At 44.2% G+C, this 72,089-nt stretch overlaps 1 protein-coding gene across 2 annotated transcripts; it reads left to right on the forward strand.

Annotated features, from left to right (window-relative positions):
* Positions 1 to 17,516: 17,516 nt before the first annotated feature.
* On the forward strand, positions 17,517 to 50,677 carry cxxc4 (CXXC finger 4). Of its 2 annotated transcripts, none has more exons than XM_031815066.1 (3): positions 17,517 to 18,884; positions 20,841 to 21,837; positions 48,492 to 50,677. In XM_031815066.1, the coding sequence occupies exons 2-3, from the start codon at positions 20,974 to 20,976 to the stop codon at positions 48,534 to 48,536; spliced, it is 909 nt and encodes a 302-aa protein (XP_031670926.1). In that variant the 5' UTR covers positions 17,517 to 18,884; positions 20,841 to 20,973; the 3' UTR covers positions 48,537 to 50,677. The 2 variants fall into 2 exon arrangements, with proteins under 2 accessions (XP_031670926.1, XP_031670927.1); XM_031815067.1 differs by having other exon boundaries at positions 18,492 to 18,880; positions 48,492 to 50,666.
* The last annotated feature ends 21,412 nt before the right edge of the window (positions 50,678 to 72,089 follow it).

The raw sequence follows: 72,089 nt of genomic DNA on the forward strand, positions 1-72,089 counted from the left end.
GAGAGAGCGAGACCAACCGAGAGAGAGAGAGAGAGACAGATCTCCAACATAAGGATATTTTATTCAGTGAGACATGGCCTAAGTGATTTCATGTGTAAATGTGATGGGCCTGGACCTGCCACACTCCCCTGGGGTCTAGCAGCACCCGTCTCATTAGAAGCTCTAATTGGCAGAGTCCTGAGAAAGGCAAAGCACTGAATGGGGCCATTAAACCCACCATCAAAGAGGTGTGGCTCTCATCCATCATTTTTTTCTCTCCTTCTTTTATTTTTTGTTTTGTTTAATGCTCAACAAAATGTACCTGGGGTTCGTATTAAGAAGGGGGAAATTCTATGAAATATGGTGTAACACTCAAATATTACTTGTGTTGTAATGTGTTGACAGTTATTCTTTTAGGAATTACATTTTAGTAGCCATATGTCTGAGTTCGGTCTTTGCTGAGTCATGTGTTACTGGTTTTGTGGTAACAGATAGGTCCCAATTAAAATGTGAATTGTATTTGTTGCTAATAACAGCTTGGATTGACTTGGAACAGACTTTCCATTTCTAATGGCAACATTTCTACTTTCGCCAAATGTCCACCTGAAGTGAGTTTGTGTTTATACTGTGTGAAACAATATGTCCTCTATATGAAATGAATTACTGTGGGAAGTTCATTACAATGAACTTGAATGCTTCCGCTCAGTGTTTGAGATCAATTGACACCCTTTACCATGGCACTATGAGATTTATTTTAAACTGCGAAACTCTTACGCACCACTGCACTTGGTCTACCAGGGTTGGCTGGCCTTCTCTAGTCACTCGTAGGCTCAGGCACTGGTATACTTTTATTTACAAAGCCATTTTTATTGTTCAGAAATGTGGTGGGTACTCTCTTCATTCGCTGGACTTTATCCTGCTAACTGTTCCAAATGTCCCAACTAAATTTGGTAAAAGGGCTTTTATGTCCTCTGCGCCATCGTCTTGGAACGCTTTACAAAATATTATTAAACTGGAAGAACTTGTCCCGATTGGTGTTTTTAAATCACTGATGAATGATCTTGAGACTGATTCCCTGACATGTCGATGTTTTTAAATCACTGATGAATGATCCTGAGACTGATTCCCTGACATGTCGGTGTTTTTAAATCACTGATGAATGATCCTGAGACTGATTCCCTGACATGTCGATGTTTTTAAATCACTGATGAATGATCTTGAGACTGATTCCCTGACATGTCGATGTTTTTAAATCACTGATGAATGATCCTGAGACTGATTCCCTGACATGTCGATGTTTTTAAATCACTGATGAATGATCTTGAGACTGATTCCCTGACATGTCGATGTTTTTAAATCACTGATGAAGGATCCTGAGACTGATTCCCTGACATGTCGATGTTTTTAAATCACTGATGAATGATCTTGAGACTGATTCCCTGACATGTCGATGTTTTTAAATCACTGATGAATGATCTTGAGACTGATTCCCTGACATGTCGGTGTTTTTAAATCACTGATGAATGATCTTGAGACTGATTCCCTGACATGTCGATGTTTTTAAATCACTGATGAATGATCTTGAGACTGATTCCCTGACATGTCGATGTTTTTAAATCACTGATGAATGATCTTGAGACTGATTCCCTGACATGTCGATGTTTTTAAATCACTGATGAATGATCTTGAGACTGATTCCCTGACATGTCGGTGTTTTTAAATCACTGATGAATGATCTTGAGACTGATTCCCTGACATGTCGATGGTTTTAAATCACTGATGAATGATCCTGAGACTGATTCCCTGACATGTCGATGTTTTTAAATCACTGATGAATGATCTTGAGACTGATTCCCTGACATGTCGATGTTTTTAAATCACTGATGAATGATCCTGAGACTGATTCCCTGACATGTCGGTGTTTTTAAATCACTGATGAATGATCCTGAGACTGATTCCCTGACATGTCGATGTTTTTAAATCACTGATGAATGATCTTGAGACTGATTCCCTGACATGTCGATGTTTTTAAATCACTGATGAATGATCCTGAGACTGATTCCCTGACATGTCGATGTTTTTAAATCACTGATGAATGATCTTGAGACTGATTCCCTGACATGTCGATGTTTTTAAATCACTGATGAATGATCCTGAGACTGATTCCCTGACATGTCGATGTTTTTAAATCACTGATGAATGATCCTGAGACTGATTCCCTGACATGTCAATGTTTTTAAATCACTGATGAATGATCCTGAGACTGATTCCCTGATATGTCGATGTTTTTAAATCACTGATGAAGGATCCTGAGACTGATTCCCTGACATGTCGATGTTTTTAAATCACTGATGAAGGATCCTGAGACTGATTCCCTGACATGTCGATGTTTTTAAATCACTGATGAAGGATCCTGAGACTGATTCCCTGACATGTCGATGTTTTTAAATCACTGATGAATGATCCTGAGACTGATTCCCTGACATGTCGATGTTTTTAAATCACTGATGAAGGATCCTGAGACTGATTCCCTGACATGTCGATGTTTTTAAATCACTGATGAATGATCCTGAGACTGATTCCCTGACATGTCGATGTTTTTAAATCACTGATGAATGATCCTGAGACTGATTCCCTGACATGTCGATGTTTTTAAATCACTGATGAATGATCTTGAGACTGATTCCCTGACATGTCGATGTTTTTAAATCACTGATGAATGATCCTGAGACTGATTCCCTGACATGTCGATGTTTTTAAATCACTGATGAATGATCTTGAGACTGATTCCCTGACATGTCGATGTTTTTAAATCACTGATGAAGGATCCTGAGACTGATTCCCTGACATGTCGATGTTTTTAAATCACTGATGAATGATCTTGAGACTGATTCCCTGACATGTCGATGTTTTTAAATCACTGATGAATGATCTTGAGACTGATTCCCTGACATGTCGGTGTTTTTAAATCACTGATGAATGATCTTGAGACTGATTCCCTGACATGTCGATGTTTTTAAATCACTGATGAATGATCTTGAGACTGATTCCCTGACATGTCGATGTTTTTAAATCACTGATGAATGATCTTGAGACTGATTCCCTGACATGTCGATGTTTTTAAATCACTGATGAATGATCTTGAGACTGATTCCCTGACATGTCGGTGTTTTTAAATCACTGATGAATGATCTTGAGACTGATTCCCTGACATGTCGATGTTTTTAAATCACTGATGAATGATCCTGAGACTGATTCCCTGACATGTCGATGTTTTTAAATCACTGATGAATGATCTTGAGACTGATTCCCTGACATGTCGATGTTTTTAAATCACTGATGAATGATCCTGAGACTGATTCCCTGACATGTCGATGTTTTTAAATCACTGATGAATGATCCTGAGACTGATTCCCTGACATGTCGATGTTTTTAAATCACTGATGAAGGATCCTGAGACTGATTCCCTGACATGTCGATGTTTTTAAATCACTGATGAATGATCCTGAGACTGATTCCCTGACATGTCGATGTTTTTAAATCACTGATGAATGATCTTGAGACTGATTCCCTGACATGTCGATGTTTTTAAATCACTGATGAATGATCCTGAGACTGATTCCCTGACATGTCGATGTTTTTAAATCACTGATGAATGATCCTGAGACTGATTCCCTGACATGTCGATGTTTTTAAATCACTGATGAATGATCCTGAGACTGATTCCCTGATATGTCGATGTTTTTAAATCACTGATGAAGGATCCTGAGACTGATTCCCTGACATGTCGATGTTTTTAAATCACTGATGAAGGATCCTGAGACTGATTCCCTGACATGTCGATGTTTTTAAATCACTGATGAAGGATCCTGAGACTGATTCCCTGACATGTCGATGTTTTTAAATCACTGATGAATGATCCTGAGACTGATTCCCTGACATGTCGATGTTTTTAAATCACTGATGAAGGATCCTGAGACTGATTCCCTGACATGTCGATGTTTTTAAATCACTGATGAATGATCCTGAGACTGATTCCCTGACATGTCGATGTTTTTAAATCACTGATGAATGATCCTGAGACTGATTCCCTGACATGTCGATGTTTTTAAATCACTGATGAAGGATCCTGAGACTGATTCCCTGACATGTCGATGTTTTTAAATCACTGATGAATGATCTTGAGACTGATTCCCTGACATGTCGATGTTTTTAAATCACTGATGAATGATCTTGAGACTGATTCCCTGACATGTCGATGTTTTTAAATCACTGATGAATGATCTTGAGACTGATTCCCTGACATGTCGATGTTTTTAAATCACTGATGAATGATCCTGAGACTGATTCCCTGACATGTCGATGTTTTTAAATCACTGATGAATGATCCTGAGACTGATTCCCTGACATGTCGATGTTTTTAATTAGCTGTTTTTGATTTTGTTATAGTCTTGTGAATTTTATTAGATTACTTGTAGTTTTTCATGTTGTTTGTCTGTAATGTTTGTAACGACTTGGTGCTGCCCATCTTGGCCAGGATGTTTGTAATGACTTGGTGCTGCCCATCTTGGCCAGGATGTTTGTAATGACTTGGTGCTGCCCATCTTGGCCAGGATGTTTGTAATGACTTGGTGCTGCCCATCTTGGCCAGGATGTTTGTAATGACTTGGTGCTGCCCATCTTGGCCAGGATGTTTGTAATGACTTGGTGCTGCCCATCTTGGCCAGGATGTTTGTAATGACTTGGTGCTGCCCATCTTGGCCAGGATGTTTGTAATGACTTGGTGCTGCCTCTCTTGGCCAGGATGTTTGTAACGACTTGGTGCTGCCCATCTTGGCCAGGATGTTTGTAATGACTTGGTGCTGCCCATCTTGGCCAGGATGTTTGTAATGACTTGGTGCTGCCTCTCTTGGCCAGGATGTTTGTAATGACTTGGTGCTGCCTATCTTGGCCAGGATGTTTGTAATGACTTGGTGCTGCCTATCTTGGCCAGGATGTTTGTAATGACTTGGTGCTGCCTATCTTGGCCAGGATGTTTGTAATGACTTGGTGCTGCCTATCTTGGCCAGGATGTTTGTAATGACTTGGTGCTGCCTATCTTGGCCAGGATGTCTGTAACGACTTGGTGCTGCCTATCTTGGCCAGGATGTTTGTAACGACTTGGTGCTGCCCATCTTGGCCAGGATGTTTGTAATGACTTGGTGCTGCCTATCTTGGCCAGGATGTTTGTAATGACTTGGTGCTGCCTATCTTGGCCAGGATGTTTGTAATGACTTGGTGCTGCCTATCTTGGCCAGGATGTTTGTAATGACTTGGTGCTGCCTATCTTGGCCAGGATGCTCTTGAAAAAGAGATTTTAAATCTCAATGAAATAAAAACAATACTGTATAGTGTAAGGATTATATCATGTACATTATTACATGTCTTATTAATTTGCCACAATACACAAGTCGCCACCGGGAATGTATCACATTAGAGTAGACCCTTTATTTTATATCTACAAAATCAGTAGCAATTTAGAAGAAATTGATCTCATACTTGTAAGTAGTAACACTGGTATTACACTAGTAACAACATGCTGTATGTAGTAATACTGGTATTACACTAGTAACAACATGCTGTATGTAGTAACACTGGTATTACACTAGTAACAACATGCTGTATGTAGTAACACTGGTATTACACTAGTAACAACATGCTGTATGTAGTAATACTGGTATTACACTAGTAACAACATGCTGTATGTAGTAACACTGGTATTACACTAGTAACAACATGCTGTATGTAGTAATACTGGTATTACACTAGTAACAACATGCTGTATGTAGTAATACTGGTATTACACTAGTAACAACATGCTGTATGTAGTAATACTGGTATTACACTAGTAACAACATGCTGTATGTAGTAATACTGGTATTACACTAGTAACAACATGCTGTATGTAGTAATACTGGTATTACACTAGTAACAACATGCTGTATGTAGTAACACTGGTATTACACTAGTAACAACATGCTGTATGTAGTAATACTGGTATTACACTAGTAACAACATGCTGTAAGTAGTAACACTGGTATTACACTAGTAACAACATGCTGTATGTAGTAACACTGGTATTACACTAGTAACAACATGCTGTATGTAGTAATACTGGTATTACACTAGTAACAACATGCTGTATGTAGTAACACTGGTATTACACTAGTAACAACATGCTGTATGTAGTAACACTGGTATTACATTAGTAACACCATGCTGTATGTAGTAACACTGGTATTACACTAGTAACAACATGCTGTATGTAGTAACACTGGTATTACACTAGTAACACCATGCTGTATGTAGTAACACTGGTATTACACTAGTAACAACATGCTGTATATAGTAACACTGGTATTACACTAGTAACAACATGCTGCATTGTATGAGTCAATTGCATTTCCATTAGTTGGGAATAGAGTTGAGTGCTTTTTGCAGTTACACAAGGAATAGGAACTGCTCCCTAATCCTGTTGTGTAGGAATTAGTAATGTGTCAAAACGCCACCAGAGGGCAATGTGTCCAATGTATTCAACCTGATGTCACGTACCGAGAGGCTTTTTAAGGGTCGTCCATGAAACTCAACCACGCAGGAAAAATGTGTGCGTGTGTGTTCCTTAATAGCGTATTACATCTCCATTACAGTGTTCAAATCCAATATCCAGCCTCATATCCACCGTCATCTAATAGTCTGTTCCTGTAGTTTCATAAGCAGCCCAGAACCACTAATACACAACCACCAGGTCCTTCTCTCCATGTCCAAAGGAGAGTATAATGACAGGGTGTCCTAATGTCTTATACTGTATCTCTAGGACCTTCTCTCCATGTCCAAAGGAGAGTATAATGACAGGGTGTCCTAATGTCTTATACTGTATCTCTAGGACCTTCTCTCCATGTCCAAAGGAGAGTATAATGGTTTAACTATTCACTTCTTCATTTCAACATTGAAGAAGTTTAGCATCCATTTACCCTCACATAGAGGAGAGAGCTTACCTCCTCGTCTCGCTCTCTCTATCTACACTGAACAAAAATATAAACGCAACATGTAAAGTGTTGGTCCCATGTTTCATGAGATGATATAAAATATCGAATAAATTTTCCATATGCACAAAAATAGCGTATTTATCTCAAGTGATGTGCACAAATATGCTTAAATCCCTGTTAGTGAGCATGACTCCCTTGCCAGGACAACTCATCCACCTGACATGTGTGGTATATCAAGAAGCTGACTAAACAGCATGATCATGACAAAGGTGCACCTTGTGCTGGGAAAAATACAATAAAAGGTGATTCTAAAATGTGCAGTTTTGTCCCACAACACAATGCCACAGATGTCTCAAGTTTTGAGGGGGTGTGCAATATGCATGCATGCAATATGCTGCATGAATGTCCATGAGAGCTATTGCCAGATAATTTAATTTTAATTTCTCTACCATAAGCTGTTTTAGAGAATTTGTCAGTACGTCCAACCGGCCTCACAACCACAGACCACATGTAACCACAGCCCCAGGACCTCCACATCCGGCTTCTTCACCTGCGGGATCATCTGAGACCAGCCACTCGGACAGCTGATGAAACTGTGGGTTTGCACAACCAAATCATTTCTGCACAAAACAAACTGTCAGAAAAGTCTCAGGGAAGCTCATCTGCGTTTTTGTCGTCCTCACCAGGGTCTTCACCTGACTGCAGTTCGGCGTTGTAACCGACTTCAGTTGGTAAATGCTCACCTTCGATGGCCACTGGCACGCTGTGTGCTCTTCACGGATGAATCCCGGTTTCAACTGTACCTGACAGATGTCAGACAGCGTGTATGGTCTCGTGTGGGCAAGTGGTTTTCTGATGTCAATGTTGTGAACAGTGCCCAATGGTTGCGGTGGGGTTATGGTATGGACAAGCTTAAGCTATGGACAATGAACATAATTGCATCTCATTGATGGTAATTTGAATGCACAGAGATACTGTGACGAGATCCTGAGGCCCATTGTAGTGCCATACATCCGCTGCCATCACCTCATGTTTCAGCATGATAATGCATGGCCCCATGTCGCAAGGATCTGTACACAAAGCTGAAAATGTCCCAGTTCTTCCATGGCCTGCATACTCACCCATTGAGCATGTTTGGGATGCTCTTGATCGACGTACGACAGTGTATTCCAGTTCCCTCCAAAATATCCGGCAACTTCGCACAGCCGCTGAAGGGGAGTGAGACAACATTCCACGGGCCACAATCAACAGCCTGATCAACTCTATGTGAAGGAGATGTGTCGTGCTGCATGAGGCTAATGGTGGTCACACCTGATACTGACTGGTGATCCACGCCCCTTCCTTTTCTTAAAGGTATCTGTGACCATCAAACGCATATCTGTATTCCCAGTCATCTGAAATCCGTAGATTAGGGCCTCATTTTTTTATTTCAATTGACTGATTTCCTTACATGAATTGTAACTCAGAAAAACCTTTCAAATTGTTGTGTGTTGCTTTTATATTCTTGTTCAGTATATTTCTCTCTCTGTTTCCCTTCCCCCTTCTCCCCCCCCCCCCCCCCCTCACTCTCCCCCTATCCTATCCCTCCTGTAGGATCATGGGAATTGTGCGCTCTGCCCGCGGCGCTCCGGTAGGAGGCGTGTGGTAATGATCTGCTCCTCGCTTGCCAGCATAGCCCCTCACAATTAATTCCCAGTTCGCCTCGCACCTCTCTCGGCACTCTCCAAAGAGGGGAAAGGGAGGCCCTCTCATTAGAGAACTGTGACATGCGGCAGTGTGCGTGAGCAGCAAGCAAGTCTCTCCTCCATTTTGCCCATGTTTGTTTTATGGGCTGCCGACATTTCTGCTTCAGAGATGCTTCATCCATCCATGAGTTTTAGGGGAGAACTGTGTGTGCATGTACTATGACAGGCTGGTGTGTGTGTGTGTGTATCATCAACTCTCACCAATGCAGATGGACTGACTGACACCTCAGAGCCAGAGGTGCAGTTTCCACCCAGCTGGCCTAGTTGAGATGTTTCTACTTAGCTTGTGTTTTTGAACTTTTTGATGCGTGGAGATGATTACTTATTCACTGTTGATAGCTACCTGTTTGATGTTGTTCTTTACTGCTAGCCCCAGGCCAAAACCCCCAATACACACACCCACACACACACTGGTGTTTTTACAATTAGACTAGGCTTCTACACTTTTGCTACAAACTCCATCCAACAATTAGTGCAAAAAAAACTGATAAGAAATTGTTCTCTTTTAAATAATTTTGACGCTGTCCTCTCTAGTTCTACATGGGATTCTCCATCAACCACAAACCATGAGGAAATGATGTTTGGCTGTGCTCTGGTGTGGAGGCCTACCTGCATTCACTTCCTAAGTAAAAAATGGGACAATATCACAAAGTCTCCAACCTCAAACTCCCAGATGCATCTGAATCCAAATAAAACGGAAGCTGACAACGTGCAGAGATAAACTGCATCTCAGAGAACACTGCTGCTCAGACATGTTATGGAGGTTACAGCGGTGGCAGTAAACTGCCTCTCAGAGAACACTGCTGCTCAGACATGCTATGGAGGTTACAGCGGTGGCAGTAAACTGCATCTCAGAGAACACTGCTGCTCAGACATGTTATGGAGGTTACAGCGGTGGCAGTAAACTGCATCTCAGAGAACACTGCTGCTCAGACATGTTATGGAGGTTACAGCGGTGGCAGTAAACTGCATCTCAGAGAACACTGCTGCTCAGACATGCTATGGAGGTTACAGCGGTGGCAGTAAACTGCATCTCAGAGAACACTGCTGCTCAGACATGCTATGGAGGTTACAGCGGTGGCAGTAAACTGCATCTCAGAGAACACTGCTGCTCAGACATGCTATGGAGGTTACAGCGGTGGCAGTAAACTGCATCTCAGAGAACACTGCTGCTCAGACATGCTATGGAGGTTACAGCGGTGGCAGTAAACTGCATCTCAGAGAACACTGCTGCTCAGACATGCTATGGAGGTTACAGCGGTGGCAGTAAACTGCATCTCAGAGAACACTGCTGCTCAGACATGTTATGGAGGTTACAGCGGTGGCAGTAAACTGCATCTCAGAGAACACTGCTGCTCAGACATGCTATGGAGGTTACAGCGGTGGCAGTAAACTGCATCTCAGAGAACACTGCTGCTCAGACATGCTATGGAGGTTACAGCGGTGGCAGTAAACTGCGTCTCACGGAGTCCACTCTTTGTAGGAGCAGTGCTTTTAGACTGTTTTCCTCTATTACATCGATTTTCTTTTCTCTCGCCATTGTGCTCGGTACCGATTTATACTGAGTCTGCCATTGTCGACTCTGTCTGTCCGAGTCTTCAATGCCGGGATCCAGTCAGATAAATAGAAGCTAGTTATGGTTGAACGTTCTGACGGAGAGGAATCAAAAGTTGTGTTCATGTTGCTTGATGTTGATGTAAGATGAGGATTCATTGTATTTGTGTGTGTGTGTGTGTGTGTGTGTGTGTGTGTGTGTGTGTGTGTGTGTGTGTGTGTGTGTGTGTGTGTGTGTGTGTGTGTGTGTGTGTGTGTGTGTGTGTGTGTTTGGGCGTGCAGGTATGCACGTGTCTGTGAAAGTGTGTGTGTGTGTGTGTGTGTGTGTGTGTGTGTGTGTGTGTGTGTGTGTGTGTGTGTGTGTGTGTGTGTGTGTGTGTGTGTTTGGGCGTGCAGGTATGCACGTGTCTGTGAAAGTGTGTGTGTTTGTGTGCTACATTTTTCAACTGATCCAGAATGTTTGTGGCTCAGCTCCTGCAGCCCGTAGAGCACTCATGACGTTTTATGTGTACATTTCCAACCTTCTCTTTGAACCTCTTCCTGATCTAGCTGGCAGGCTTTTTATGATGATCTGTTTTCTCCATTTTATGGAGGACACCGTTGACCCTCCGTCTAGTGGGGGACAGCATGATGGAATATTGCTAGCCTGTCCATCTCTATGACATAAAAGGAGGCACAGACACAGATGTACATCAAATGTGTTGACAGTACTGTCTTTTTACCTATGATCAGGTTCAAAACATTGCCAGGTTTTGGACAGAATGAGATGACCTGCTCTTTTCACTGAACATGTATTTCCCTTTACAGATAGGCCAGTGTTTAGGTAGTGCCTTTCCTGTCTTAAACTACCTATAGCAGACCTTCAGGTTAAATCATCAGATATTACACTACACCACAGCCTCTCCATCACTCCACATCTCTGACAGAGCACAGAAAGCCGGTTCTGTACGGATGTGAAACATAACATAGTGGTGGATAGTAAGAAAATACCTTCTAAGAGCAAAAGCACTGTGTGTAAAGACTTCCTGCGAGCAGAAGGTGTGTAAAATATACACGTTTGAAGCTTTGTCCTCCTGAGCCACATTCTGAGTGTGACTGGTTGGCTTAGCATCGCGTCTCCAATGTCTTTGTATTTGCCAAGGCTGCTTTCTCACCTGCTTCCTCAGATGAGCACGACGCCTCAGTGTTTGCTGATATTGGCACGGAGGCAAAGCGAGAGCACTCTCCCATTCTCCTGTGGTGTGTTCACTAGGAACCAAACAGAACCAAATGGAACGAAACGGGGAGGGACCTAGATGAATTTGTCAAATAGAAACTCTCATTTCCATTGCAAAATGTTTCTGACTAATGATTACGCCATTACACGTGGCAGTCACTTATTTAATGGTCCGTGCTAGCCGGGATCCTTGGGAGGTCCCTACCCCATTGAAGTTGAAATGTAAAATGGTACGGTAAGGGTTATGTTTAGGGTAAGGGTAAGGAGGTCCCAAAGAACCCAGATAGCACTGATCCTTGTTTAATGAAGTCAGACGTTGTTGTTTGAGAGAGCGTCTTGGTTTGAGGTGGATGTCTATACAACGCCAAATGCCAACAGCTGGCACTTGGAAGGAAATGATTAGGTAAAATGATAACTCAACTCCAAGAATGATGACATTTTAATACACTGATCTTAGTAAAGGAGACAGGTAAACTGTTGCGTAATACTAGTTTAGTGATAATTACGACATCTCTTGTGAATGTTAAATCATGGTCAGGTTGTATACTGGTTGTAAAAGGATGTTTTTAGATTCATATTTCACTGATTGTAAGACCAGAAAACAACTAAAATATGACTTTCAACGCTGTCTTTATGACATCATCAAGAAATAGGAAGTCTTCACCTGGTTGTAATATGGTTCACGTCTTTACAATCCCAAACCAGTTTTGAACCTCATTATGACGTCTCATGCCAAATTCTGCCCGCTGTGTAATGTGCTGTGTAGTTTCCAAACCTGGCATTGGTCTGGACTCTCTCACCCTTCTTCATACAAACACATCCAACCCTTTCTACCACAATAAGCTTCCTGTTTGTTATCTTTGGTCAGGTTAATCACCTTCTGGCGTCTAAGGAAGCTCTTCGTTGTTGCATTGTCCTATTGTTTACATCTGTGTGGCTGGTCATGTTTTGTTCTTTGTTTACACACTAGCCCTCCAACAACGTACTTTCCAACCACTGGCTGCCTTGAGGTTAGATGGAGTCATCGTTTCCATGCAGACTACAGCTGTGTCTCAATACGCAAGGATGTTGTCTTTTGAGGCTGTTAACATAGCCCTTTTAAAGTGCCATTTCCAAGGTATCTTAACATGCTGCTTATGGATTGAGACACAGCCTACGTGCCAGGAGTCATAGTTGGTCAGGTCACGGTGTCACTGTCAGCAAAGCTGCATGTTAGATAATTAAGGGTGCTGTACACACTCCAATTAAGCTGGGAAATGGTAGAGCGGTGTCTGTGTGTGTGTGTGTGTGTGTGTGTGCACTCACTCGTGCTTGTGTGCCCCAGTATATCAGAGAGAGATAGCCAGGGTGAATACAGGTGATCTGCATCATGTTGCCACAGATGGAAGGAGAATGTGCGTGAGGTGAGACAGCACCATATATTACCTCAGAGGGGAGGGGGAAATGAGGCAGGTTTCTAAATAAACACCAGCCAAGGTCGCTGGCGTGCTGAGGAGGCGCATCACTGTCGACGCCACTGCCGTGCAGTAATCTCCTCACACTGTTTGTTCCCTTCCCTGCCTGCAGTCAATCACTCTCTCTCTCTCACATTCTCTCTCTCACTCTCTCTCTCTCTCTATCACTCTCTCTCACTCTCTCTCTCTCTATCACTCTCTCTCTCTCTCTCTCTCTCTCTCTCTATCACTCTCTCTCTCTCTCTCTCTCTCTCTCTCTCTCTCTCTATCACTCTCTCTCTCTCTCTCTCTCTCTCTCTCTCTCTCTATCACTCTCTCAATCACTCTCTCTCTCTCTCTATCCCTCTCTCTCTCTCTCTCTCTCTCTATCACTCTCTCTCTCTCTCTCTCTCTCTCTCTCTCTCTATCACTCTCTCTATCACTCTCTCTCTCTCTCTCAATCACTCTCTCTCTCTCACATTCTCTCTCTCTCTCTCTCTATCACTCTCTCTCTCTCACATTCTCTCTCTCTCTCTCAATCACTCTCTCTCTCTCTCTCTCTCTCTCTCTCTATCACTCTCTCTCTCTCACACATTCTCTCTCTCTCTCTATCATTCTCTCTCTCTCACACATTCTCTCTCTCTCTCTCTCTATCACTCTCTCTCTCTCACACATTCTCTCTCTCTCTCTCTCACATTCTCTTTCTCTCTCACATTCTCTCTCTCTCTCTCTCTCTCTCTCACACATTCTCTCTCTCTCTCTCATTCTCTCTTTCTCTCTCACATTCTCTCTTTCTCTCTCACATTCTCTCTCTCTTTCTCTCTCTCACACATTCTCTCTCTCTCTCTCTATCACTCTCTCTCTCTCTCACATTCTCTCTTTCTCTCTCTCTATCACTCTCTCTCTCACACATTCTCTCTCTCTCTCACATTCTCTCTTTCTCTCTCCCATTCTCTCTTTCTCTCTCACATTCTCTCTTTCTCTCACATTCTCTCTCACATTCCCTCTCTCTATCACTCTCTCTTTTTATTCTATACTTTCTCTCTCTCCCGTCTTTCTTTCTTTTTCCCTTTTCTATCTCCCCCCTTTCTCTCTCGCTCTACCTCTCTCTCCTCATGCTCTAGGGGGCTCAGGGGGATGCTAGTCTCCATAACAGGCAAACTGGATGAGCTCATCAGATGCACCTCCAGGATGAATAGCACTATAACGTTGCTCCTCCTCCCACTTTCCATCTCTTTTTTTCATCATTCCATTGAGAAACAGCTCCAATGATAAGACTGTGCCATTCTATTTTTATAGAATTCATTAACCAATATTAGGAATCATTTCACATGTCTTGTTTAACCTGGAGTGTAATTTATGCCCATACTTTGATGATTTTGTTGAATTGCCATTTATATACTCAGTAATTTAATTCATTTAAAGGGGCTCTGACAACAGATATGAGGACTTGGAGAACAAGAAAGATTATGCTCTTTCTCTCTCTCTCACACACACACACACACACTCCCAGCCCGCATTGCCAATCCTCCCATGTCCAACCACCACACGCCCAGGCCGCCTGGCCCAGCCGCCCGTGTCTCACATACCATGACCTTACTCCTCCTGGATCCCATTTCCATCGACTAAACGCTGGCTACACTTAAATCCGGCATCGTCATTATTAATTACTCCTTGGAGTTCACTTAAAATCCAGAGGAGGAGGAGGGTGTGGGGGGATTCTGGGGCACACGGCCAGGAACAAAGGCCTGCCACGTGGAGCCCATTCCTCCCACAACTATCCTAGAGACACAGCCGCCCCAGTCGAGACCCTGCTTCCTAATGCCCTCTGTGGCTTAGCGAGACAGAGGTTAGGACCACCTAGGCAGATTTCCCCAGGGGGGTGTGGATGCTGGTAAGATGAAATGATTTTCAGTCGGTGATGGTTAGGCTACGTAGACACAGATGTGATGTGTAAATGTGCAGTGGCTGATACTGATGGTTTACATGTAATAGAAGGGTTAACCGAGAAACACTCCCAAAGGACTAAGGGCTCTATTCAATCCGTAGCACTGAAGATCCGCTTTATAGTGCGATTGACAATTAAATGGCAACGTTTCCGCGGCCGCGGAGACTCAATTCGCTCACGGTAAACGTTGCATATGTCGGCTCAATCGGAAATGACCTTTTAATTTGACCTCTTATCTTCCACGATACTTCGGCAATATGGATTGAATCCAGCCCTAATTAGAGGCAGAAATAAGAGCATACGAGTAATGTTGAGTTATAGCTAACCACCACATGGTTCCCTGTATCCAACGACAAGGACTGCTGTTGTTTCTATTAGTAATTGTTCATGAGGGGGATCTCTGTGTAATGTAAGCTCGTAGTAGGATGCATGACTTGGCAATATTAATGTATGTATCATCTAAAGATTATTTTGGGAATAGGTTGCATGGTTTTCTGTATAGGCTAAAGGCAACGGCTACACTGCCATCAATACACTGTTGTCGGTATAGTGTAATTACAGCATTAGCCTACTACACAAATATAATCAACTTTCTACATATAACTACAGAGGTAGGCCGTGTTGAATGAAATGCCAATGTTCCTTACACTGGCGAGTGCCAACACTATAAATTAAAATTATGGCAAACCATTAGTACCCGTCTCCTTTTATAGAATAGGCCACACTGGCATCCCACTGACTCAGGCAGACAACTTATTCAGGAGTGCGGATCTAGGATCAGATCCACCCTGTGCATACACTCGTATTCATTATGATCTAAAAGGGAAAACTGATCTTAGATCAGCACTCCTCCTCGGAGACATTTCATTAATATGGGCCAATGTATTTGACCGTTTTTAGGTGCACTACTTGACCAAAAGTATATTTTTAATTTGTTTTAACCTTTATTTAACTAGGCAAGTCAGTTAAGAACAAATTCAGATTTACAAGGACGGCCTACACCGGACAAACCCGGATGACGCTGGGACAATTGTGCGCTGCCCTATGGGACTCCCAATCATAGCCGGTAGTGATACAGCCTGGAATCGAACCAGGGTGTCTGTAGTGACACCTCAAGCACTGAGATGCAGTGCCTTAGACCGCTGCGCCACTCGGGAGCCCCAATATGGACACCTGCTCATTGAACATCTCATTCCAAGATCATGGGCATTTATATGGAGTTGGTTCCCCCTTTGCTATAACAGCCTCCACTCTTCTGGGTAGGCTTTCTAGATGTTGGAACATTGCTGCGGCAACTTGCTTCCATTCAGCCACAAGATCATTAGCGAGGTCAGGCACTGATGTTGGGCAATTAGGCTTGGCTCGCAGTCAGCATTCCAATTCATCCCAAAGGTGTTTGATGGTATTTGAGGTCGGGGCTCTGCAGGCTAGTCAAGTTCTTCCACACCAATCTCGATGAACCATTTCTGTATGGACCTCGCTTTGTGCAAGGGGGCATTGTCATGCTGAAACAGGAAAGGGCCTTCCCCTAACTCTTGCCACAAAGTTGGAAGCACATAATCGTCTAGAATGCCATTGTATGCTTTGGCGTTAAGATTTTCCTTCACTGGAACTAAGGGGCCTTAGCCGAACCATGAAAAACTGCCGAGGCCATTATTCCTCATCCACCAAACTTTACAGTTGGCACTATGCATTAGGGCAGGTAGCGTTCAACTGGCATCCGCCAAACCCAGATCCAATGGCGGCGAGCTTTACACCACTCCAGCCGACGCTTGGCATGGCGCATGGTGATCTTAGGCTTGCGTGTGGCTGCTCAGCCATGGAAACCCACCTCATGGAGCTCCCGATGAACAGTTATTGTGCTGATGTTGCTTCCAGAGGCGGTTTGTAACTCGGTGTTGATTGTTGCAACCGAGGACAGACGATATTTATGAGCTATGCACTTCAGCACTTGGCGGTCCCGTTCTCTGAGCTTGTGTGGCCTACCACTTTGCGGCTGAGCAGTTGACACGCTTAGATGTTTCCACTTCACAATAATAGCACTTACAGTTGACCGGGCAGCTCTAGCAGGGCCGAAATGTGAAGAACTGGTGTGGCTGAAATAGCTGAATCCACTAATTTGAAGGGGTGTCCACAAACGTTTGTATATATAGTGTATAACTGTGAAGGGTAGTCCTTCACAATGGAATCTTTTTTTTTTAGTATTTAAACTTGTTTTACTTTTTAAACTATAGATTTATGAAGCATATGTGTATACAATTATGTAATTTACCCATTCAATCATTCTCCATAATCAGTGCTTAACTATTGCCACAATCTCTGGGAACTCCGGAAAAAAAATTGCTCTGACTGGGGAAAATCGATTTGAATGGTCATCCAACTCGGAATTCCAGCACCGGAACTCGAGCCTCTTTTTAGAGCTCCGACTTTCCGACCTGAAGATCACTGACGTCATTATTTGACCTCGTATTTTTCGAGTTCCCAGTTGTTTTGAATGTGGCAGATAACTCCAGACGTTCTATTAATTGCTCCGCTCATTGTCTTGGCTGATTTGTGGGAGTGGCTAATTGCCGCACAGGTGCCTGACATTTGTAATCAGGGGTGTGTGTTGCTGTCTGTTTGGGAGAGCCATTGTTTTAGCCGCAAGCAATTTTTACTTTAAAGTTTACCGTTTTAAAATAGGCTACTTATTTAAGTTTATTTTCAAGACATTTTAAAGTTGACAAGTGATCTGACAGCTTTGTCACTAATTATAACTAAAGGTAGATTTCGGTCAAATTGGGATCAACTTCTATTTGGGCAAATAGCCCAGATCTATTGAAATCGCATTGTCTTGGCACTTTTCATGCATAGTCTATTCATGAAATTAATTATCTTGAGTTTGAGGGATGTTTAATAATTTCAAGCTAGCCTACACCACCAACTGCACATCTATAGGCCTAATTTGTGTTGGTTGAATGATTGGCTCGGTAATTGATTGGCGCCATAATTTCATTATTCCTTACATTACCATATTTCACGTGCATTAGCGAGAAATTATATTCCATAATATTGTGAATGGAGTGCATCTCACATGGGCACATAGAATAAATGTGCAGTGCATCCATGTGTTTCTACGCGGGAGCCATGCATTTGTGGCTATCGGGGAGGATTTATAGCCTAATCGTGATGAATCCCCGTGGTGGCACGCGCAGGTCTTCGTAATTATGGCAGTCGTTCTAACCGAGAGGGGAGAGAGAAAAAAAACACCCTGATAGGAGGCATTTTATCTTCATCACTGGACCGCTCAATTCCAATTAATTTGACAAGATTTCCCTCACGCGAAGCGCAAATCCCTATTAAAAGACGCATACTGTAAATGACAACCCTCTAAACGCTTCGCGTGTCCGAATGAAATGGAAGAGGAGAGAAAGGGAACGACAAAAGGTTAAGACGCAGCTTCCCGGAGTTATTTCCCGGCAGAGCGCCCTAAGCCACAGTCATTGGCCCTAAGCCAGCCCCCTCCCGAGTGCTCCTAGTGTTTCTATAGTAATTTCTAACCAATGATCAGTAGGTGTCCACATCCTAGCTTCCTCACCTCAGCACCAATCAGCCACACACAGCGACAGGAGACAGCACGGAGCTAACACTAGGCAGCCACACACAATACACCTCGGACCAAGCAGAGGAAACACCTACAACGCACCGTTATTTCCCCCCTACAGCGCCGTGGTTTTATAATAATAAACCGTTTTTTTTCTTCTAAAAAGCTCGATAAGCTATCGCTTTAAGTTTGCTATTTTTTTGTACTTTTTTTCTCAAGCCAGGAAAATAAGTCTGTAAACATGCTCCTTTTGTTTTGAGCGCTCTTTTTCAGTGTGGCTGTGCTCTTCCCACATCCTCGCGTTATTTTATATCTCCATCGCGCCTTGCGGTAATGTGCCGCTCTGTGTTGGCAGCCGACTGCTAGGCGTCTGGAATCTCTTCTCGCCAGGAACCTGGTAGGTAGGTGATGCTCTTCCATTTTACCCAGTACAGGCAGCGTCATATGATATTTTGCATGCTTTTCTGATACTGCTGCCCCCCCCCCTCCGATTTACGTCGGCTAAAGCTGGCGGTAAAGTGATCCAGTCGCTGTCGGATTGATTGTAACGGTTTATTTGTACTGTCCAGAGCCTTCTATGGATTGTTTCTGCATGACCTTTGGTCTCCGAGTGTCTCCGACAGACCAGACTAGCGATAATTAATGGAAGCCACAGCAGTCACACAAGGGCTCGTCAGTCGTCATCGGACGTACACTACTGTGGTCCTGTCTCTGTCTCCCTCTCTCGCCCTCCCTCTCTTTCTCTAAGTATCGAACATTTCTGTCTTTCCAAAGTTTGTTTACAGGCTGAGAATCGATAGTCGTGACTTGATTGCCTTTGGGCTGCCTATTTTGCTCCTGGGGTGAATTGATTAAGTAATAATGACTGCGAGCAGGGCCGATCATTGAGGCATGGACGGTTTTGTTTACTGGTGGCGGTGGGGTGCTTTTGGGATGGCACACCATGGCATGTTTTTTGTTTCCACCTACTATCTGTCTTATCTATCTATCTATATCTACATTATGCATTTGTATGGATATTTGCTTCATATTATCAGGTAGTCTGTCATTGTGTTCAAACCGTTACTAATTACATTTGTTTAATATTGTGATTTTAGAAAAATGATCTATTTTAGCTTTGTCCTCAAGTTGAATATTAATAAAACAAAAACGGGTAATCCATTATTTGGCCTGGATTTCATCATTCAGGAATTTCATTTTGTGGTAGAGGAGATGTAAGCACAAATACTGCTTGCTGGGCAGTTGTATATATGTTCTCTCTCAGTGGTTCCACTGTTCCTGTGTGGATATTTATCATTCATTTTGGGAGCTAGCTGTTGGGTTGTACCATGGAAGAGACTCAAAATGCTTCAGTGTTTACCCGCAATGGATTGGCTTTGGCAATTAAACAAAGAATGAAAGAGCCTGCAAAAGTTAATGGAGGGAGGGGGGGAGAGAAGTGTCTAATGGGGCTTTTATCAGTGGAAACCAATTCCAGACAGACTGGGGGAGAGAGAGGGGGAGAGGGAAGAGAGGAAATGGACTCTCCCCCCCTAAGGCACTTGACACTACAGTTGTCTGTGGAGGTCTGTCTGTGGCTTCACAGGTTGGGTTGAAATGCACCAGTGGTGGTCTCTCTCCGCTGTCAGTGTAATAGAACCCGGGATCCATGAATGAATAGCAGGTGCTATTAAGAGGCCGAATGGGAGTGGGTTTACATGGGAGAGACCTTATGGCGTTAGAAGAGCATCAGTGGTGGTGAAGATAATATAAAATGTTGTCCCTCGTGAGGTGTTCAATGTGCACATTGTTTTGGAGACTGTAGAGCATCAGGATAATGTCAGGGATTTTGTGTTGACGTTCCAGAGTAGTTAGTTTCAGTGTGCATGGATGATGCTTTTTGGTTGGATATTGTGCTTATATTGTTAAAGTGACTGGTGTCGTTTATATCCCATCCATATGTATTTGTTTATCCTCTGCCAGAATATACCATCAAATACATCATTGACAAGACTTATTTCAATATATCCAGGAATCCTTTGACAACCATATAAAAAAAATCTCTTGATATTCTCTCTGACACGAAGCTAGTGCTGTCTTCTCGAGCATGCTAATTCCTGTATCCCGTTATGACATGTTGGTGTGTCACAGCTATTATATTATTGTCACCAGATAAGGATCTGCTCGCAATAGTTTGAGATGCGTTTCATTCTAAAATAGTCCGAAAGAAGAAAATGAATGACATGCCAGCTGATTCGTCAAACGTCTTTTATCAGCTTTTTATCTCATGGAAAAACTTGGAGAGAAAATGGAAATGGATTAGGCTGAGGATGTTGTTTTCCTGTTGTGTCTGTAATTGTTTGTTCTTTGTGTTCTAGTGCTGGAGGAGACAGAAGCAGGATGGTAACATATTGTTGGTGGTAACCAGCAGCTTCTAGTTTGACGAAGGCCACCGTTGACGGCGACCCCGGACTCTTTCCCCAGTGAACCCTGCTCAACCGTCCCCCAGCCATGTCTAATATAAACAATGCTCTCTGCATTGAGAACGGACAGAACGCAGACGTGTCTCTCTTACAAAAGGATAACCTTCAGAACCTGCAGAACCTGCAGAACTTGCAGAACCTCCAGGATGGTGGATTAAGCCAACTTTTGGATTATAACGCTGAGATGGAACGGTACCGCTCTTTCGCAAACTTTTACAAAACCAACGGCGCGTTCGGCCAGACGGCCAAGATCGCCCGCATCACGACCCCCATTTTCCCCAGTGCCCGGATAGGCATGTCCCCGTGGAACTGCGATAACGCCATGCTCTGGGGGAGGAAATCGGCCACAATAAACCCTAATAGGACCAGCATGCACAGGAATGACTCCCAGAGGCCGGGGAAGCATGGCGTGCCGCCAGAAACGCTACAGCAAATGGCAAATAATAATTTCCTCTCTACCTTATCCCCCGAACACTGCAGACCTTTAGCGGGAGAATGCATGAACAAGCTGAAATGCGGCGCCGGCGAAGCAGAGATAATGAATCTCCAGGAACGTGTCGGAACTTTTTCCGCCATTCCGGCTTTAGGGGGCATCTCATTACCTCCCGGGGTCATCGTCATGACAGCCCTTCACTCCCCCGCAGCCTCGGCAGCCGTTACAGACAGTGCGTTTCAAATTGCCAATCTGGCAGACTGCCCACAGAATAATTCCTCTGCGTCCGGCGGGAACCCGGCGAAGAAGAAAAGGAAGCGGTGCGGGGTGTGCGCGCCCTGCCGGCGGCTAATCAACTGCGGCGTGTGCAGCAGTTGTCGGAACCGTAAGACGGGCCACCAGATCTGCAAGTTCAGGAAATGTGAGGAGCTGAAAAAGAAACCGGGCTCGTCGTTGGAGGTGAGAAAATAGAACCAGGAAACCGGGGGGGGGGGGGGCATTCACTCCCTCCCCCTTTTCCTTTCTTTTGTTATTATCCTTCTCTCCCCTCCTTCACCGTCCTCCCTCCCTCCCCGCACTCCAAAGTATTAACCTTTTCATCCAGTCACGTTTTCTAAGCCCTTGAAAATAGTTTCCATGCCCACCCATGCCTGAACATCCCCCCGGCTTCTCCAATCTGCCTACCCGCCTAGCCTAATTGGCAGTAATTAGGGGTGTTTGTGCGGAGCGCAAGCTGAGCTTGGCTCAGACACCCCGTAATTGCTGCCAGTCAGGCTGGGGCTGGAACGCATCCGAACAACCCCGGGCTTGGCTCGGCTCCAAGCCAGAGCTGGGAAATGGTTTTCAGCAGAGAGAGCGAGAGAGGGGGTGAGAGAGTCATCCCTCTCTGCACCCCGGTCATTTTAACCAATTATGGAGACAGTCTCTGGACGGTGAAGATCGATTACCCACAAAGCACCAGGACCGACCACCGTGAGAGTGATGGCAGGGCCCGCTGATGGCGTCCGTCTCATAACACTCCCCTAGTTTAATACGGAGGGAGGGGTGTAATGAAATAAAATCCCCCCCAGACACATTCTGTTCGCCTGATCCTATAGGAATTGATTGAGGATAGCGGGTTTTTGAGGTGAAATCATTTTCTATTGTATTTGAGGCCATTATGACCGAATGTGGATCAATATTTTAGGGGTGATACTTTTCACATACTTGAATACAGTAATGATGGGCCCTAGAAAACAATTGTAATGCAAAGACGTCTGGAAGTTTTTGGGGTGATGCACTTACAGTAATGGGATAGTGCTGGAAAAACTAGTATGGGTGTGTTTTTGGTTTTTAGACCAAGGAAGGAAAGAGAGAAAATGGACAAACAGAATTGACAGCTAGCGAGAGCATTTAGTTTCAGTGCCCTCTACATTCAGAGGGCAGGGCTGTTTTTTTTAATTGCTGATTTTAATTGATTTATTTGGCGCCTGACATTTTGTTTATAAAGGACTGTGGTGGAATACAGATAGTTGTAAGATTGTGTTCATGGTAATGACTTCCTCTGACACAACACAGGTTTCTATTGTGGTACACCACCACAACACACTATGGCGCGGTAGGCCAGCACGGGCCAGCGATTGGTTCAATAGTTAAGTGGCAGGTAGAGCCGAGTTTTTAAAAAGGGGTCCTAATATAATATCACTTGGTCTACTGTTGAATAACTTACTGTACAGTACGTCTCTCTTCAACGTGTAATAGTCCTCGTCTACCCCCCCCCCCCGTACATTTTTTCAGAACTTGGTCGTGGTTTATGAATGTGTTGAAAGCTCATTGTTCCTTTGGAGATACAGACATACACTGAGTGTACGAAACATTAGGAACACCTGCTCTTACCATGACGTAGGCTGACCTGGTGAGTCCAGGTGACAAGCTATGATCCCTTATTGATGTCACTTGTTAAATCCACTTCAATCCGTGTAGATGAAAGGGAGGAGACGGCTTAAAGAAAGCATGTTGTTCCTTGTTAGGCGGTTTTCTTATTGCTTCCCTTGATGTTTCTTGCCTACCTTATAGAAAACAATGGAAACATTGATTCATAACTCCTAAATAATGCACAGGATCTGAGTGAATATGCAGATGGATGCATGTTGTTTACCTTTATTTAACCAGGCAAGTCAGTTAAGAACAAATTCTTATTTTCACTGACGGCCTAGGAACAGTGGGTTAACTGCCTGTTCAGGGGCAGAATGACATTTTAAACCTTGTCAGCTCGGTGATTTGCAACCTTTCGGTTACTAGTCCAACACTCTAACCACTAGGCTACCCTGCCGCCCCATGTTGTGGATCTAGTGAAGTAATGACCCAGGACATCTTATTATTTATTCATCATACCGCCAATTTGTTCAGGATTTTGTTTGGTTCCAACAGACTGTGTATAAGAAAGTGAGATTGTTGGCTGGTTCCATCTTTAGACTGAATGTTATGATGGAATTAGTAATGATACTGTCCTGAACTGTCTTCTAGGTCCGTCTGAAGGATTGTGAGTTAATGGTTTCTGTGTTAACAGGACACTATGGAGGTTTAGTTTGTTTACCTCAAATTTTGGATTCAGTTTAGACTGTATGGTACACGCGTATACTACCCTGTGTATTTATTTGGACAGAGAAGCTAAACATTTGGCTCTACACTCCAGTATTTTGAATTTGAGATCAAATATTTTACGAGGGGATAGTACAAAATTTCACTTTTTATTTGAGGGTATTTTCATGCACGTCTGTTTAACCATTTAGAAATGAAAGCACTTTATGTATCTCATCCCCCATTTGAAGGTGTCACGTTTGGAAGAATTTATAGTGCATTCACTTTAGTCAAGTTAATGATTTGGTCCCATATTTCTAGCGTGCGATGACTACATCAGGCTTGCCTTCAGTGTTGACTGTATGGTGCATGTGGTAAAATATTGATCACTTTGCTGCCTCCATTAAACCACACAATCCTTGTTACCCGTGTTACAGGTAGGTCCGTGTTTTCCTAGACTGGTCCCTGATCTGTTGACAAAGACCTTAGGCGTTGGCTATACAGCCTGGGACCAGGTTAGTGTTATTGATACTTGGCTTGATTACCAGTACATCAACATCAGCTTTACGCCATATAACTCCTTTAACCACAAGAGACATATTCCCTCTGCACCTCCCTCTGAAACCTGCTTGTTGTGGGTTTTAAAGTCCTACTCCAGTCTCCTTTTCACCTCATTTAACACCCAGTTCACTTAACAAAAGGCAGATCTCAGTAGGTGGTCCTGGGGGGGGGCTTTCCTTTTTTGTTCTCTATTGTTCCTCAAGCAAGGGGGGTCTGATGACATCACAGTCACTATCAGACCAAGTCTTTGAATGTCCTACTCCTTGGAAGTTTGAAGTCTAAAATACACTCTTTTGCGCATTAATTTTCTTTGGTATCCTTTAGCATGTGTGTTTACTTCGTTTTTCAACAGGAAAAGTGAAAAAAATGACTACAGGATGTCGTTAAATGCTGCCGGTTGCAGGTGTCCAATAGAGGCTCATTTGATGTTGACTCCACATCCCAGGTCCTAACAGGTGTTCTCAAACGAGGTGTTTAGGAAGACGCCCTTTCATGCCTGATGGATGGTTTGGCTGGGTTCGGGAAAAACATCCATTTGCCAACTAAGACCGTTGGAATTACCATGGAAGGAAGGGAGGGTGTGAAAAACAAAAACAAATCCAAACTTGCCTTTAAAAGAGAGAGAGGTACTTGAATTGTGAGTTCTGTCATTCAGATTATGGGGTTCCTCTTCTACCGGTAACGGTAATTATTATTTTTGTCTCGGTACCTGTAATTATAGAATCAGGTTGTGCCGAGGAGGCTGTGTGTTTTGGGGTTCAAAGGCATTGTAGAAGGTGTGAAGTTAGTTACATACCCACTTGGGTTGGATGTATTTTTGATATGTTCAGATTCAGTCCTTTTTCACCACATCTCAGTGCTGTAAACAATCCTGCATGGTTCCATGTCGAGTCGCAAACGTGGTGAAAATAAGCACTGGAGCGAGTTTGTATAGACTTCAGGACAGGTGCACGGGGTTGCACGCAGTCGCACACAGTCATGCTGTCGCACGCACGCAGTCACACACAGTCACACACAGTCATGCTGTCGCACGCACGCAGTCGCACACAGTCATGCTGTCGCAGGCACACAGTCACACACAGTCGCACACAGTCATGCTGTCGCACGCACGCCGTCACACACAGTCACACACAGTCATGCTGTCGCACGCACGCAGTCACACACAGTCGCACACAGTCATGCTGTCGCACGCACGCAGTCACACACAGACACACACAGTCATTCTGTCGCACGCACGCAGTCACACACAGTCACACACAGTCATGCTGTCGCACGCAGTCACACACAGTCACACACAGTCATGCTGTCGCACGCACGCAGTCACACACAGTCATGCTGTCGCACGCACGCAGTCACACGCACACAGTCACGGGGTTGCACGCCCGCAAACAGTCGCACGCACACAGTCGCACACACGCAGTCGCACGCACGCAGGCACACTCACACAGTCACACTCACACAGTCACAGTCCCCCACTCCCCACACACACACACACACACACACACACCACACACACACACACACACACACACACACACACACACACACACACACACGTAAACATTAGCAGCTTGTACCTCTCACCTAGGAAGGGAGGAAGAGACTATAAGCTAGCGGCAGAAGCCAGTTAGATTTGGTTGTCAGTGTTTTCCACATGGGAATCACCCTGAACTAATTATATCTTAAGTAGCGCTGGATAAATGCAAATCAGAATTTTACTCACACCCCTGAAATCGGAGAGCCAATTTAATCTAATACCCCCTTTAATTTAGCGCACTAATGCAGGACCCTGGAGGATTGCCCCGTGTCACCGCTGTGCTGTTCTGTTCTGCAGCAGTCTGTCTGCTTCTCTCGCTCACTCAATCTGTCATTCCCTCATTCTCTCTTTGTGTCTCCATATCTCTTTCCCTCTCTCTTACTCCCTCCCTCTCTCAATCAATCAATCAATCAATCAAATGTATCTATGAAGCCCTTTTTACATCAGCCGATGTCAAAGTGCTATACAGACACCCAGCAAGCAATGCAATCTCTCATTCTCTCTCACCCCTTCCATGTCTCTCTCTCTCTCTCTCTCTCTCTCTCCATCCCTTTCATCTCTGTCTCACTCTCCATCCTTTCCATCTCTCTCTCTCTCTGTGTCTCTCTCTCTCTCTCTCTCTCTCTCTCTCTCTGTGTCTCTCTCTCTGTGTCTCTCTCTGTCTGACCCCATAATGGATTAGTGTGGTGTAGAGGAGGCATCTCACCCAACCTAACATTTCCCCAGCAGCTAACTCTGCCTGGTGTGGCTCCAGGGTTCTAGGTGCAGTCGGTGTTCGTGTGTCTGAGAGAACCTATACTCACTCTTTATTTCAACAGGGAGTCCCATTGAGACCAAAGTCTCTTCCGCAAGGGAGCCCTGCGTCCTACAGTTAAACACAATGTCATTGTAACCCTGGTACGGTAGGCCAGGTCTCACCAGGGCTGTGACTCAGACAGCTTCTGAGTATATCCCAAATGCTTATGTCCTGCTTCCGAAGGCACCTTCCAACTGAAGTGTTTTACTGAACCCACATGTTATTTCTCATCTCTACTCTTCTTTTACTTCAGTCTTACCACTTAGTGTGTGGAGCGCTATCACACTGTTACACTGTAGTTGATTTTAGGGAAGGACTCATGTTCCAGGACTAATGTGTATCCATTTCTCTACCAGCCCCATTCTGAGGTTGTGTTCATAAACAGTTTAAAAGTGTGAGAGAGATGCAGCTTAAATGCACCATGAATTATTGAAAGATCGCTAGGGGCTGTCAGAGGGAATGAGATACTCCGTTTCCCCCACGTGCTAAAGCTACTATTGCTCATTGAGCGATCTTCACAAATTCATACGAATTTGACGACGACAAACTGTGATTGTGGACGGTTGGCTAGCTCGTTTTTAAAGATGGCTGCTGTGTTGTGCGCTGAGAAGTAAGGCATTGTGCAGGACTCTTTCGTCCCCTGAGTGTGTTGATGTATCATAGTGCTTTGTGATGTCACAGACCAGAGAAATGTTCAACAGCATCTTTTTCTATTCAGTACAGGGTGAGGCCCTAAGACTCCCCATTCAGATTGTAGTACTTGGTACAGATCTACAGCGTATCCTTTTCAGTCAAACAAATTCGGAGGCCGACGGTCTGCTACATTTTCCTTTATTCCCAGTCTCTCTGCTAGTTCTTCACTTTACTTGACAAATGGGTGCTCTATTGTACAATCTAACCTCCTTACCATCTGGCCAATAAATAAATATTATCCCATTTAGAATGATTCAATACATCTGAGATTTGTACACAAGATGTTATAAGGCTCACGTTTACTGCAAGATGTCAACAGCAAGAGTATGTCTTCCTAGCCTGCTTGAGAGACAAGGGGATAATTCCTCAGACATTTCAAGTAATATTTTATTGATTGAGTTTCTGAGACTTCCAATGTATCCTTGTATCTTGTAAACAGAGCCACTGTTCACCGTGACACTATATACTAAAAGGAGATGATTAGCTAGCCTTGGAAAGGTGTTTACAGGCTATCTCTGATACCATGGGTTGTCTTAACATGCAGGAGAGAGAGAGAGAAATGGAGCACAATCCCATTGAACAGAAAACCGCTTCTCAATTAGCGAATCTGAAAGGCCACCGCCATGGCATCGGCCCCAGGAAAAACAGAGTGCCACGGAAAATGGCGTGCATGCAGCGCTCTCTCTCGTCCTCCTCTCTCTTTGTGGCGTGTTGTGAAATACATGAAATGGCGAGATGAAACGGTGGCGGTTAGCAGCGGCACAACATCCTCTGGCATAAAAAAAACAACATTTTTTTATTGTGATAAGGCACCCTAAAATGGTGGGAGGCAGGACCTTGAAGAAAATAGAGCCAGGGATCCATCTCAAGCCTCTTAATGAGAGAGAGGCCGCGCCAAATAATCGCCGGATGCGTCGGCGGGACTGCGCCCCAAGTCTAATTTGTTTTAGGTGTGCTCAGAATAGATAAGGACCAATCTGTGGCCTTTTCTTCCCTCTCCCTCTCCCCCAACCTTTGCCTCCCTGGAGATAACGCAGAGTCGCCCCCCCCTCCCCTCCCAGCCAATCTCTTCAGGCAGAGAGTAGCGAGGTAGAGTGGAGGGTGGCGAGAATAAAATAAAATAACCCTGAGGGACAGACGGCCTTTTAGATCGGCGAATCTTCTATCTTGTTGGATTTATTTGAGTTTTAAAACCACCGATTTAATTTGACGGAGGTCTGAGTGAGGGAATAAAAGACGGGGGGGGGGGGGGGGGGGATGAGGCCCCTCACACCTCCTCACACGCGCGTGGTCTCAACCTGAAGGGCAACCTTAAGCTTCTGTCAAGACAATAGGATTTTGCCAACCGAGCTGTCACGCAGACCGCTTAATTATACATACCTAGCCTCTCTTCTCCTCCCTGCTGCATTCCTGCATGCTACCCTCTACCCTGGGCTACTCATGAGAAGCCAGGGTCTCTCTGTCTTTGTTCCCTTCTTGTCTTTTTAACATTTATTTATTTGATTAAGATTTGTCTTGCAGCAGCGGTGGCTCTGTCAGGTTTCATTTGCGACACCGCTAGGCTATACTCCCAGTCCCGCCAGCAGCTAGCACAAAAGCTCTTAAAGAATTGATAGTTTTGCCACTGCCACCAATTAAGTCTGGGGTGTAATCGGAGGTGCCCTTACAGCCCCGCGGCCCGTCTCCCCCCTCTGCCCCCGTTTTGATTTAACATCACACGGCTCGGTGGAGAGAGGGAACTCGTTGTCATTGGCCTGAATAATAGGAGAGGTGGGGTGAGGGAGCGGGGGAAGACTGTGGGATGAGGGAGCGGGGGAAGATGGTGGGATGAGGGAGCGGGGGAAGACGGTGGGATGAGGGAGCGGGGGAAGACGGTGGGATGAGGGAGCGGGGGAAGACGGTGGTATGAGGGAGCGGGGGAAGACGGTGGGATGAGGGAGCGCAACGGAGCGTGGCGGGTGGACAGCGTGAAAGTGCAGGTGCTGAGGACGTTAATGTGTGGCACCTTTAAATTTTAAACAGATGGTAAATTATGGATGGTCGGCTCTGGCAGAGAACTTAAAGGTATCTCGTCATTACTGGGAACCCGTGTGAAGGGAGAAGAGCGGATGTTAGTAAGTGCAACGAGGCCACTGCGTCAACCATGGCAGTTTAGGTCTTAGCACATGGCTTGACAGAAGGATATTCATCTAATTGTAATATAGTGTTTCTCAGCTATCATTGCAGATAGCTAATCATTTAGAATATGGTAGGTGAATGATGAGGTGTCTATTGTTTTCAGGAAGAATCAGGAGAAAACAACCTGTTTCTCTGGGTCTGAAATGGCTTCCTATTCTCTATGTAGTGCACTATATTTGACCCCTATTCCTTATTTACCAGTAGGGCACTATATACTGTAGAGGATAGGGGGTCATTTCAAACACAGCCATTGACAAAACCCTTTCCAATATCCCTCTGCCTCTCTTTCTCTCATCTAAGGGAATTGACAAGGAAGTGAGTTTCTGACATCTATTTGTGGTGGATATAGAGATCGGTCAGTGCGGTTAAAGCGTCTCAGTTTCTGCAAGTCAGATCCACGCCTATCACCACCACCTCCCTTTACTCCGGGTCTGCTTTCAAATATGAATATTTCATGCCAAGCATCTGATACCGTGTGCAGCGAGACATTTTAAGGCTTTTTCTTGTTGTTGTTGTTGTGATTGAACCCCTCGGGGTTAGAGAATGTCACTAGAAGAGTGAAGTCAATCGCTGCCCCCCCCAAGCAAAGAGGATAGAATGGATGGTGCCTCTGTTGATGACATCAGGAGGCGTATTTTCCATTCACAAACCAGGAAGGACGTTGTCCATTGAAATATAGAGCCTTTGTCACTTGCTGTTTACGTTCAATGAAAAATGTATTATATAGCTATGTTTGTAGAACTAGAATCCACCATAGAACTATAGAATGTTGTTCATATTCTAAAAGGAAGTAGTTTTTGTCACCATAGAACTATATCATTAATTATTCTATGGTTGTCACACTGAGAGAGATGGTTGGAGTAGTTCCACTGTGAAGAGCAGTGGGAGGATCTGGAAAGGAGCTGGTTAATTTTACTTTCTGTGTCTGATCAGTGTGGAGCTGGATGACCGAGCAGGGGGTCGTCTGCTTAGATTAGTTCAGTTTGAAACGCTTTGCCTTCAGCGTATCACGTTGCACCGTTGGCTGGCTGTTTTCTGGCTACGCTGTGACTGGGTGTCGGTTTTCTGTTTTAGTAGTTTGTCTATCTTGGTGTCAATCAAATCTGTGTCCGTTTGAACCTCTTCTCCTATAGCATGACGTTAGTGTGTCACCTTGTTGTGTTGGTTGGTTACACTGTGAATGTGTTGGCTGGTTACACTGTGAATGTGTTGGCTGGTTACACTGTGAATGTGTTGGCTGGTTACACTGTGAATGTGTATCTCTATTAGAGGTCGACCGATTATGATTTTTCAACGCCGATACCGATTATTGGAGGACCAAAAAAAGACGATGCCGATGTAAAAAAAAAAAAAAATTGTAATAATGACAATTACAACAATACTGAATGAACACTTATTTTTACCATAATATAATACATCAATAAAATCAATTTAGCCTCAAATAAATAATGAAACATGTTCAATTTGGTTTAAATAATGCAAAAACAAAGTGTTGGAGAAGAAAGTAAAAGTGCAATATGTGCCATGTAAAAAAAGCTAACATTTAAGTTCCTTGCTCAGAACATGAGAACATATGAAAGCTGGTGGTTCCTTTTAACATGAGTCTTCAATATTCCCAGGTAAGAAGTTTTAGGTTGTAGTTATTATAGGAATTATAGGACTATTTCTCTCTATTATACCATTTGTATTTCATATACCTTTGACTGTTGGATGTTCTTATAGGCACTTTAGTATTGCCAGTGTAACAGTATAGCTTCCGTCCCTCTCCTCCCTACCTGGGCTCGAACCAGGAACACATCGACAACAACCACCCTCGAAGCATCGTTACCCATCGCTCCACAAAAGCAGAGCAAGGTGAACAACTACTCCAAGTCTCAGAGCAAGTGACGTCACCGATTGAAATGCTATTAGCGCGCACCCGGTTACACCAGCCTAATCTCGGGAGTTGATAGGCTTGAAGTCATAAACAGCTCAATGCTTGAAGCACAGCGAAGAGCTACTGGCAAAACGCACTAAAGTGCTGTTTGAATGAATGGTTACAAGCCTGCTGCTGCCTACCATCGCTCAGTCAGACTGCTCTATCAAATATCAAATCATAGACTTAATTATAACATAATAACACACAGAAATACGAGCCTTTGGTCATTCATATGGTCGAATCCGGAAACTATAATTTAGAAAACAAAACGTTTATTCTTTCAGTGAAATACGGAACTGTTCCCTATTTTATCTAACGGATGGCATCCCTAAGTCTAAATATTGCTGTTACATTGTACAACCTTCAGTGTTATGTCATAATTATGTACAATTCTGGCAAATTAATTACGGCCTTTGTTAGGAATAAATGGACTTCACACAGTTCACAACGAGCCAGGCGACCCAACCTGCTGCATATACCCTGACTGCTTGCACAGAACGCAAGAGAAGTGACACAATTTCCCTAATTATAAGAAATTCATGTTAGCAGGCAATATTAACTAAATATGCAGGTTTAAAAATATATACTTGTGTATTGATTTTAAAGAAAGGCATTGATGTTTATGGTTCGGTTTGGTGCAACGACAGTGTTAAATCATCACCCGTTTGGTGAAGTAGGCTGTGATTCGATAAGAAATGAACAGGCAGCGCATCAACTATATGCAACACAGGACATGCAAGATAAACTAGTAATATCATCAATCATGTGTAGTTAACTAGTGATTATGTTAAGATTGATTGTTTTTTATAAGATAAGTTTAATGCTAGCTAGCAACTTACCTTGGCTTCTTGCTTGCTGTAACAGGTAGTCAGCCTGCCATACTGGCTCCTGGTGGAGTGCAATGTACGGCAGGTGGGTAGAGCGTTGGACTAGTAACCGGAAGGTTGCAAAAACGAATCCCCGAGCTGACGAGGTAAAAATCTGTCATTCTGCCCCTGAACAGACAGTTAACCCACCGTTCCTAGGCCGTCATTGAAAATAAGAATGTGTTCTTAACTGACTTGCCCAGTTAAATAAAGATTAAATATATATATATATTTTTTTTTTTACAGATTTCCGATTGTTATGAAAACTTGAAAATCGGCCTAAATGAATCGGCCATTCCGATTAAATCGGTCGACCTCTAATCTATATAGTTCAATGTTTTTTTTATACTTTTAGTCTCTAGTCTCAACTCTGGACCTCGAAGCCAGTTCCACTAAGTTTTTTTAATTGTTCCTCTATGATCAGGGACTGATTTAGACCTGGGATGCCAGGTGGGTGCAATTAATTATCAGGTAGAACAGAGAACCTGCAGGTTCAGGATCTCGTAGGGTCAGAATTGAGTAACCCTGTTCTATACTGTAATCTACTGTCTAAATGTCTTCTGGTTTCAGTCTTACATTTGATCATGTATCAATACTATTACTATACTAATAAATAATGAAACATACTGAATAATTGTGTGTTAATTAGCCATGGGCTATACTAATAGTGGCTTAGCGTGTGTTAGACACCTGTTGGGTTACACATGCATGTGAAAGGGAAAGGGGGATACCTAGTCGGTTGTCCAACTGCATGTATTCAACTAAAATGTGTCTTCCGCATTTAACCCAACCCCTCTGAATCAGAGAGGTACAGGGGGCTGCCATAATCAACATCCACGTCTTTGGCCCCCAGGAATGTGTTAATGCTTGTTAGGTCAAATGTTGTTGCCGCTTTTGTATGGTCATAGTGTCTGCTAACTAGTGGTAATAGTTCATTGAGAGGTAATTGCTATACATTTTTTGGGCTTTTTTAAAATGGTGTAATTTTAATGGTCTAATTTTAATTGGTTAATTTTCCCAGAATATTACTCATCTCTGTGTGGTGCTACAGTACCTGTACAGTATAATTCCCATCTCAACTACAGTGAAGAGGCTATTCAGCAGTCCTTTATTGATGACTGTCTGCCCATAGCCTTCATCAGGGTTTTCACAACTAAAACTGTACTGTTTGTATGCTTTATATGTAGATTTCTCCATAAATATCCCTGCCTCCTAATTTAGCCCCCCCCCCCCCTAGTACAGACCTGTATGTTGGCGCCAGTCCTCCTCTTCTGGATGCTGTGGAGAATCTGTGGAGAGCTGCTCTCACTCAACACACACACACACACTCAGCTCTCCTACTTTGCATTTTGATTTAACATTTCAGAGGAGCTGGCAATATGTTGCCTCCCTTAGGCCCTCTTTCCACCAGCCACACATGGCTTCTTCTGGCCGCCACGCCAACAGGCGCTCACTGACATCGCTCGTTCAAAGGGCTGAAAGTTTCCTATACTCCAGATCCCTCAGGTACCCTGCGCCTGCACACTTGACGTGTGTCCCGTAGTTTGGTTTTCGGTTTCCGTCCCATCTAACCTCCCCCTGTTTGCTTTCTCTCTCTCTCTGTCTGTTTTTCCCATTTTAGAACGCCACTGACCTCACCCTCTCTCTCTGTTTGTTTTTCCCATTTTAGAACGCCACTGACCTCACCCTCTCTCTCTGTCTGTTTTTCCCATTTTAGAACGCCACTGACCTCACCCTCTCTCTCTGTCTGTTTTTCCCATTTTAGAACGCCACTGACCTCACCCTCTCTCTCTGTCTGTTTTTCCCATTTTAGAAGGCCACTGACCTCACCCACTCTCTCTGTCTGTTTTTCCCATTTTAGAACGCCACTGACCTCACCCTCTCTCTCTGTCTGTTTTTCCCATTTTAGAACGCCACTGACCTCACCCTCTCTCTCTGTCTGTTTTTCCCATTTTAGAACGCCACTGACCTCACCCTCTCTCTCTGTCTGTTTTTCCCATTTTAGAACGCCACTGACCTCACCCTCTCTCTCTGTCTTCGTTTTGTTTTCTGGAAACCTCTGTCGCTCCAAAGTACCCCAGATAGGGTTTTCTCCCAGTGGAGTGTTGGCTAGCTCTCTGCGGGAAGGCTTGGCCGGGCTGCTAGTTTCACAATGGGAATTAGGTGAGGCTAATTTAAATGGAGTCCTGTAGGGTACAAAGTATTAGAAATGTTTTGGTCTGTGAAACAAACATATTGAGTTTCTTATTGGAGAATTCCAGGCTAGCACCTCCCCACTTCCAAATGTTTTCTCCCTACTGAACACAACCAATGTGATCTTATCTGCTGTGGAGCTGCAGACGTAAAGGTCTGACTGACCCAGGGGCCAACCCCCCCCCCCCCCCCCCCCCTCTGTAGTAGGTCAGCCCCCTCTGACTCTATGTGTTGGGATTTACCAGCCGTGATAAATGGGGGTGGTTGTCTGAGCAGCGTTCGAGAGCAACAAGGAATTGTTTAATTTGAACCTAAATATCTTTCTAATATATCACAGACGGTGAGTGCCTTTTTTAAACAGTGGGAGCAGTTTGATCCGTTCGTTCCTTGTCAGAGAGGCTGAATAGCGAGTACTTTTTATATTGAAATAGTTTCTTTACAGGGCTCAAAACAATACATTCTTCAGACTAAAAAAGGAATCAAATATGTACAAATCCTGCTTTCAAAGGTTTCTGTCCCTTCGTTGTATTGGATTTTGATGACGAGTGGTGTTTCTAGGTTGATACAGCTCAATACATTGGTCATCAATGTTGGACTGTGGGTGTTTTATTTTACACTAGGCTATTTTGATTTGAAATAATACCTACTTTGATATTACGGACGTTAACACACATTATGGCAGTGAAGTGTGACTGACTATAGCATTGACAGTAGAGCTGTGAAATATATAGCACAAACAATAGGACTACCTTTCCATGTTTAGACCAGGTTTTACTCTTACTGGGTCACTTGATAGAAATAGAATCCCTAGAATGGTAAAAACCCCTTTAGACCTTGTCAATTTGACTGGTACACTCATGGGAATGTCTGTTCTTGTCATTCTAACGCAGTGGTTCCACCTCCATCCCATTGCCAGCCCAATGCTAAACTGGATAAAACTGTACATTTCCACTCCACTCGTCCCCCAAGATGAAATTAGTCCCAATGGCTATCTCAGTGTAAATCTGCTGCTATAGTGACGCCGTAAAGTACAGCTCCTATAGGAATACTGTAGTGTAATTACGTTCCCCCACATTAGCATACGGTGGCCCAGGAGAGTCAAACTGAGCAGGGCCTCCGGCGGCACTTTGCCATATGGTTGTCTGGGTCTCTCAGGGCGATATTTGGCAAGGCTCTCGCAGAAGGTCAAATATCAAGTCGGAGGACCGCGCCAGTATTGCATCTATGCTAATTGCCCTCCTCCTCTCTCTCTCTCTCTCTCTCTCTCTCTCCCCCGCTCTGTCTCCCCCCTTCTGTTTCTCATACTCTCTTCCTTCTCACAATCTCTTTTTATCTGTTCTCTCGCTCTCTCTCAATCCCCCCCCCCCCCCCGAGCACCAGCTCTCTTAAGCATGCCAACATACACCCCCGCCCCTCCACTCTGTATCGAGTAGTCAGCAAAAACGTCCCAAATTCCTCATTACTCACGAAACATCCGCAACACACTTAGCTTGATTTGCTCCGAGGATGCATGATGAGTTGGTCCCACGCTCGCCCGGTGCACGCTCGCCCGGTGCACGCTCGCCCGGTGCACGCTCGCCCGGTGCACGCTCGCACGGTTCACGCTCGCCCGGTGCACGCTCGCCCGGTGCACGCTCGCCCGGTGCACGCTCGCCCGTTGCACGCTCGCCCGGGGCACGCTCGCCCGGTGCACGCTCGCCCGGTGCACGCTCGCCCGGTGCACGCTCGCCCGGTGCACGCTCGCCCGGTGCACGCTCGCCCGGTGCACGCTCGCCCGGTGCACGCTCGCCCGGTGCACGCCAGGGCACATTTAACCCACTGTTATACTATCAGAGGAGTGACTTGGGTAACTAAGGTTCTCTGTCTGCTCGTATTAGTGCAGTGTTGCAGATTGAGATGAGGTTTGGTTGGTTGGTTGATGTCTTTTTGAGGTGGTGTCTGTCGTGCGTTCTCAATGGAAGACAGATGGTGTGGAAGATCTGGCTCAGGTGAAAATAACAGCTTTATTCCAACGTTCTGCTTCCTGTACATGCTGCTTTGGGAAAGGCCTATTCAAGGGCCAATGGAATAGTTTGACACTTTGCATTCCTGTCATTTATTAATATACTATTTAATATGTCTCGCTTTGCATTTAAAAAAAAAATTGTAATCGTCTTTATCAGCTGCTTAATAAGAGGCTAAAGTCATTTCAAGGACATTTATGAGACACTTCTCTCATAAAGCTTGTTAAAGGTGTCCTATAGCGGTTTGGTTATAGCACTTACAGGATCATTATAGAAGTACAACGTTACTTAACAGTGTGTGTGTTCAACACCTGTACTGTCTGCAGCCATTTTAAGACCTGGCTGGAGGATTTAAATCTCAACTGCTTCAAGTTCAAGAGCTCTTAATTGTTTAAATATTCATGACCTGTTAATATTTATTTACCATTTTATGAGTCTTTTTATTTGAAATAAAGATCTTAAAATCAAATCAAATTTATTTATATAGCCCTTCGTACATCAGCTGATATCTCAAAGTGCTGTACAGAAACCCAGCCTAAAACCCCAAACAGCAAGCAATGTAGGTGTAGAAGCACGGTGGCTAGGAAAAACTCCCTAGAAAGGCCAATACCTAGGAAGAAACCTAGAGAGGAACCAGGCTATGTGGGGTGGCCAGTCCTCTTCTGGCTGTGCCGGGTGGAGATTATAACAGAACATGGCCAAGATGTTCAAATGTTCATAAATGACCAGCATGGTCGAATAATAATAAGGCAGAACAGTTGAAACTGGAGCAGCAGCACAGTCAGGTGGAAGTTGAAACTGGAGCAGCAGCATGGCCAGGTGGACTGGGGACAGCAAGGAGTCATCATGTCAGGTAGTCCTGGGGCATGGTCCTAGGGCTCAGGTCAGTTTAAACTGGAACAGCAGCATGGCCAGGTGGACTGGGGACAGCAAGGAGTCATCATGTCAGGTAGTCCTGGGGCATGGTCCTAGGGCTCAGGTCCTCCGAGAGAGAGAAAGAAAGAAAGAGAGGAGAGAATTAGAGAACGCACACTTAGATTCACACAGGACACCGAATAGGACAGGAGAAGTACTCCAGATATAACAAACTGACCCCAGCCCCCCGACACATAAACTACTGCAGCATAAATACTGGAGGCTGAGACAGGAGGGGTCAGGCTTTTGTTACTCGGGTGATATATCGATCTGATTGATATTTACAGTTGTATTGCTACACTTATTAGTCATCATGGGTGTTGAGGAAATGTGGGGGTTGATATCCTGATGGTATCTGTACTGATAGGACTCATGGCTACTGAAAAGAGAAGGGTTCATCTGTAGGATTGGCCCGACTTTTTCATTCCCATAGCTGGGCTACACTCGACAAGGCTTTTACTGCCCTTATGCCCTTACTAGTAGATGGGTTAGCAGAAACATGCAACTCTTACAATTAAGAATGTTATTTAAGCAATAAGGCCCAAGGGGGTGTGGTATATGGCCAATTTACCACGGCTAAGGACTGTTCTTAGGCACGACACAACGCTGAGTGCCTGGATACAGACCTTAGCCGTGGTATATTGGTCATGCACCAACAAACCCCCAAGGTGACTTATTGCTATTATAAACTGATCACTAACATAATTAGAGCAGTAAAAATAAATGTTTTGTCATAACCGTGATATACCATGGCTGTCAGCCAATCAGCATTCAGGGCTCGAACTGCCCAGTTTATAATATAGGATTAGTCATTGTGGTTTTGTTAAATTACATGTTAGAGCATTATTTTGGTATGATTCATAGATTTATGAGTAAAAGCCTAACTGTGTTTGATAAACATGCCAGAATATTGCTGTTGCACTGTGACTATTGCTGCTGCACAGCCGTCCATGCTAACACTAGTTCATCTGCTGCACTGTGACTATTGCTGCACAGCCATTCTGGCTAAAACTAATTCATCTGTTGCACTGTGACTATTGCTGCACAGCCGTTCTGCCTAACACTAGTTCATCTGCTGCACTGTGACTATTGCTGCTGCACAGCCGTCCTGGCTAACACTAGTTGCACTGTGACTATTGCTGCTGCACAGCCGTCCTGGCTAAAACTAGTTGCACTGTGACTATTGCTGCTGCACAGCCGTCCTGGCTTAAACTAGTTGCACTGTGACTGCTGCTGCACAGCCGTCCTGGCTTAAACTAGTTGCACTGTGACTGCTGCTGCACAGCCGTCCTGGCTAAAACTAGTTGCACTGTGACTATTGCTGCTGCACAGCCGTCCTGGCTAAAACTAGTTGCACTGTGACTATTGCTGCTGTACAGCCGTTCTGGCTAAAACTAGTTCATCTGTTGCACTGTGACTATTGCTGCACAGCCGTTCTGGCTAAAACTAGTTCATCTGTTGCACTGTGACTATTGCTGCTGCACAGCCGTTCTGGCTAACACTAGTTCATCTGTTGCACTGTGACTATTGCTGCTGCACAGCCGTTCTGGCTAAAACTAGTTCATCTGTTGCACTGTGAACGTGTGCATCTAGTGTAGTGGAGCAAACGGGCTCGGCCACAAACCATACTGCTAATCCACGAGGAAGAGTGATGCATCTGATACTGGAGAGGAAGAGGAGGATTTAATCTCAGCACAAATGGTTTATTCCCTTTGCTACGTTCCAGCTCCCCCCCATTTAACTTATCTCCAGCAGTGCCAACAGACCAACCCAACACTTTTTGATGGTTATCGTTGCGTAGGTAATATTCTCTCTGGTTGAAGATGGATGTAGAAGGGGGGTGTTTGCGTTATGGCTGACGTTTGATGCAGGGAAGGCGGCCGAGGTTGTGTGTGTGTGTGTGTGTGTGTTGGGAGTGGAGCAATAGCGTGTAGGTGAGTGATCTGTCCGTGATGGCGGCCTTGGATGGATGAGGAGTAGGGTTATAAGCAGGCGTTGGGTGGCTGGTATATTGGCTAGAAGCGTCGATGAGATCTGAAGCACGCAAGTAAACACACACACACACCTCTCAGAGTGCAGGTGGTGATGGATTGCCGTACCTTCCAGGTGTGAGTCTCTGCAACGCCCCAATATTCCCTCAGAAGGACGTGACAGGCAGTATATAACCCATCAGTTAAGGCTGACTGCACCACTGCTGAAACGTCTTCCAGGCAGGGAGAACTGGGCTGTGTCCCAAATGCACCTTATTCCCTACTTGGTGAGTTACTTTTGACTGGAGGCCAATTGGCCCTGTTCAAAAGCGTTGTACTGTATAGAGAATAGGTTGCCATTTGGAACACAGCCGTGGAGAGCGGCCCAGAATCTGTGACTGGCTCTCTCTCCTACCTAGGCTACACTTTGGTTGGTTCTGACAGCTTGAGTTTCTTTTTTCCTTTCTATTTCCCCACATCCTTCCTCTTTACCTTTGTCTGCCTCCACTTAAGAGTGTAAAGAAATTCATCAAGGTGATTTCTTTTCTCCTCTTAACCGTTTAATTTCAAGAAGTTCCGACATGATGAAGGGGCCTATCTAGACAGTAGCAGCCTGCTTTGCCTTGACGTGGCGTTGCTGGGTTTTGTGGCAGCGGGAACCTTGGGGCGGAAAAAAAGAACCCAATTGTTTGACCTTCGCTTGTACTTGAGTTTCAGTTTGGGTTGCAGTTGTTACGGCGTGTGGAATGTGTTTTTAATTACAGTTGAGGGGCAGCGCGTTGGGAGAGACTGCTAGCCTAGTGTCAACGAGCGGGTGCGTGTGTGTGTGTCCCCACGTGTGTATCTATAGCTTTGTGTGTGTTGTATTTTATTAGCAGAACACCAGGGCTGTCAGGATTGACTCCTCCAAAGGATTGCAGCAGTTGTTGGAAGGTGGCCTGGTTCCCAGTCAGTCTAGCCGTTAATAAATAATGGCTGTGTCAGGGTAACGTATGGATGGGGGCTGTGTGTTATAATGAGGCGTTCTGGAGCAGAGCACATCAGGCAGTCGAGAAGAACACCACTCTCCCCAGACTGCTATTCACTTCAGTTCAGCCTCCCCTGGTGAGAGTGTGGAGGGGAAGGAGGTCTGCCCAGTGACAATGAACTATGTGTGTCTCCTGAGAAGCTTCTGTCTGTCTCTCTGTGTGTCTGTCTGTCTGTCTCTATGTCTGTCTGTCTCTGTCTGTCTGTCTCTATGTCTGTCTGTGTCTGTCTGTCTCTCTGTGTCTGTCTCTCTCTGTGTGTGTGTGTGTGTGTCTGTCTCTGTGTGTGTCTATCTGTGTGTGACTCTCTCTATGTGTCTGTCTCTCTGTGTCTGTCTGTCTCTCTCCCTCTGCTCTGATTTTTCAGACACTTCACACATTTTTCCCAGACTCTTTTTTTCATCCCCAGCACAGTTTCTTTTCCTTTGAGTGAGACGGAGGGAGAGAAAGTAGTAAAGTTCCTTCCAGAAGCATAAAGAGAGAGTGTGTGGCCGAGCAGGGAGTTAGTACTGCTCAGAAATGGTCTGGCGTAATTACGGCTGAATTAAGTTTCATGACCGTAGCGGTGGGGAAGAGTGTGTGTGTGTGTGTGTTTGGGGAAGGGAAGGGGAGATTGTAAGAGAAGGTTAGTGCCAGACATGTCTCAAGGGAACCAGGGCACATTTGCAATCACCCCAAGTTCAAAAGGGTAATTTATTCACCGTCTGTGGTTAAAGTAGGGCTGCTCTGAATGCCAGTGGGACTCTTCCTCCTGGAAGCAGCCGCCGCTGCTGAGCCGTGTAGAGAGAGCGGGAGGGCGGGAGAGACGGAAGAGACAGTATTTTCATTTTCTCTCTCCTTTTTCCCCCTCTGTTGGTCTCTCCTAGATGTTGTTGTTTCAAGCCCGGCCCTGGGTGGTGTCTTTTAGCGCACGCCGGCGAGCATATTTCACTTTTATGCTCATTCGCATTGACGTGCGGGCGTTGATTGAATTTGAGGTGCTGCGGCGTGGCCCATTATCGTCCTCATCGTCTTGAGTGGTTTATCTCTGGACCCTACCAATGCTACACTCTGCTCTGTGTGACGCCTGCCTGCCGGGGGTGTGTGTGTGTGCGTGTGTGTGTGTGTGTGTGTGTGTGTGTGTGTGTGTGTGTGTGTGTGTGTGTGTGTGTGTGTGTGTGTGCATTAGACTGTGAATGTGAGAAAGAGAAAGGGAGGAGGGATGTGTTTGGGTGCTATCTTGTGTGTGTTATCACAACAGCCCTGACAGACTATCAGATCAGGGGGGTTGATTATGAGTCAGCAGCCCTCTCCTCCTCATCATCCCACCTTTCTCCCCCCCCCCCCCTCTACCTCTCACCCCCCTCCTCCCCTCCCCTTTTCAACTCTCTTCCTCCCCCTCATCCCTTTTTCAACCCTCCTCCTCTCACCCCTCCTCCCCTCCTCCTCAATCAGGACACGCCAGACTCCCACCATTAACTACACTGCCATGGCCAATCAGCATCAGCTGTCGTCAGGACCTCACTGTATTCTTCTAGGAGAGGAAGGCCAGACTAGTGCAAATCTATTTTTTTGGGTCGCATATGTATATTTAGCTCATTTAATTGCAGGTTGAGCGAAATGTTTGTGTTCCTAGCTCCAACAGTGCAATAATATCTAACAATACACACATTAAAAAGTAAAATAATGGAATTTAGAAATAAAGAAATATTAGGAAGAGTTCGGAGTATACATATATTTATACCACAGCATTGTTGAATACTTGTTTCTGATTGGCTAGAAGGGTATTCTAGTATGGACATTAAAACCAGATAACAGGACACCTTGAAATCAAGATACAATATGCGCTTACACATTCAGACCATACTCTCTACAGTCACAGAAAGCTAAACCAACAACTACACAAAACTACATTGTAAACGCAGGTCCAACGAGGACAAAAGTTAGCTAGTATTGATTTGTTTTTAGAGACACATTTTCTTTGAGCATCTGATGCCCTAACGTGGTGAGTGATGAACATTAATTCATTTCTCCGGTTCTCTCCGCCACTAAAACTGTCAAATCCTCCCACATGTTGCTATTTTCACCAGCTGTTTTCAGCAACTGATTGGCAAGTTTGCTACCAACAAATATTTAGCTAGCTTTTAGCGTAGTCTTTGATATCCAATACGGTCTCCTCGTAATTAACAGAGTTGACGAGTGTTCTGACGAGAAGGCAAGCTTTTCTAGCTATACCCGGCAAAATCAGGCATTATCAGCTCATTGTTATGGATGTATCCTAATGAAATAGAAAACAGCTACTTTGCTGTTCTGGCTGCAGATGTCGTGACTGTGTAGCTGGTTAGCAGCAAGCAGGGGATAAGAACGTTGCCACGGAGCAAAGAAAGAACAACTTGGTCGCGGGTATTGTACAGGGTAATGTACTGGGCGGAGGCCGGCTAGTGTTGACAATTTAACAGTCTGATGGCCTTGAGATGGAAGCTGTTTTTTCCAGTCTCTTTGTCCCAGCTTTAATGAACCTGTATTGACCTTGCCTTCTGGATGGTAGCGGGGTAAACAGGCCGTGACTGGGGTGGCGGAGTTCCTTGATGATCATCTTGGCCTTCCTGTGACACACCGGGTGCTGTAGATGTCCTGGAGGGCAGGCAGTGTGCCCCCGGTGATGCGTTGGGCTGACAACACCGCTCTCTGTAGAGCCCTGCCCGACAGAGTGCTCTCAGTGGTGCATCTGTAAAAGTTTGAGGGTCTTAGGGGCCAAGCCAAATTTATTTAGCCTCATGAAGTCTATGATCAGCTCCTTCGTTTTGTTGAGGGGGAGGCCCTCACCTCCTCCCTGTAGGCTGTCTCGTTGTTGTTGTTAGTAGTCAGGCCTACCACTGTTGTATCCTCTGCAAACTTGATGATTGAGATGGAGACATGCATGGCCACGCAGTCATGTGTAAACTAGGAGGACAGGAGGGGGCTGAGCACGCACCCTGGGGGTCCCCTGTGTTGAGGATCAGTGGAGTTGTTGTTTACCTTCACCACCTGGGGACGGCCTGTCAGGAAGTCCAGGACCCAGTTGCACAGGGCCGGGTTCAGACCCAGGGCCCAAAACGCAATGATGAGCTTGGACGTTACTATGGTGTTGAAGGTTGAGCTGTAGTCAATGAACAGCATTCTTCCATAGGTATTCCTCTTGTCCAGATGGGATAGGGCAGTGTGCAGTGCGATGGTGATTGCGTCATCCATGGATCTATTGGTGCGGTATGCAAATTGCAGTGGGTCTAGGGTGTCAGGTAAGGTTGAGGTGAAATTATCCTTAACTAGTCTCACAAAGCACTTCAGGATGACAGAAGTGAGTGCTACGGGGCAATAGACATTTAGTTCAGGCTGGTTCTCTTTATAATCCGTGATTGTCTGGAGTCCCTGCCACATACGTCTTGTGTCTGTGCCGTTGAATTGCGACTTCACTTTGTCTCTTTGTCTCACTTTGACTTCAGTTTTCCTGTGGTTTTGCTTGTCTGATTGCCTTATGGAGGGCATAACTGGACTGTTTGTACTTGGCCATCGTCCCAGTCACCTTGACGTGGTTAAATGTGGTGATTCACTCTTTCAGCTTTGCACAAATCTGTCCACGGTTTCTGGTTAGGGTAGGTTTTAATAGTCACTATGGGAACACTTCCTCGTGAACTCAATGTTATTCTGAGGCAACCCGGAACACATCCCAGTCCGTGTGAACTCTGACTTCCTGTCTCCCCCATGTCCCTTTTTAAAGATATTTACATGAACTCTGTTGCTCTGCTTTAAATGTCAGGGCCTTTCCAGTTTGGGGGTTTGGAGTCATTTGTATTTTTCAGGGGAGTTGTGAATCTCTTCACTCGGTTAAAGTCCAACCCAGTAGTGGCTCACATTGTGTTCCTTACCTGTGTGTTATTGTAGCTGGGTAGTTATGCTCCTCTGGTGGCGTCAGAGTTCCAGTGGTGTTGACATGAGGCTGAGCCGCTGCATTACTCTGGCTTGATATGAGGTGAAACCTACGCCGGGGACAGGGGAGCAACACTATCAGCCCTCCTTACCCTCCTTTTCCCTTTCTCTCTACTCTGCTCTCTCTCTCTGCTCTCTCTCTCTGCTCTCACACGTTGTGTCATTCTGTTTCGTTTCTCCATCTCTTTCTCTCCCTCCCTCATCTTATTTCTCTTCTCCATTTATCTACTCTCTCCCCCCCTCTCTCTCTCTGCCTCCTTTCTCTCTAGCGGTGGGTTGATGGAGTGATTTCGATGGGATGCTGTGGAGGCAGGCGGGGGAGCGAGGAGACGTGGAGCTGTGCTAATTGAGCTGCCTTTGTGCCTGGTCACTGCAGTGAGCCAAGGCAAGGGACCTGGGAGAACGAGGGAATCTGAGAACACACACACATACTCTGTCTCAGACACACAATGCAAGCAGCACTCAAGAGTCCCCACCGCCAAATAGATCGATAGCGCAGGACTTAACAAAACGGAGACATGGCGAACGCCCACATCAGGGTCATTATTGTGGAGAGTGGAGCATCACACTTCCATCCAGGGACTGATCAATGACCGAATGTATGGATCAACATAAACATCCTCCCCTTTACCCTCCTTTCTCTCACTGCCTCAGTCTTCTACCTAACAAACTGTCATGTTTCTGGACTAGGGAAGCTTATACCTTTAGCACACTATCATGCCGACCCAAAGCAAACTGTGTTGGCTCCATCGTGCCGACCCAAAGCAAACTGTGTTGGCTCCATCATGCCGACCCAAAGCAAACTGTGTTGGCTCCATCATGCCGACCCAAAGCAAACTGTGTTGGCTCCATCGTGCCGACCCAAAGCAAACTGTGTTGGCTCCATCGTGCCGACCCAAAGCAAACTGTGTTGGCTCCATCATGCCGACCCAAAGCAAACTGTGTTGGCTCCATCATTTATTTTAGCAGTGTCCTTTTTTTTTTTGTTGCATGGTTCAAGCGACTTTGGTGGATGTGTAACCCGGCTAGCTCAGTACAGCATGGTTTGGCATGGCTCTGTCATGTCAAATGCCCTCTGGTAAAGTATCATGTTCTAGGAGTGTGGTGGTGGAGTGAGCTTCAGCACAGGGTTCCATGTTGCTTATTGTTTTTTTCTTGCTCTTAGAATGTAGATCCTGGTTATTGGACTAATACATTGCGGCACTCCCATCTATTTCTTTCACATTCTTATTTTGGAGTTTAATTTCAAGGATCTGCTCCTGGTGGAGGTTCTTTCCCATGGCTGGGCCGCTTCTTAATTACGTGTGAACATGGAAATGCGTCTCGTACTGCGGATTACTTTTAGGCTCCTCTCCCACTTCTCTCTCTCTCACACACACACTCTAGCTGTCTGCTTCAGCTCTGTAGCTCTCTCTGTTGCCAAGAATCTCTGTCTCCCTTTCTCCATGTTTCACTCCAAATTTCACACACACTTTCACTCTTTCAGTTTGTATTAGCCGACATTATTCTGACACTCGCCTTCATTCATAGATAGTTTGAGACGTTTGTGGGAACCATGTGTTCGTAACCTTCACAGCCTTGCTATATTCTCTTTCAGTATGTGACTTCAGCATTTGTTAAGGCATGACACATTATGATGTTGGCTAACTCTCTGTTACCTGCGTCTGGACCGGTTCCATTCTCCTGGATTCTGCTGTGTCCCGTCTTCCATTCCCACCTCTGTTCCAACCAGAGGAGAAGCTTTGAGGACATTCACTCATTTCCATGTTGTGATCTCCAGTATTTCATTGAGCCTTTTTGTATCGCCAACAGGCGACAGTAGCGTTAGCCTGCCAGTACAGGTGGGAAGTAGATGTGGGGGAATAGGTTCCTGTAAGTGTGGGGTTATCCTGCATTTTAGCCCACTTGAAATAATGGTAAACAGAGCACTCAACCAAAGAGCAGAGAAAAAAACACCTAAAAAAGGTGTGTTAATTGAATAAATGAATACATGGTTGTGTTGAACCTTACTAATTGAATAATGTTGCCATAAGATGTACTTGAAATGCTTTCCTGGTTGGCTGACGGTTACACTGGGGGGCGAGGTAGTCTGTAAATTCCATTAACTGGGCCTGTAAATTAACCTACATTACTAAAGTGGTAAAGTGGCATTTTTTCAATTAGCCAGCTAAATACTGTAGGAATTTGTAGGAATGAAAAATGTATTTTCTAATTGTACAACTGCTTACTTTCTCTGTATACTGTAGGAATTCATACTGTAGGAAAGTGGTGTCTCGCGATTTAATGTATGAATCCTTCCCGTCTAATTAGTTGAGACATTACTGTGCCTGTGTGGGTTTTGTAAAGTGGAAAGGGGCAGGTGACATAACGGACCAGAGAGGTTATGATGAAACCATTGTGCGTCGTAACCCATTCTGATTGCCTCGGTTGCTCTAGTATTATTGTTTACACGACGTCAACCCTCCTGTTGCTGTGGCCTCTAAGACAACGTACTGTATTAGTGAGCTTCTCTCAGAATATATTAGAAGCTGTTCTACGATGTAGGCGATCGGGGGGGGGGGGGGGGGGGGGGGGTGTTGTAATTCCATATTTGGATGAGTAGGCCTGTATTCAGTGATGTTAGTGTTTGGCCGTATTGATAGAATTATAGCCTCCCTGCCTCTGCGTCATTGGTTCACTGACTGACTCGCTGGTACATCAATTAGTTGGTTGTTGTTACACAAGTGCTTAGCAGTATGCTTGGCCGCTAACCCATCACCTGGTTCACTAACACAGTGCTGGATCTCTACCCATATTCCCTCTTGAGGTCCGATCTGTGTGACTTTCTAGTGAAACACCTGTTTTGTGGTGGGAAAATGTGCATTTGCATCCTTGTTTATTGTTGCAATATGTTGCATTGTTACAATATAATGTTGTAATATAAAGTTGTGTACCTGGTATATCTCACATGGCAGTTTTGTTGACAAAATACAGAAGGAAAGTTGAATAAATTGTATGTTGCTGGATCTTTTGTTATATGCATCAACGGGTGATTGAATGAATACATAATTTGCGTACCAATATTTAAGCTCATCCCACGTAGGATTATATGACATACTGTATCATAGCACCAGAATTGGCGAGCTACTTGTTGTTAATGCAGCCCACATCTTGGTTATATCAGAGTACCTAGCCCTAAGACACTCATCCACCTCCTCTGTGAAGAGTCAGTGATTATACTCATATTGAAATATCACATTTCCTCTCCTCTCTTCCACTCCTCTCTGCTCAGAGTAAAGTGATTTTTTGTTTCAATCAGACACTACCGTTTCCATCGAGCTGGAGGGGGGGAAAACACACAAAAAACAGCTAATTGGTTATGGGGATTTCCGGGGACTCTTTTTTCATGTTGTGAATTAAAAATGGTAGTTGGTTTCCAAAAAGGAAGTGGCTGTCACTCCAGTGTAGTGGGGCTGGCGCGGCCCCAAATTGAAATGACGCGCTGGTTCCCCCTCACTGCGGCTGGAGCTTCCCGTAATTAAACGCCTCATTGTTGCATCATGGGAATTTTGTGGTGAATATTTCATCATGGTGTAGTGATTATTTGGGTGTGGGTGTTTTTTTTAGGGAGGTGGGTGGTAGGTACTGGAGGTGTCTTTAACCTTGGGACGCTCTTAGAGGAAATTAGACGTGGGGATAACTCTGGGTTGAAGAAGTGAGTGGTTTGACTGCTCAGCTGTTGTGGTCTTTCTACAAACAAAGTGTTCTTTGTGAGAGAAAATAAAGATTCTAAGGTGAAACCCGGGCCACCTCAGACAACATACAGTAGGCCTGCTGGTGCCTGGGCCTTGTATACTGTACTCACATTTTTTCTCCTTGGTTTTAAAATGCTCAAAAGAAGAAAGATACACTTTTCCTTTCGCCTTGGTAACTGTTGCTAACCGTTTGCCTTTGCTCTTTTCGTTTCTCCTACAGAGGACACCAGTCAACAATGGCGAGGCATTCCGGTGGTTCTTTTAGAGCGCCCGACCTTAGTGACATCAACACGCGGTCAGAGGTCCAGTTAGAACTCTGACATCACTGCAGGAAGCACTGGGGGTTCAGAGAACCCAAACAACCTCCCAGTTTTTAAACCAGGAGGCAGAAACTCTAAAAAGATGAAACGATAAACATTATGGTGTTGGTTTAACTCTGTCATTTCCTTTCCTGTGTAATTATTGTACCTTTTGACAGTATCATAATGTCTATTTTCGGTGTATATGAATGTGTTTCAGTGTCGTTTGGCTGTAAAGTTTACAGTCAATCTTATGTAAAGGACTCAATGGACAATCATCACCAATACGTCAACAACAAAGATGGCCGCTGCTGGGATTGATCATGTGATCGTCACACACAACCTTGGAGCAATAATCTTTAAAGTTGATTATTCTGCTTGTGTTTTCCCTTTATTTCCGTTTTCAAATTATTATATCGAAGCTGAATTATTTTTTATAAAATGTGTCATTTTTGTTTAATGCTTGCATTCCCTGTTTGTGTATGTGCGCGCGCCTCTGACTGAGGGAAACTATAAGGTCCTCCTTGGTAAATGTGATGTATCATATAAGTGACGCACCATGCCAGAGAGAACGGCATTATTATTTAGATGCTTTCATTGGGGGTTTCTTTCAGTTTTTGTCCAGCGCGTTACGAAACAGGGCACATTGTCTTGTGTAGCGAGTTGTACTTTATTGGAAAACAAAAAGGAGCATCGTTGTGTTACAGTTACTGCACAAAGGGGTGGTTGTGAGTCAGACTGTTTCTATTTGGTTTTGATACGCTTTAAAGATGCTGTTATGATTCGCTATTTCATGTAACTGTCTTGCCACCTCCTGACCATCCTCTGGTTTTTGTTTGAAATACAAAGGTCATCTTATAGGTAACACTATACTTAAATCCTGCAGGTATAATGCCTCATTACTTATATCCTGCAGGCATAATGCTTCATTACTTGTTTATTAGCAGGCATAATGCTTCATTACTTGTTTATAAGCAGGTATAATGCTTCATTACTTGTTTATTAGCAGGTATAATGCTTAATTGCTTGTTTATAAGCAGGTATAATGCTTCATTACTTGTTTATAAGCAGGCATAATGCTTCATTACTTGTTTATAAGCAGGCATAATGCTTCATTACTTGTTTATAAGCAGGCATAATGCTTCATTACTTGTTTATAAGCAGGTATAATGCTTTATTGCTTGTTTATAAGCAGGTATAATGCTTCATTACTTGTTTATAAGCAGGTATAATGCTTCATTACTTGTTATTAGCAGGTATAATGCTTTATTGCTTGTTTATAAGCAGGTATAATGCTTCATTACTTGTTATTAGCAGGTATAATGCTTTATTACTTGTTTATAAGCAGGTATACTGCTTCATTACTTGTTTATAAGCAGGTATAATGCTTCATTACTTGTTTATAAGCAGGTATAATGCTTCATTACTTGTTATAAGCAGGTATAATGCTTCATTACTTGTTATTAGCAGGTATAATGCTTCATTACTTGTTTATAAGCACGTATAATGCTTCATTACTTGTTATAAGCATGTAATGTCCGTTACAATGTCTTATGAGGTTTATGATATATACTTGCAGACTAAGTAAAGTGTTACCGGTTATTACACCCAAGCTGTCTAAAAGGGAGGTATTAATAATACTAGTAAAGGAATTCTGAGGTTAAATTAACATGATTCAAATGGAATATTAAGTCAACAGTACAGTTTACATATCTGACAACAGTTATATACATTATAACTGATATGTTCACTGTGAGTATCTGTCTGACTACAGTTATTCTGGAAGTACGGGACTTTCCATACCTTTCTCCTGCAGAGACCACAATAACAACAAATGTCTGTTGAGCTGAAGCAAGAAGTGAACACATTCCAAAAACGACAAAAATTATTCAATAAATGACTCATCGTCTTCAAAACCCTATTGTTGCATGTGTAAATGTGTTTTGGTTTTAAAGATTAACAAGAATTTGTATATTGTTGTTGTGATGCTTTTATGTGTTAAAATAAAAAAAAGGACTAAAAACAAATATTTTGAATGTCAACGAATAACGCAACATTTTTATCCTCACATTGTACAATTAAATATTGGATTATGATTCACCTGCAATGTTTTTCCTCTGTCATTTGCTGCTGCTGCGAAGCATCACTCAAACAACAACGAGGAGAGGATATATAAACGGCATTGGTTGCATCCCTAGTCACGTCTCCCCCGGAATACTAAAATGTCGCATGGTGGAAGAGAGTCATTCCCAGAGGCAGCAGGCTTTAAAGAACTAGTGAAATCCCATGTGGTTTGTCACACTGGTAGAAGGAGGGGCGCCTGAGATGGCTTGTGCAGCCCGAATGATTTCCAGGTCTGGGGGGGGGTTGGCGAGAGTAGTGAGGGGGACAGTGGAGGAGGGGATAGAGGGGTGCATTCGGGTTTGCTGTGAATTACTGGGGTCGCTGAGGAGACGGTGGAAGATGAAATCATCCGGGACCGACTTTTTCCTCCTCGGTAACGAAACCCACGCAGCCGTAACCTGCGTCTTGAGCTGCTGGCGGCAAAAGGCCTGAGAGAGGAGAGCTACATTGGAAATCGTTCTGCGTGCATTCCGCGGCAGATGCGTCTGTGTGGCAAATCCCCGCCACCGCCGGTGATGGGAAGGTGATAAATAACGTGCATCGGGAGCGCCGGCCGCTGAGATTAAACCATATCAGAGATTGGCTTCCTCTAATCCCCCTCTTCTCCTCCTCCCTCTCCTCTCCTGGATCAGTCTGGAAACTGGGATTTAAAGTCCTCAGGCCCCTGTGGTACCGTTTTCCCCCTCCTGCACTGAGAGTGTGTGTGGGAGGGGCGGGGGGTAGGTAAAGGAGAAAAAAGGTAAAGTAAACGGGATGAAGATGTATGAGCTGAGTATTCTCCCATGAAATGTGTGCAGCGCTCATCTCGATGGAGATGGGAATGGAGCTAGGGTTGGGGACTTGGTGAGACAGGCTGTGCCCCAGGAGGACTCTATACAGCAGGGGTGGGCAATCATTTTGGCTCGAGGGCCACATGTGGATTTTAAAAATCAGCAGAGGGCCACACATTTTCCCGAACCGGTTTGTTTGTCAAAAGCAATTTGTGGGCCAGAAAATGTGCAGGTGTTTAAAAATATGTAGGTTGATCATTTCTAAATACTTCTATCTGGTTTTAGAACGTTCAAAATCATTTCCATCCCCCCTTCATAGGATTTCATTAGGGTGGTTGGGTCATAGAATGGAAACTCCAACGTTTGTTTTCCCGGATCAAAATTAAACCTAGACCTAGGACCCAAAAACATGTCCTTAACCGGGTGAGCATCCCTCCCTCCCCTGCATTCAGAAATTATATTCTCCATTGAGTAGGCAATTTAGTCCAGACTATAAACTTAATTTGTGTCTCGGAAACCAGCCCTAAACAACAAACCTACACCACCTAACTGTACACTGTTATAATTAGTGAGTTGCCCATAGGAATATAAAATGGGCTTCTCCATTGAAATCCATGATGGCATAATGAGTGGACGTTGCAAGCCCTTTCTATGTATTCTATTTCTATGGTGATGCCCTTTTATCTTCCAGGGGGAATACATCCAGGAGATTAGATGCTTACCCCCAACCATGCCCTTCACTGAGATTTGGAGTCCTTGTGGTCCTCCTGGTAATCCCTTTAGGGATTTCTGACTGCAGGGGAGGGATGCTCACACCGTTAAGGAGTTATCCCTGGCACACAGGACTAGCACAGGGAAAACGCACAGTCACTTTCTTAGAATGAATGAGTACTGGAACGCTGCTCAGGGAATGGGAATGTTGTTGATGGGAAATATGGAGTTTCCAGTTGGGCGGAAGTGATGCGTCTGTTTCCTGACGGTGCAGGTTTTTTCCTCCTTTAAACATGCAATATGTCACTTTTTGGGTGACCTGACCAAATTCACATAGAAATGTGATTTATAGATCATTCATTCTTATTGAAAGCATGTATAAGAAACAGTAGAGCTGTTCTATATGTGTTATTTCTATGCTTCCCGTTCTTAAGTTATATTTGTGCATCTTTTACTTGGGGTTTTGTACACCAGCCACAAACAGCTGGAAATGCTATATTGTTGGTTATAGAAAATATATTTAACAGCAGTAAGATGGTACAATGATTCTCTACACTATACTTATTGAATTTTTTTTACATAAACTGAAATTAGGCGAACTATTACAATTTTAGCAACCAGAAATTGGCATAGTGATTTCTGCATAGTGCATCTTTAACTGCCACCTCATCTAAAATAATGTTTTAGTTTAAGGGCCAGGTGTTTTTCCTCATCACGTGATCTGACCAGACATGCGTTTATCACTACAGGCTGTGGTTTAGGGCCAAGAGTTTTTCCTGATCAGGTCATGTGGTCATTCTAATGTACTGTATGTACACGGATGGGCCTAGCTAGCTATTCATTTCAAAGTATACAGCTGCTGTGTTTTCTATCCGTTTTATGTTCATCCTAATGTGTATTCTAAATGGTCTCTTTCTCCAAACAAAACCCATCATACCTACACATCCAACTCCGTCTGTGAGGCGATAGTTCATGTATGCACAGTGCACACACATGTGAACGCGCCTTCCCCAGTGCACGACATAACACTTGGCCACTCTGGGTGAGTCACACCACACAGGAGAGGAAAGCGAGACAGAGAGAAAAAGAGAGGGAAGCTCGATGTGTCACTCTCCCACCCACCCACCCTCTCTCTCTCTCTCTCTCCCACCCTCCCTCTCTCTCTCTCTCTCTCTCTCTCTCTCTCTCTCCCACCCTCCCTCTCTCTCTCTCTCTCTCTCCCACCCTCCCTCTCTCTCTCTCTCTCTCTCTCCCACCCTCCCTCTCTCTCTCTCTCTCCCACCCTCCCTCTCTCTCTCTCTCTCCCACCCTCCCTCTCTCTCTCTCCCACCCTCCCTCCCTCTCTCTCTCTCTCTCCCACCCTCCCTCTCTCTCTCCTCTTTCATTATTTATTTACTGTCTGCAGTTATTCCGTCGCACGCATATTGATGCGGAGAAAGCAGGGTGTGAGTGCGTGTCAGAATCATTCCCTGACGAGGGAGACAAGGTGGAAGTAATCAGCGGAGCGCTGATGCTATATGACAGGCCTAGAGCCGCCGGTACACATTTAAGAGCAGGTAGGAGGAGAGGGGGAGGGAGAGAGAGAGAGGAAAAACACATCTGCCCTCTGAAAGGAGTTTGTAGTTTAGTCTTCAGGGTGAGAAGTGTTTTTAAGGAACTTCAAAACGTTTTTTGGGGGGAGGAAAAAAATCACCTGGGCTCATATTGTCTGAGGTTATGAAGTCTTCTCAAGACAAGACTCAGCTACCCGTATGCAGGTGTAACAGGAAGGACCTTAGAAGGTCAAGCCTTTATGTACCAGGTAGGACTTTCGAAGGCCAGTTCATTTCCTGCTTACCATAGTGATTGAAATCAGGCACTTGGAGAGACCTACCCATTTGCCTGAATGTTTGAGCGTTTGATTGTAGGCCTCAAAATTCTTGAATGTTTTACAGCCCACACACATAAATGCATTAACGTTTTCAATTATTTGTAGCTGTATTACTGTACAAGACATAGGTGGAGAGAGTTTGGCTGAAACTGACAAAGGGATTCTACAGTGTTGGTGACTACTATATTCAATCAGTACCGATATCCAGATGTTTGCGGGGGGAGACCATTCAGTTCTCTTTCCAAGCTGTGTGATTGATTGATTGAATTCATATTCAGTTCACTATTTGCTGCTCACAATAAACATGATTTTATCAATTCAATTAATCTGATGTGTACTCATGCAGGGTCAGAAGAAATGTTGTTGTGTTTTAACCTCTGAAGGCTCCCATTCTGTTTTGATTTCATAGACTCTTTAGAAGCTGAGTGAATCTCAAAAGTCTTGCCTCAATTCCTTGCATTCTCTCTCCTCTCCTTCTAACACATTGGAGAAAATTAGGGAGGAAGCGCAGACCTTCTCCAATGTGTTTTGAGAAGGATGCAGAGAATCATATTTTCACCCCCTTTCTGAATGTGCAGGCACCTCCTTGGCTTGCTCTCTGCTCATTGGCTCTCCCTGTTCCTCTCCTGCTCACTGAGGCAGGTAGATTGATTAGTTATCCTGCAGCCTCCTGAGTGAGCGTACTGAACCCTGCTGTCTCTCGCTCCCGCCCGCCCGCGCGCACACACACACACACATACACACCATCTGCTCATCCCTCTGACAGACTCCAGTTTCCAGGGTAATTGATGAATGGGGAAAGTTAATATGTTTAGGGTACGTCCCCCACCATTCTACGCGCACGCACACACACACACACACACACACACACACACACACACACACACACACACACACACACACACACACACACACACACACACACACACACACACACACACACACACACACACACACACACACACACACACACACACACACACACACACACACACACACACACACACACACACACACACACACCACAGGGGGATCAGGCCAGCCTGATTGATTGATCGGGGTGGTGAGCCTCCTGACGTCCACTGACATTTCTCCACATCATTTAAACCCTCCTTTCCCCCCGGTGGCAGGCCCCAGACTGACCACTGAGGAATTAGCCAATCAAAGTCACTCACTGGAGGTGTATTTCAGGGCGGCAGCACTGAGGCTCGCTATGCAGACGGAGGCTGTGTTCCAATGTCCACTGTTTAGAATGCATCTCTGATATATGGTTTCATACTCATTTTGTATGTTAGTGTGGCCTGTGGACATTGGAATAGAGACCGGGACTGGACATCATGGAACACAGGAAAGGAGCCTTGCGGGATACAAAGAAATGTAGTTATGTTTCTTTCTGTATTGTCCTGTTAGTAAAGGAACTGCTCATACAGCATTCATATTGTATCTTATAGACAAGACAAAGTGTTGCCTTGCTTGAGGTTGGACACAGTTTTGATGTTCTGTTTTTAGCCACTCAAATCTAATCTGACGTAATAGGAAGGCAGGTGTTAAGTAGATCAGTGTTCCATCTGTGTGTTCTTAAACGATATCATTTCAGACCATTGTGTTGCTTCCAATCTGTTTAAGCCTCCTAGGGTAATCAAATTGACTTGTGTCAAAAGGACACCGAATGATGTCATCGGGCAACGCTACCAAGGCTCAGAGCTAATGGAGTGATTGGCAGAGTGACAAGTCGCATATCTACACTCATCAAATTAGAAAAATTCCCAGAGTAACGTATTCAGTTATTTACAGCAATCTTTTTCAAACGTGGCGATAAAGTTGTTGTGGATGTGGATCCGACTAATTTAAAATAATGAAATCGGCTACGGCATAACTCCCCCACACCTCAGACCTCTATGCTTATATGAATGTGTTGACTTGTTGTGGCATGACACAGCTGTGCTTGTGGGGAGACCGTACGCTAGTTTGTGACAGCAGCCTATACTGATAATCTCGCCAGCTGGATCAAATGTAAATTTCCGAGTCATCACATTTTTCATTTCCAGAAGCCCATATGCATCATCCTTCATAGAGCGTTGTCACTGTGACTGATCTACCAAGATATACGTCGATCCATCTATATCCACCCATGCACCCATTCATCCACTCGTTTATCATCCATCCATCTATCCGTCCGTCTATATTAGACAACCCTTCTTGGATATTCATAACATTATCAATGTCTGTTAAGGTATGGCCTAGCAGCCATTTTTGACTGGATAGAATAAGTTATTAGAATACAATAAATTGGATTCGATACATTGGAATTTGAATATGTGAAAATGTGCCTTTGGCTTCACAACATGGTTGAGATAAAAACGTAGACCATTTAAAGAATGATCAGGAGCAACATAGACAAAACACTGGTCTCCCTCTTAGAAACATGGTGGTGGGATATAGTAGTGGGGGTGGGGGGCGGGGGTTGATGTGTCACGTCCCATTGAGGTCACGGAATGGCAGATGCATTTACCAAAGCAAACGGCCAGTAGAAGCTCAGTACTTCACCTGTCTCTGTAGATTAGGCCATCACCTCGTCCGCCCAGCCCGTCATATTGAGAGCCACCACTCACCATTCAAAATTCATTAAACCACCAGAAACTAGGGTGGTATGTTAACGTGCTGAAGATGGCATGTTTTAGTACACGTACAGTAAGCATGGGGTCGCTCCATGTGAAAACATTACATATGACGACTTTAAGGATTTTCACAATGTCCATAAAAGTGTCACTGACATTAAATGAAACTGACATTTAAGTACTTCAATAGCTAGGTTTCCATCTGATTGGCGACAAATTTTCATGTGAATATTCTAGAATCTGCATAAAGAAAATATGCACATTTTCTACACGGACGTGTTGCGGATTAAAAATCAGTGTGCGATGAGATGTAGTGCACACAAAATGTGTTTTATCGCTTCAGTTTTCATGTCCCGAGTAATAATCTAAAGTTGAATATGTTTCCATCACATTTTCAACTCTACTTTTGTCACAGAAACTGTTGCGTTAAACAGCAAATGTGTCTACTCTGGTCTTGTGTCTACTCTGGTCTTGTGTCTACTCTGGTCTTGTGCCTACTCTGGTCTTGTGTCTACTCTGGTATTGTGTCTACTCTGGTCTTGTGCCTACTCTGGTCTTGTGTCTACTCTGGTCTTGTGTCTACTCTGGTCTTGTGCCTACTCTGGTCTTGTGCCTACTCTGGTCTTGTGCCTACTCTGGTCTTGTGCCTACTCTGGTCTTGTGTCTACTCTGGTCTTGTGTCTACTCTGGTCTTGTGTCTACTCTGGTCTTGTGCCTACTCTGGTCTTGTGCCTACTCTGGTCTTGTGTCTACTCTGGTCTTGTGCCTACTCTGGTCTTGTGTCTACTCTGGTCTTGTGCCTACTCTGGTCTTGTGTCTACTCTGGTCTTGTGCCTACTCTGGTCTTGTGCCTAATCTGGTCTTGTGTCTACTCTGGTATTGTGTCTACTCTGGTCTTGTGCCTACTCTGGTCTTGTGTCTACTCTGGTCTTGTGTCTACTCTGGTCTTGTGCCTACTCTGGTCTTGTGCCTACTCTGGTCTTGTGCCTACTCTGGTCTTGTGCCTACTCTGGTCTTGTGTCTACTCTGGTCTTGTGTCTACTCTGGTCTTGTGTCTACTCTGGTCTTGTGCCTACTCTGGTCTTGTGCCTACTCTGGTCTTGTGTCTACTCTGGTCTTGTGCCTACTCTGGTCTTGTGTCTACTCTGGTCTTGTGCCTACTCTGGTCTTGTGTCTACTCTGGTCTTGTGCCTACTCTGGTCTTGTGCCTAATCTGGTCTTGTGTCTACTCTGGTCTTGTGCCTACTCTGGTCTTGTGTCTACTCTGGTCTTGTGTCTACTCTGGTATTGTGCCTACTCTGGTCTTGTGCCTACTCTGGTCTTGTGTCTACTCTGGTCTTGTGCCTACTCTGGTCTTGTGTCTACTCTGGTCTTGTGTCTACTCTGGTCTTGTGTCTACTCTGGTCTTGTGTCTACTCTGGTCTTGTGCCTACTCTGGTCTTGTGCCTACTCTGGTCTTGTGCCTACTCTGGTCTTGTGTCTACTCTGGTCTTGTGCCTACTCTGGTCTTGTGCCTACTCTGGTCTTGTGTCTACTCTGGTCTTGTGCCTACTCTGGTCTTGTGTCTACTCTGGTCTTGTGCCTACTCTGGTCTTGCCACGTGCGCTCTCACCAACAGCTGGCAGATACAGTATAGGTAGGCTGTGCTGAAAGGCTAGATTTGTATATATTTTACCTTTATTTAACTAAGTCATAGCATCTATCAAGCATCTATCATCATGTTACCAGAATCAGACCCTCAATATTTATTGGAAAGGAGCATCAAGATCATCACTGTGCACTTTCACCACCCTATGAAGTTCATCATAAATGATCTCATCTGTAGACTAATAAACTGCATGGTTTCCCAAGGAGAAGACCACACACCACATCATCGGGTGACTCCAAGTTGACTTCCATATGATGGCTCTTATATCAGTATTTAGGCATAAAGGCATTTCCACCACCACTTCTCACATAATGCATTTTACCGACACTGAAAGATCCCACCATGTCGAACAAACTAATTATCTGTCTGCGTTTATACAATTGTACCGAAACATCCTGTTTCCATCATAGCCGTCATGATTTTCTTTTAATACGGTATGACTTTACTCGCATAAAACTGTGGATGGAAACGTGGTTAATAGTGAAAGAAACAAGGCATTTCTAGGCCTTATATCAAACACAGTGGTTAGGCACATAGACCAAGGCTCAGGAGTTACAGTAGAGACTATACCCTAGGTACAGAGCCACCCCTATAGAGGAGCACAGTGGGCCTCTTGCTCTCCTCACCAGCATGATTAATAACCCTGGTGCCCTGTAATCGCTCCATCATCTATCTATGTAAATGCCCCCAGACCCACCGTGCCGCTTTGACTGATGGCAGCTCCACTGGGCTGTGTGTGTGTGTGTGTGTGTGTGTGTGTGTGTGTGTGTGTGTGTGTGTGTGTGTGTGTGTGTGTGTGTGTGTGTGTGTGTGTGTGTGTGTGTGTGTGTGTGTGTGTGTGTGTGTGTGTGTGTGTGTGTGTGTGTGTGTGTGTGTGTGTGTGTGTGTGTGTGTGTGTGTGTGTGTGTGTGTGTGTCTCTGTATGTGTGTGGTGTGGGAAAGACTCATCTGACCCAGATACCCTCTTCTGGAAAAGGATATCGGCATCCCATTAAAATGTGATTGGAGGTGGAAGGCTGCTGAATTCCTGATATGTGGGAAGGAGAGGGGGAGAAGAGGGGAGGAAGGGAAGTGGAGGGGGAGAAGAGGGGAGGGGAGGAAGAGTGGGGGAGAAGAGAGGGGGGAGGGGAGGGAAGGAAGAGAAGCAGGGGGAGAGGGGGAGGATAATAAGGAGGTGGGGTGAACAGAAGTAAAGAGTGATGATCCAGAAGAGATGCTTTACGCCGGTGAACCGTAGGCTCCCCAGGGGCATGAGGGCAAGAAAAAGAGTGAGAAAGAAAAGGGGGAATAAAAAGAGGGGGTGGTGTAAAGGTCACAGAGTCTCATTCTCTTAACGCGATAATTGGCTGGATGACAGCATATTAAAAGAAGCAAAATAACACGAAGGAAGGAACATCCCAACGTTGGATAAAATATAACAGCAATAATATTTAGGAGATGTCCTTATTTATAGTGACTCAGTTACTGCATTTAGGCCGGTATTTCATCCGATATCCCCCTTTTCAGCTATGCACCTTTTACAGGCAATGTTCGTGGAGAACACATTCATGGTAAACACTGCATATGTCGGCTCAATCTGAAATTACCTGTAAATGTCAAGCGCACTAATTCCCGGATCAAATAGAATTGGCCTTATTCCACATTCAGTTGTGGCATCTTGAGGGGTGTGTGAATAGGGAAGTGCCTCTCACACCCTCCTTAGCCACTATTTGGGAGAATTGGGACGTAGCCAGGGGTGTGGTTTTCTGGTGAATTAATCATCTTATTGACTGCAGATGTGGAGCCCTGACACCTGGCTGCAATCAAGGGTTGCCAACACAAGAGTGGAACTGCTAGTAAAAGCTCTAGTGGGTGCTATTGCTGTGAGCTACGTTTAGTAGACTCCTGGCACAGCAGCCACAAACAGCTTTACAGGGGTTAGTATAATGGATGTCACGGTGCTTAGCGGGTACCACTTCCTCCTGATTGGGCTCAAACCGAGGCTCGGAACCAGGACCTCTGCTTTACTAGCACATGTGACCACCCTCCCGAAGTGTCTTGCTAGTTGCTACACAGGCTTCCACCATCCCCATGTGCTACATTAGCTCCCCTGCAAAGGAGAAGACTGCGTGGGGTAAGAGTGAGCTCCCCTGCATAGAAGAAGACTGTGTAGGGTAAGAGGCAACTCCCCTGCATAGAGGAAGACTGCGTGGGGTAAGACGCAACTCTCCAGTATAGGAGAAGACTGCGTGGGGTAAGAGGCAACTCTCCTGTATAGGAGAAGACTGCGTGGGGTAAGAGGCAACTCCCCCGTATAGGAATAGACTGCGTGGGGTAAGAGTGAGCTCCCCTGCATAGAAGAAGACTGTGTAGGGTAAGAGGCAACTCCCCTGCATAGAGGAAGACTGCGTGGGGTAAGAGGCAACTCTCCTGTATAGGAGAAGACTGCGTGGGGTAAGAGGCAACTCCCCTGTATAGGAATAGACTGCGTGGGCTAAGAGGCAGCTCCCCTAGTTTCCCCCAAAGTTGTCATTCCGAGATGCATTTTCCCGTTTGAGTTACTCCTTGTTTCAAAAAACGAATAAAGCACAACGCCTCTCCTCCATGTGACCGACTTGTTGTGTGTACGTACTGACATGTATGTGGAACTGATCGATGCACACAAACACTTCATGTTTTTAAATATAATTCAGTTGTAAAGTATTTTGTCTGTAATATCTTTCTTTCTATATGTCCGACCTCAGTAAGACGAGCGGTCGTCATTGGCGTCGGCTAAAAGGGATCCTAATAAATCACATTTAAATAGTTTATGAAAGTAAAATGTTTCTTGCTTTAAACACCTGTCTCGCATGCTGTTGGACTACCACACACACATGTGACAAGCCCCTCCACCTGCGGGCATGCCACACAGTAAGCCTTGTGCTGTCACAGGAGGTGTCTACCCTAAGATCAGTGGTGGAAAAAGTACCCAATGTTTCATACTAGTGTAAAAATACCTTAAAAGATAATTACTCCAGTGAAAGTCACTCAGTAAAATACTACTTGAGTAAAAGTCTAAAAGTATTTTATTTTAAATGTACTTAAGTATCAAAAGTATAAATAATTTAAAATGTCTTATTAAGAAAACCAGATGACACGATTTTCTTGTTTTTTAAATTTACAGATAGCCAGGGGCACAGTTCAATAATCAGACATAATTTACAAATGAAGCACTTGTGTTTAGTGAGTCTGCCAGATCAGAGGCACTAGGGATGACCAGGGATGTTCCCTTGATAAGTGCGTGAATTAGACAATTTTCCTCTCCTGCTAAGCATTCAAAATGTAACGAGTACTTTTGGGTGTCAGGGTAAATGTAACGAGTACTTTTGGGTGTCAGGGTAAATGTAACGAGTACTTTTGGGTGTCAGGGTAAATGTAACGAGTACTTTTGGGTGTCAGGGTAAATGTAACGAGTACTTTTGGGTGTCAGGGTAAATGTAATGAGTACTTTGGGGTGTCAGGGTAAATGTAACGAGTACTTTTGGGTGTCAGGGTAAATGTAAGGAGTACTTTTGGGTGTCAGGGTAAATGTAACGAGTACTTTTGGGTGTCAGGGTAAATGTAACGAGTACTTTTGGGTGTCAGGGTAAATGTAACGAGTACCTTTGGGTGTCAGGGTAAATGTAATGAGTACTTTGGGGTGTCAGGGTAAATGTAAGGAGTACTTTTGGGTGTCAGGGTAAATGTAAGGAGTAAAAACATTAAAGTACAGATACATGAAAAAACAACTTAAGTAGTAGTTAAAAGTATTTTTACTTAAGTACTTTACACCACTGCCTAAGATGGCTGCCATGGTAAAGAGTACATGGCCCATAACCACCTGCTCTAAAGGTCACCTGGCCTGAGTGGCCTCATTATGGTTTAAATGAACAGCATCTGCGCTGCATCGGTGGTTTTCCACACGGAGAGCAGCTGAAGACTATTCAAGTTCCATGGAACTTTGTTTAAACAAAGGACTTTGGTTCCCTTTGATGTCCTGTTTGGCTCAGTTGTTAGATCATTGTGCTCGCAACACCACAGTTCTCATGGGAGACCAATACGAAAATGTATGCACTCACTACTGTAAGGCTCTCTGGATAAGAGCATCTGGTAAATGACAAATGTGAATGTAGTAATGCTGGGTATACACCACACAAAAAAATCTAGGATCTTAACTTGCGAACATTTCCTCGTCCCAAATCATTCAGTCAATCTTCAACCCCAGGACGTGGATGCTTACATTACACCGTGACACCCTAGTTGATCCTGCCCTGCGTTTTAATTGGTTGGCTTCTGAAGAAAATGCCAACAGCAAGCTGCTTTATTGGTGTGCACATTATTATGTGCAGAAATATGGACCCAGAGGTGCAGAAAAATGGACCCAGAGGTGCAGAAATATGGACCCAGAGGTGCAGAAATATGGACCCAGAGGTGCAGAAATATGGACCCAGAGGTGCAGAATATGGACCCACAAATGGCTGGTAGACGTGGACAATATGCAGTTTATATTCTACAGAGGAAGTTGGAGGTAATATGGAACTTGTATTATTGAAAATGCAGCCACGTTCACTCCACAGCTCCACCAATCTGTCTCCCATCACGTCGGTCCGCACGGTGAGTGTTGCTGTTTCTTCGCCATAAATGTTTTGGTCTCACACCTGAGTGCTTATTGGCTATTGGTAGTAGTCTTTGCCCAATCACGTTGTAACACTGCTCATATTACAAGATGTACGACCAAAATGACTGAAGTCAGAAAATGATCAGGACATCCGCCAGGGGTCTGGAGAACGGAACAGCCATCATCGGTGCGTTCTTGACCCGCTCAAACTACGCCAGTCCTGACATAGTGATCCTAGCCCAAGTTCATAGGATTTCACCCGATCATGAACATTTGTCTGGGATGACAAAAACGTGGTGAGTTCTTGGTGAAATCGTGTAGCCAAAAAGATCATCAAGGACATCAACCACCCGAGCCACTGCCTGTTCACCCCGTTATCATCCAGAAGGCAAGGTCAGTACTGGTGCATCAAAGCAGGGACCGAGAGACTGAAAAACAGCTTTTATCTCAAGGCCATCAGACTGTTAAACAGCCATCACTAGCACATTAGAGGCTGCTGCCTATAGGCATGGACTAGAAATCCCTGGCGACTTTAAGGAATAGAACACTAGTCACTTTAATAATGTCTACATATCTGGCATTACTAATTTCATGTGTGTATACTGTTTTATTTAGTATTCTACGGTATCTCATTCACTTAATAATGTCTACATATCTTGCATTACTCATCTCATGTATATACTGTTTTCTATACTATTCTACTGTATCTTGCCATACAATGCCATCCAACTCTCCTTCCGTGGCCTCCAACTGCTCTTAAATACAAGTAAAACTAAATGCATGCTCTTCAACCGATCGCTACCTGCACCTACCCGCCTGTCCAACATCACTACTCTGGACGGCTCTGACTTAGAATACGTGGACAACTACAAATACTTAGGTGTCTGGTTAGACTGTAAACTCTCCTTCCAGACCCATATCAAACATCTCCAATCCAAAGTTAAATCTAGAATTGGCTTCCTATTTCGCAACAAAGCATCCTTCACTCATGCTGCCAAACATACCCTTGTAAAACTGACCATCCTACCAGTCCTCGACTTTGGCGATGTCATTTACAAAATAGCCTCCAATACCCTACTCAACAAATTGGATGCAGTCTATCACAGTGCAATCCGTTTTGTCACCAAAGCCCCATATACTACCCACCATTGCGACCTGTACGCTCTCGTTGGCTGGCCCTCGCTTCATACTCGTCGCCAAACCCACTGGCTCCATGTCATCTACAAGACCCTGCTAGGTAAAGTCCCCCCTTATCTCAGCTCGCTGGTCACCATAGCATCTCCCACCTGTAGCATACGCTCCAGCAGGTATATCTCTCTAGTCACCCCCAAAACCAATTCTTTCTTTGGCCGCCTCTCCTTCCAGTTCTCTGCTGCCAATGACTGGAACGAAGTACCAAAATCTCTGAAACTGGAAACACTTATCTCCCTCACTAGCTTTAAGCACCAGCTGTCAGAGCAGCTCACAGATTACTGCACCTGTACATAGCCCACCTATAATTTAGCCCAAACAACTACCTCTTTCCCTACTGTATTTAATTTATTTATTTTGCTCCTTTGCACCCCATTATTTTTATTTCTACTTTGCACATTCTTCCATTGCAAATCTACCATTCCAGTGTTTTACTTGCTATATTGTATTTACTTTGCCACCATGGCCTTTTTTTGCCTTTACCTCCCTTCTCACCTCATTTGCTCACATTGTATATAGACTTGTTTATACTGTATTATTGACTGTATGTTTGTTTTACTCCATGTGTAACTCTGTGTTGTCTGTTCACACTGCTATGCTTTATCTTGGCCAGGTCGCAGTTGCAAATGAGAACTTGTTCTCAACTAGCCTACCTGGTTAAATAAAGGTGAAATAAAAAAATAAAAAATAAAAATATATATGCTCAGATAGTTAGGCCTTTTGTTTTTCAGTTTGACTTGTATTTGTAAGTTTGTCATTAAACCCCCCCCCCCCCCCCGCTGCTATTGTCTTTTTATTATCTACGAATAGTCACAATCTACATATACATCTTATCTCAATTACCTCAACTCATCTGTACCCCTGCACATTGACTCTGTACCTGTACCCCCTGTATACAGCATTTGTAACTTTTTAATTATTTTTTACGTAACTTTTTTTTACTCAACATGTATTTTTCTTAAAACTGCATTGTTGTTTAAGGGCTTGTAAGGAAGAATTTCACAAGGTCTACACTTCTTGTATTCAGCACATGTGACAAATGATTTTTCCTGAACCCTGCCGTCTGAGTCTATGTATTGTAGTCTCTGCCTACTCGTGGTCCGTGTGTCTGTGTGTGTTCATCGTTCGGCTAGGCCACAGCTTATATGTGGCTCTTAAAATCAAAGCCACATCCCTGATGTAGCAGGCAGCACACTGAGTTATCCATTTCTTTGGAACATCAACTCTCCTTCAGTCATTCATTTTATATTTTTGATTTGGCATTTCTACGATATTAACTATTAACAATATTTTGGGAAAGGGTCGGAATGAATACACTGAGTGAATCTCAATTGTATTTCCTTGATTCCTCACATCGTCCCACCTCGTCTCCTTCTCAAAGGATATTGGAGCTGAATACTGAGGTTCATAGCCTTGGATCTTCTCCTTCAATTTGTTTTGAGGCAAGTAGAGAGGACAAGGGATACAATTGAGATTTCTCCATTGACTAGACATCCTAGTCCAGGATGTTAGCTAATATGCTGCAGCCCCACTACAGTGGAAGGATGGTTTGGGTGTTGACGGTGAGAATTGCTTTCTAGGGAAAGGCAACATAAATAGACCTTATTTGAGAAACCTGTGACCAGTGCTTGGCCCGCTGTGCCAGCAGTGGACCAAGCACAACTACCACAGTAGTTGTGTCACATATTTAAAGCTGTTCAGTCAGAAAGTTAATAGATTACAAATGTATTTAGTTTAGAATGTTTGGTCAGGTTGAAAAACAAATTGCAATTGGGATTCAAACTCACAACCCCCATCTATCTCCAACCTACCACCCATAAGGCTTTTTTTGTTTGTTTGACTCATCTGTAAAGTCCACCCACTGACATGTCATTCTAAGCTCTGCCCACTGAACATTTATCTAACCAATCACATTAGTTCTGCCCTTAGACACGGAACTTCCCTCAGAACAAGACTGAGACCGGGATTCAATCCAAGGTGCTTTTATAAGGCACATTGTAAGCGGTCTGTGCTCAGCTGCTCTATAATGCACATTGGATTGCATCCCGGCCTGAATGAGACATTAGGAAAACACATACTATCACAGATGAATAGAGCTCCACAGTGGAGTTGTCATAATACCAACAAAAACAGCCGTCAAACAGGGAACCGGTTCCAATCATTTTTCCCGTAGGCTGTGTTTTGTGTAGGCTTACGTAGGCTGTGTTTTGTGTAGGCTTACGTAGGCTGACGTTTTGTGTAGGCTTACGTAGGCTGTGTTTTGTGTAGGCTTACGTAGGCTGTGTTTTGTGTAGGCTTACGTAGGCTGTGTTTTGTGTAGGCTTACGTAGGCTGTGTTTTGTGTAGGCTTACGTAGGCTGTGTTTTGTGTAGGCTTACGTAGGCTGACGTTTTGATAACCATGTAATTCTCTCTCGGACAAGGGTACTTTTTGTAAATATATTCGGCTCTATTTATGCTCAGATTCGGAAATGCTAATTAGCAACACAATAGACAGCATGCAAAACCACAAATTCCTGCAAGTTCCATCACGTCATCTCTAGCTGATACCTTTGCTAACAGTATTGTGTCAATTTAAAATATGCACAAGACAGGTCACATTTGTCCACTTAAAGAAAGTAGCCTATTTATGAATTACTACATTCAGCTAACATTAGGCTAATCCAGAGATTCTTACCTTTGCCTCAATTCAGCAGTCTCATCCAGATCATCATGGTATTTGTAGTTCTTTATCATAGCCACATTAGCAGCTAATTAGCATTTCATTTTTGGTGGTTATTTACAGGCTTATATACTGATAAGGGTCACCTTGTCTGAAAGAGATTTACATGGTAAGGGTAAGCCTACACAAAACACAGCCCTTATTTTAAAGTGTCTCTAAAATCCCCTATGGAAAAAATGTATGGTGGCAAAACGATTGGAACCATTTCCCTGTTTGACCGGTAGGTTTTATGGGTATTATGTCTCATACTGTGGTACTCTAAAATTATACACACTACCACTGATGAATAACTACACGTGCTTCCACTGATGAATAACTACACACACTTCCACTGATTAATAACTACACACACTTCCACTGATGAATAACTACACACACTACCACTGATGAGTAACTACACACACTACCACTGATGAATAACTACACGTGCTTCCACTGATGAATAACTACACACACTTCCACTGATTAATAACTACACACACTTCCACTGATGAATAACTACACACACTACCACTGATGAATAACTACACACGCTACCACTGATGAATAACTACACACACTACCACTGATGAATAACTACACACACTACCACTGATGAATAACTACACACGCTACCACTGATGAATAACTACACACACTACCACTGATGAATAACTACACACACTTCCACTGATGAATAACTACACACGCTTCCACTGATGAATAACTACACACACTTCCACTGATGAATAACTACACACACTTCCACTGATGAATAACTACCCACACTACCACTGATGAATAACTACACACACTACCACTGATGAATAACTACACACGCTACCACTGATGAATAACTACTACCACTGATGAATAACTACACACGCTACCACTGATGAATAACTACTACCACTGATGAATAACTACACATGCTACCACTGATGAATAAATACTACCACTGATGAATAACTACACACACTTCCACTGATGAATAACTAGACACACTACCACTGATGAATAACTACACGTGCTTCCACTGATGAATAACTACACACGCTTCCACTGATGAATAACTACACACACTTCCACTGACGAATAACTACACACGCTTCCACTGATGAATAACTACACATGCTACCACTGATGAATAACTACACATGCTACCACTGATGAATAAATACTCCCACTGATAACTACACATGCTACCACACTACCACTGGACTATTGCATTCATTTAAGACTCTCCTTTTACAGCAACTACGTTTAGGCCATAGTGTTGACACATCACTACTGTTATCTAGTTCAACATACAACCATTCTATGTGAACCTGCAGATGGAATCTACATGGAATATGCTGCTGCAGTATGAAAGTTGCACAACATGTAGTGTTTTGAGATGTTATAAACTTGGTAGCGATAATAACAGTTACAGCTATCACAAAGAGCATACAGATTGCTGTAGCAAATCTTATTTTTATCTAAACACCATTATTAGCATCATTATAAAAATGTCTTCCCAAATGTAAGGTTGCTCCTAAATCTATTTAAACTAGTGTGAAAAACAAAATCTATGCCGGATTGGGCCGCATGGACCATGAACACCGAGAGAGACAAGGATGGAAAGCTTGATCAAGCAAAGGTACACAGTTACCATCTCTATCTTGGCTGTAGTTTCCCTCTGGCTCCCACACCTTTATTGAGTGGGCTCAAATAAAGGCTACACTGCTAATAAATCAGGAACATCACCTTTCAAATCAAATCACATTTTATTAGTCACATGCTATGAATACAACAGGTGTAGACCTTACAGTGAAATGCTTCCTTACGAGCCCCTAACCAACAATGCAGTTTCAAACAATACAGATAAGAACAAGAGATAAAAGTAACAAGTAATTAAAGAGCAGCAGTGAAATAACAACAGCGAGACTATATACAGGGGGGGTACCGATACAGAGTCAATGTGCGGGGGCACTGGTTAGTTGAGTTATTAAGGTGACTATGCATAGATGACAACAGAGAGTAGCAGTGGTGTAAAGAGGGGGTGAGGGGGCCGTTCTCACTACCCTCTGTAGTGCCTTGCGGTCGGAGGTTGAACAGCTGCCATACCAGGCAGTGATGCAACCATGCTCTCGATGGTGCAGCTGTAGAACCTTTTGAGGATCGGAGGACCCATGCCAAATCTTTTCAGTCTCCTGAGGGGGAATAGGTTTTGTCATGCCCTCTTCACGACTGTCTTGGTGTGATTGGACCATGTTAGTTTGTTGGAGATGTGGACACCAAGGAACTTGAAGCTCTCAACCTGCTCCACTGCAGCCCTGTCGATGAGAATGTGGGCGTGCTCGGTCCTCTTTTTCCTGTAGTCCACAATCAACTCCTTTGTCTTGATCAAGTTGAGGGAGAGGTTGTTGTCCTGGCACTACATGGCCAGGTCTCTGACTTCCTCCCTATAGGCTGTCTTGTCGTTGTCTGTGATCAGGCCTACCACTGTTGTGTCATCTGCAAATGTAATGATGGTGTTGGAGTCGTGCCTGGCCGTACAGTCATAAGTGAACAGGATGTACAGCAGGGGGCTGAGCACGCACCCCCGAGGAGCCCCTGTGTTGAGGATCAGCATGTGTTGTTACCTACCCTTACCACCTGGGCGCGGCCCGTCAGGAAGTCCAGGATCCAGTTGCAGAGGGAGGTGTTTAGTCACAGGGTCCATAGTTTATTGATGAGCTTTGGGGGCACTATGGTGTTGAACGCTGAGCTCTAGTCAATGAATAGCATCCTCACATAGGTGTTCTTTTTGTCCCGGTTGGAAAGGGCAGTGTGGATTGCAATGGAGATTGCATCATCTGTGGATCTGTTAGGGCAGTATGCAAATTGGAGTGGGTCTAGGGTTTCTGGGATGATGGTGTTGATATGAGCCATGATCAGCTGTTCAAAAGCACTTCATGGGTACAGACGTGAGTGCTACGGGGCGGGGCGGTAGTCATTTAGGCAGGTTCTTGGGCACAGAGACTATGGTGGTCTGCTTAAAACATGTTGGTATTACAGACTCGGACAGGGAGCGGTTGAAAATGTCAGTGAAGTCACTTGCCAGTTGATCAGAAAATGCTTGAAGTCCTGGTAATCCCGCTATGCCCTCCGACAAACCATCAAACGGGCAATGCGTCAATACAGGACTAAAATCGTAATACACCGGCTCTGACGCTGGCAGGGCTTGCATACCATTACAGACTAGCACCCCCATTCTATTAGATAAGAGCTGCCCAGTGACATGAGCCTACCAGATGAGCTAAACTACTTCTATGCTCGCAAATAACACTGTAACATGCATGAGAGCACCAGCTGTTCCGGAAGCCTGTGTGATCACGCTCTCCGAAGCCAATGTGAGTAAGACCTTTAAAACAGGTCAACATTCACAAGGCCGATGGATTACCTTGCAGGGCAAGAGGCAAGGGAGGAAGGAATGATTTTTAAATGGACAGCCCTTGCCTGGAAATTCGTCACTCGTTCGTCCCGCGATGATTGTGTTTTCAGCCACCGGTAGCTTGTGGGTGCTTTATATGCGCTACAGTCAATTATGATTGCATGTCTACTTATATTAACTATATAATTATTTTACTTTATTGAATATTCGAAACAGACAATATACTTGCAGTGAAGCCGCTCAACAACTACATCATACCAGTCATCCAACAGATTCCCATTCAGAGCAACACACAGAAGCATCCAGGGTCAATGCCCTGCTCAAGGGCACGTTGACTGATCTACCACCAGGCCAAAAAGCGTGAACCCGATCACTCCAAGATCCCCCCACAGTTCCCCAATAGCTGTCCCTCAAACATTCGAGACCCCTCCCACAGTCCCCCCAGGAAGAAAAATAAAGAATACAATTCATTCCATTCCCCCAAGAACCCCACAATGCAACAACAACCAAGAGAATGAACTAAAGAGAAAAAAGGAAGACAGAAGAAAGCAGCAAACAACAACGCAAAAAAAATTATAAAACAAAACATTTAAAACAAAGGACATCAAGGACAACTAAAATCATAACAGCAATGCCAACTGTATATGTTTGTGTGAATGTCTGGCACTATTACATGTGTGTGTGTGTGTTCTTGTATGTGTCTATTTGAATGAGAGTGTGTATATGCATGTGTACAAACACCTGCACGGCATCAGCCTCAGGCAAACAGGCATTAGTTGTAAAAACACTGCCACTTAGTGTCATTCAAATGTACTTTTTATTATGTTTCATTTAGACTTAAAAATAAACTTTTATCTTAGAATGATGGTCAATCTCCCACACAGCAACTCCACTCCAACTATATAATTATTAATATGCGCCTACTGTATGATAGCTAGTAAATGAAATAGCTAACTAACATTAGCTTGCCTAGCAGGAACTTCTGAAGGACACATTTTTATTTGAACAATTTCCAAAAGCTAACCAAACAAAAACATAATTACTGTTACGATATGTGTTTGTGCCGTCATGTGCAATAGTAGCATCATTTCTACCATTTTTACATTCATTTTTACTTACACTGGTATGTTGACTTATCTATGTTGACGTTGAGGTTTTATGTTTTGGCAGACTTTTCTTAGTGGATGTACAATCATCGCAAATTTAATTATGGGGCGTTTCAGGCCCCGAAGTGAACATAATTGTACACTCGCAAACTTAATCAAAAATAAGGGTTTATGGGCTTACGTTGCGAACTTCCCTTGTTTGACTAATCGTTTGGACCGACGTCCAAGATGGTGACTGGGATTCCCACAAGGGCATAAGGCGAGGGTAAGTGGACGAGGGTGTGTCTTTTATGAGTTTGAAACGCAGCCAATGTACCGATGCTCATTTTAAAGAAACATTATCACGTGATCAATGATGTGAAGCTTCATCTGATTACTTGCTTTTTCAAACAGTGGGTTGAGAGACCCCACTGCTTTCACTGTGCTTCTGGAGCTTTCTTGGATTCCAAGTTGCTTTCAAGTTGCTTCAAACACTGACGAATGTACTTAGGATTTTTTCATGTAGCAATATTTATGAATATCGTGGAAATCAAATATTCGTTGCTTTTTATTGTTAACCATCCGATATCACTAATGTGCATTGACTTCTTTATCTTGGCTGCATGTCCATGGGACGATCTCAATTAGGTACTCCTCAGGTCCTCGTCTCCTTTTCAAAACCCATTGGGGGAGAAGGTCAGAGGGGCGGGACCGCTGGCTTTCTCATCAAATAGGTTTTAAGAAGAAGACGGGGAGAGAGGACGCGAGAAGT

This window comes from Oncorhynchus kisutch, unplaced genomic scaffold (genome assembly GCF_002021735.2).
Source record: "Oncorhynchus kisutch isolate 150728-3 unplaced genomic scaffold, Okis_V2 Okis07a-Okis12b_hom, whole genome shotgun sequence".
Lineage (NCBI taxonomy): Eukaryota > Metazoa > Chordata > Actinopteri > Salmoniformes > Salmonidae > Oncorhynchus > Oncorhynchus kisutch.

Bases quoted from the DNA above. Each gene is read 5' to 3' on its own strand.
- cxxc4 (XM_031815066.1), top strand. From the start codon at position 20,974: ATGTCTAATATAAACAATGCTCTCTGCATTGAGAACGGACAGAACGCA. The intron at 21,838-48,491 runs GTGAGAAAATAG...TTTCTCCTACAG, and splicing joins AACCGGGCTCGTCGTTGGAG to AGGACACCAGTCAACAATGG.